The sequence below is a fragment of the Capra hircus genome (assembly GCF_001704415.2).
Source record: "Capra hircus breed San Clemente chromosome X unlocalized genomic scaffold, ASM170441v1, whole genome shotgun sequence".
Taxonomy (NCBI): domain Eukaryota; kingdom Metazoa; phylum Chordata; class Mammalia; order Artiodactyla; family Bovidae; genus Capra; species Capra hircus.
Genome location: NW_017189517.1, coordinates 17,102,035 through 17,174,123, shown reverse-complemented (window position 1 = coordinate 17,174,123; position 72,089 = coordinate 17,102,035).

Below are 72,089 nucleotides of genomic sequence, written 5' to 3'. Positions count from 1 at the left end.
TTACTCAGTGTTTAAATGTTCTTTTGATGAATTTGTGGGGAAGAATGTGGTCTCCCCGTCCTATTCCTCTGCCATCTTAGGATCATCTCACATTAAAAGAATTCTAAAACATGACTAACTGAGATTTACCTCAGGAAAACAAGGATGGCTCAAAAATGAAAATTAATGGCTGTAATACACCATATTACTAGAATGAAGGGGGAAAAAATCCACATGGTCATCTAATAAATACCAAAAAAAATTTTTTTTTAAACTGCAACACACTTTCATGAGGGAACAAAAAAACACTCAAAAAAACAAAATAGAAAGGAATGTCCTCAACCTGATAAAGGGCATTTACGAAAAACCCATAGCTAGCATTATACTCGGAGAAGGCAATGGCACCCCACTGCAGTGTTCTTGCCTGGAGAATCCCAGGGACGGGGGAGCCTGGTGGGCTACCATCTATGGGGTCGCAGAGAGTTGGACACGACTGAAGCGACTTAGCAGCAGCACAGCAGCAGCAGCAGCATTATACTAAATGGTGAAAGACTCAAAGCTTCCCTGCTAAGATCAGGAACAGATAAGAATACCGCATGTACCATTGCTATTCAACATTGTTCTAGAACTTCCAGCTCAAACCATTAGATAAGAAAAAGAAAAGTTACCCAGATTAGAAAGGAATAACTAAAATTGTTTCTCCTTATAGAGGACATGATCCTATACACAGAAATCCTCAAAGAATCCACAAGAAAGTACTAAAACTAATAAATTCAGCACAGTGACAAGGTACAGGATCAACATGCAAAAGTCAGTGGTATCTCTATTCCATTTCCAGAAAATTATGAAAAGAATTTCACTTTCAGTACTGTCAAAAGAATAAAATACTTAGAAATAAATTTAATCAAAAAAGTACGAGACTTATACACTGAAAATCATGAAGCATTGCTGAATGTCCTGCTGCTGCTGCTGCTAAGTTGCTTCAGTTGTGTCCAACTCTGTGACCCCATAGGCGGCAGCCTACCAGGCTCCCCGTCCCTGGGATTCTCCAGGAAAGAACACTGGAGTGGGTTGCCATTTCCTTCTCCAATGCATGAAAGTGAAAAGTGAAAGTGAAGTCACTCAGTCATGTCTGACTCTTTGTAACCCCATGGACTGCAGCCTACCAGGCTCCTCCATCCATGAGATTTTCCAGGCAAGAGTACTGGAGTGGGTTGCCATTTGCTGAATGTGAAGAACACCTAAATAAATGCAAAGACACCTCATGTTCATGAATTGGAAGGTGTTGTATTGTTAAGATGGCAATACTCTCCAAGTTCATTTCAGTTCAGTCGCTCAGTCATGTCCAACTCTTTGCAACCCCGTGAATTGCAGCACGCCAGGCCTCCCTGTCCATCACAAACTCCCAGAGTTCACTCAGACTCACATCCATCGAGTTGGTGATGCCATCCAGCCATCTCATCCTCTGTCATCCCCTTTTCCTCCTGCCCCCAATCCCTCCCAGCATCAGAGTCTTTTCCAATGAGTTAACTCTTTGCAAGAGGTGGCCAAAGATCTGGAGTTTCAGCCTCTTCACAGTCCAACTCTCACATCCATACATGACTACTAGAAAAACCATAGCCTTGACTAGATGGACCTTTGTTGGCAAAGTAATATCTCTGCTTTTTAATATGCTATCTAGGTTGGCCATAATTTTCTTTCCAAGGAGTAAGTGTCTTTTAATTTCATGGCCGCAATCACCATCTGCAGTGATTTTGGAGCCCCCCCAAAATGAAGTCTGACACTGTTTCCACTGTTTCCCCGTCTATTTCCCATGAAGTGATGGGACCAGATGCTCTCCAAAGTGATCTGCAAATTCAATTCAGTACCTATAGCCTTTATTTTTTCCAAAAATGTAAAAGCTGATCCTAAAATAATCATTGAATTACAAGGGACTCTAATAACCAAAAAAAGTAAAGTTCTAGGAGTCATGCTCCCTGATTTCAAAACTTAAAAGGTTAGGGTATCAACACAGAGTGATACTCACATAAAGATAGGGATAGAGAGTCCAGAAATAAATTTATCATCTGTGGTCAATTGATTTTTAAGGGCACCAAGACCAATCAGTGGGAAAGGAATCATCTTTTCAACAAATGATTTGGAGGTAACTAGATATCCACATGTAAAAAAATGAAGGTAGACTATTCAGTTCAGTTTAGCCATTCAGTTGTGCCTGACTCTGCGACCTCATGGACTGCAGCACACCAGGCCTCCCTGTCCATCACCAACTCCCAGAGCTTACTGAGACTCATGTCCACTGAGTCGATGATGCCATTCAACCATCTCATCCTCTGTCATCCCCTTCTTCTCAAGCATCAAGGTCTTTTCAAATGAGTCAGTTCTTCACATTAGGTGGCCACAATACTGGAGTTTCAGTTTCAGCATCAGTCCTTCCAATGAACACTCAGGACTGATCTCCTTTAGGATAGACTGGTTGGATCTCCTTGCTGTCCAAGGGACCCTCAAGAGTCTTCTCCAACACCACAGTTGAAAAGCATCAATTCTTCAGCACTCAGCCTTCTTTATAGTGAGGTAATAGTCTCACATCCATACATGACTACTGGAAAAACCATAGCTTTGACTAGATGGACCTTTATTGGCAAAGTAATGTCTTTGCTTTTTATTTATTTATTTTTTTTTTTAATTTTTAAATTTTTTTTTATTTTTTAAATTTTAAAATCTTTAATTCTTACATGCGTTCCCAAACATGAACCCCCCTCCCACCTCCCTCCCCACAACATCTCTCTGGGTCATCCCCATGCACCAGCCCCAAGCATGCTGCACCCTACGTCAGACATGGACTGGCGATTCAATTCTTACATGACAGTATACATGTTAGAATTCCCATTCTCCCAAATCATCCCACCCTCTCCCTCTCCCTCTGAGTCCAAAAGTCCGTTATACACATCTGTGTTTTTTTTCCTGTCTTGCATACAGGGTCGTCATTGCCATCTTCCTAAATTCCATATATATGTGTTAGTATACTGTATTGGTGTTTTTCTTTCTGGCTTACTTCACTCTGTATAATTGGCTCCAGTTTCATCCATCTCATCAGAACTGATTCAAATGAATTCTTTTTAACGGCTGAGTAATACTCCATTGTGTATATGTACCACAGCTTTCTTATCCATTCATCTGCTGGTGGACATCTAGGTTGTTTCCATGTCCTGGCTATTATAAACAGTGCTGCGATGAACATTGGGGTACATGTGTCTCTTTCAATTCTGGTTTCCTCAGTGTGTATGCCCAGCAATGGGATTGCTGGGTCATAAGGTAGTTCTATTTGCAATTTTTTAAGGAATCTCCACACTGTTCTCCATAGTGGCTGTACTAGTTTGCATTCCCACCAACAGTGTAGGAGGGTTCCCTTTTCTCCACACCCTCTCCAGCATTTATTGCTTGCAGATTTTTGGATCGCAGCCATTCTGACTGGTGTGAAGTGGTACCTCATTGTGGTTTTGATTTGCATTTCTCTAATAATGAGTGATGTTGAGCATCTTTTCATGTGTTTGTTAGCCATCTGTATGTCTTCTTTGGAGAAATGTCTATTTAGTTCTTTGGCCCATTTTTTGATTGGGTCGTTTATTTTTCTGGAATTGAGCTGCAATAAAATTGACAAACCATTAGCCAGACTCATCAAGAAGCAAAGAGAGAAAAATCAAATCAATAAAATTAGAAATGAAAATGGAGAGATCACAACAGACAACACAGAAATACAAAGGATCATAAGAGACTACTATCAGCAGTTGTATGCCAATAAAATGGACAACGTGGAAGAAATGGACAAATTCTTAGAAAAGTACAATTTTCCAAAACTGAACCAGGAAGAAATAGAAAATCTTAACAGACCCATCACAAGCACGGAAATTGAAACGGTAATCAGAAATCTTCCAGCAAACAAAAGCCCAGGTCCAGATGGCTTCACAGCTGAATTCTACCAAAAATTTAGAGAAGAGCTAACACCTATCCTCCTCAAACTCTTCCAGAAAATTGCAGAGGAAGGTAAACTTCCAAACTCATTCTATGAGGCCACCATCACCGTAATACCAAAACCTGACAAAGATGTCACAAAAAAGGAAAACTACAGGCCAATATCACTGATGAACATAGATGCAAAAATCCTCAACAAAATTCTAGCAATCAGAATCCAACAACACATTAAAAAGATCATACACCATGACCAAGTGGGCTTTATCCCAGGGATGCAAGGATTCTTCAATATCCGCAAATCAATCAATGTAATTCACCACATTAACAAATTGAAAAATAAAAACCATATGATTATCTCAATAGATGCAGAGAAGGCCTTTGACAAAATTCAACACCCATTTATGATAAAAACTCTCCAGAAAGCAGGAATAGAAGGAACATACCTCAACATAATAAAAGCTATATATGACAAACCCACAGCAAACATTATCCTCAATGGAGAAAAATTGAAAGCATTTCCCCTAAAGTCAGGAACAAGACAAGGGTGTCTGCTTTCACCGCTACTGTCTTTGCTTTTTAATATGCTGTCTAGGTTGGTCATAACTTTTCTTCCAAGGAGCAAGCATCTTTTAATTTCATGGTTGCAGTCACCATCTGCAGTGATTTTGGAGCCCCCCCCAAAATAGTCTGTCACTGTTTCTACTGTTTCCCCATCTATTTCCCATGAAGTGAAGGGACCAGATGCCATGATCTTAGTTTTGTGAATGTTGAGTTTTAAGCCAACTTTTTCACTCTCCTCTTTCCCTTTCATCAAGAGGCTCTTTAGTTCTTCTTCACTTTCTGCCATAAATGTGGTGTCATCTGCATATCTGAGACTGTATATCTGGTAATAGGTAGACTATTACCTCAGTCCATATACAAAAATTAACTCTATTTTTTGTTTGTTTTGTCTGTTGTTGCTAGTTGTTTTGAGTTATTGTCATTTTAGCTACTTTTCTAAATTATTTTTATAAAATTTCTATTCTTTATCATATGTGGCTATTGAAACCTCTGTTCCATTAGTTTAGTGGTCAGCTAATGTATTAACAGAGACTAAAGCCCAACAGGTGTTTAAAAGAATTAAACACCTAAAGCCCAACAATATTTTTTAAAAGAATTTTTAAAACTCTTCCCCACTCTTGGAAGATTGTTTTGGCACATGGCTTCAATGCTTAGCAAAGCCATTTACAACCCTGCCCTCACCTTTACTTCCTGCTTGTGCAGAGCCTGAAGGTCAGCCAGAGGTGAAAATTTAGGATCTTTTGTGAGCATTAGGCCTTTTCTAAATATGTATCCAGTCTTGGGCATATGCATGGCCTTCTCAATTCCCTGACTTAAGCAAGAGATTTCAAAAACTCTCATTCCCCAATAGATCCCCTTTCTCAAACTCTTTCTTATCAAGGCTTTTTGATCTGTCTCTTGTTTTTCCTGATGGTTGTCCCTTGACCCAAGCTGCTCTGGCCAATAGTTTTGCTTTAAAGTGCTTTTGGCAAATGCCACTTGGGAAGCCGCCCCAGATCTGGGAATGCTCTGAACTGGGCAAAACAAAGGCAAGTGCTTGTGTACCAGTCCTTCCAGGAGCCACTAGACAGATTGAAAATAAATAAATAAACAACCATACTTCTTTTAGAATAAGGTCTATAATTGCTCCCTGAGGTGCCCAACAACCTGCACCAAGAGTACAGGCTGCTCTCCTCATGACTGCCTCCCATTTGGTATGTGGGGAAGGGCTGGTAGACAATTTAAAACACCAGAGAACTCTCTCATTGCAATGCAGCAGCATCTTTCTTCATCAAGTTTTCCCCTGGTTGTTATAAGTTTTCAACTAGATTCCAGAGTTCTGTAAAAGTTGATTCTGACAGTTTTTTGCCAACTCATTAGTTGCTTTAATGGAGGGACAGCGCCCCAGGGTTCTCTACTCTGTCACTTTGGGTATAAAGAAAGCTATCATAGCCCCAAACCATTAATAATTCAAGTAAGATTAATTTCATCTCCTTGTCATCTCTCACTCATCCTTCCAGCTCAGCTATCACCTCCTCCAGGAAGACCACTCTACATCCCATACTGTAATGAGTTTTTTAGTCTGCTTTTTCACCAATGAGTCTTTCTGGAGCAGACTGTATCCCTTCATTTCTGGATCCCTAGCACCTAATATAGTTCTAGTTACTTAATGGTGCTTGTAAATGCCAAAGGGAAGGAACAACAGAATAATGGAAGATATGGGGAAGAAAGAGGGCAAAGCAAACTATTCCATGATTTCTATAATGCTGTTTAAAATTCAAACTGAACCCTATAAGAAGATGTCCCTGTCATGGTTTCAATTTTTTTTAAAAGTAATTTGGGGAATTCTCTGGTGGTCCAGTGGTTAGGACTCCACAGTGTGATCCCCCCTCCTGCCCCCACCCCCGCATAAAAAGACATACACATCCCTAAAGAAAAAAATTCACCAGTGCCAAACTGAGGCATCTATCTTGTGGGGAAGTGCTTTCATACAAAGCCAAACTTTATAACAGTTTCAAACTATTTCTAAATGAATGCAACAACACTTCATAAATGCCAAGGTTTTTAAAAATTATCAAATTTAGGATACATTTGACCTTTAAGACCTTTATGGAATCAATTTCCACTGTATTGGAACAAGAAAGTGATAGATAATGGCCTATAAAGTGAGATTTTTAAAAGTAACCTGACTGAGTTATCATTCTTGATGAAACAATGATAACATCACAAATACCACCACACTTTACTTTGCAGGTGTGCAAGTTTGCAAAGTGTGAATATATGTTTACAAGAGAGTAGAACAATTCAATTGCATAAATTAATCAATCTGAGAAACCACATTAAAAACATAGCTAATTTTTACATGATTTTCAGTAAGTTCATATACTTTCAATTTTAGTGTCACCTCTGTCACAAAGCCTTCATAACAACTTTAAATGATAATCATTGATGATAAAGGAAGGAAAATAACACTTTAAAGTTCATCGTATTAGTATGTATCTACGCTTGTACAGATTTAATCTCCTAGGAATCAAAGGTGGTAAATAGAATAGAGAAAAGCATATACAGTAAATATAAGCTATATATGCTGAGTACTGAGGAACAATTTTATATTGCTTTAGGAAAATTTACACCTTTTATTACATATGCTTTATTTTCTTGTACTTTGCAACCCACAGTGACCTCTGTGATATGACTGTCCAGAAGATGCCAAAAGAAAAGAGAGGCGGCACCTGGGCAGTTAATCTCAGAAACACTAGAGCCCCGTTCCATGAATTCTTTTCCCCATGGGAACAGAATATATGGGCAGAAAACCATTGTAGATAATCAACACAAGCGCGAGCATAGCTGAATACAGTGTCACATCATAAGTAAATATAGCTTACAATCAATTTCATCTGACTCGTATTGACAACTTGCATAGTTATTATTGTCCATACAGTAAAACTAGCTACAAAGAGTAAACAGATTCTGTAAATTCATTTTATATAGACAAACTGGACTTTTGTATTTCCTTTCTCCATGTTTAATTCTCAAGTATCTGTAAGTTACAACACTGTTGAACATGTTCACTGAAGTCACTCACAGTTTTATGTCTTCCTACCCCCATTCTCACCACAAACAACTCATACACAACTTCTTACATCTGCTCACATTCCAAGGTGTTCTGGAGAACTTAAGGAAGCAGGAACTCTTGGACATTAAGCTCCAGCTGACTAACTGACTGACAAGTCATGCTTGGATCATCACACTGGGAGGGGAGGGTGGGTACAGATGAGCCATCAACCCAGAGCCGCAGTGTGAAACAAAGAGAAAAGAACTCTCAGTCCCCAAGGACCTGAGAGTTTTAAGGTTGGGACAAAAGGTAGGGGATTGAAGCAGAAGGGGAGGAACCAACTAATGGCAGACCTGTGATCAGTAATTATCTCAGGACATGCATAGACTGACTGGGACAGAAAAACTGGGGGCACAGCCTTTGAGAAAAATCACTGGACTAGAACTGAAGGAAATTGACAGGCCTTTTTTGCCCTAACAGTTCTTAGAAATAGCTTACCAGTTGTGCCATCTTTAAAATACATTTATGTTATTAATATAAATTCATTTATACAAGAGTGTAAAATGACTATTGCTCTGGTTTTATTGAAAGAGACATGTGTACCCCAATGTTCATCGCAGCACTGTTTATAATAGCCAGGACATGGAAGCAACCTAGATGTCCATCAGCAGATGAATGGATAAGAAAGCTGTGGTACATATACACAATGGAGTATTACTCAGCCATTAAAAAGAATACATTTGAATCAGTTCTAATGAGGTGGATGAAACTGGAGCCTATTATACAGAGTGAAGTAAGCCAGAAAGAAAAACACCAATACAGTATACTAACGTATATATATGCAATTTAGAAAGACAGTAATGATAACCCTGTATGTGAGACAGCAAAAAGACACAGATGTATAGAACAGTCTTTTAGACTCTGTGGGAGAGCAAGAGGGTGGGATGATTTGGGAGAATGGCATTGAAACATGTATAATATCATATATGAAACAAATCGCCAGTCCAGGTTTGATGCATGATACTGGATGCTTGGGGCTGGTGCACTGAGACGACCCAGAGGGATGGTACCGGGAGGGAGGAGGGAGGGGGGTTCAGGATGGGGAACACATGTATACCTGTGGCAGATTCATGTTGATGTATGGCAAAACCAATACAATCTTGTAAAGTAATTAACCTCCAATTAAAATAAATAAATTTATATTTTTTAAAAAATGAAAAGAATTTATTGATTCCACCTGTATCTTAAAAAAAAAAAAGAATGACTATTGCTCTGGTTTTGATCTAATGGCAGCAAGAAGGAGACTTTTGAGGGTACTAGATACCTAAAGGTCAATAGACTAAAGCTGATGATTGAATAAACAGGAAGAGGTGAAGTCAACTTCTATAATATTTTTATCTGGTGAGGGTAGTACCAACAAGCCTAACCCCACATTACCTCACACCCTTTTTTTTTTTTAATGCCACAGAATGCAATTTTTCAGTACTTTCCACAGGGCAAATGGGTGGTAGGTTGGCTCTAGCCATGAGTTCCAGGCTTAAAACTTAGTTTTAACACCAAGAACAGATCCAAATGCTGGACTGGATGAAGCACAAGCTGGAATCAAGATTGCCAGGAGAAATATCAATAACCTCAGATATGCAAATGACACCACCCTTATGGCAGAAAGCAAAGAAGAACTAAAGAGCCTCTTGATGAAAGGGAAAGAGGAGAGTGAAAAAGTTGGCTTAAAGCTCAACATTCACAAAACTAAGATCATGGCATCTGGTCCCTTCACTTCATGGCAAATAGATGGGGAAACAGTGGAAACAGTGACAGCCTATTTTGGGGGGCTCCAAAATCACTGCAGATGGTGACTGCAACCATGAAATTAAAAGATGCTTGCTCCTTGGAAGAAAAGTTATGACCAACCTAGACAGCATATTAAAAAGCAAAGACATTACTTTGCCAATAAAGGTCCATCTAGTCAAAGCTATGGTTTTTCCTGTGGTCATGTATTGATGTGAGAGTTGGACTATAAAAAAGGCTTAGCACCAAAGAATTGATGCTTTTGATGGTGGAGAAGACTCTTGAGGGTCCCTTGGACTGCAAGGAGATCCAACCAGTCCATCCTAAAGGAGATAAGTCCTGAGTGTTCATTGGAAGGACTGATGTTGAAACTGAAACTCCAATACTTTGGTCACCTGATGCGAAGAACTGACTCTTTTGAAAAGACCCTGATGCTGGGAATGATTGAAGGCAGGAGAAGGGGACAACAGAGGATGAGATCGTTGGACAGCATCATCAACTCAGTGAACATGAGTCAGATCAAGCTCTGGGAATTGGTGATGGACAGGGAAGCCTGGTGTACTGCAGTCTGTGGGGTCACAGAGTCGGACATGACTGAGCAACTGAACTGAACTGAACTGAAGGTACTCCTGCGATTTTTTTTTCCATAACCTTTTTGGGCCTTGCTCAGTGGACTCCATTTTGCTATTAGAAAGGAATGGGCAAAAGGCAGCACTGACAGGACTCTATCTAGATTTCCCTAACCTGAAAAGGACATAAAGCCATTGGCAGAAGAAATCAATTATTCTTCCAGACTTGCCTCAAGGCTGAGAAGAGAAGATGATAACTTCTTCACCAGCTCTGCCAGTGTCTGAGTTCCGCACTCCACTCTGTCCTACTCTTCACAAGGCAATGGATAGGAGGACAGCAGACATCTCTAGAGGTGCCACCTCTTTCTATGGAAATTTGGGATTAAAACCTTGTATCAGGTAAGGGCACTCATTCCCCACCACCCTAAGAAAGACAAACTTACACAGCTACTTCAGAGGAAACAGACGCTGTACCCAATGGAGCAGCACAAAGCCCTGCTCCCTCTGCCCAAGGGCACCCTCAGCACTGTGCCCTCACCAGAGGGGTTTTGGCTCTGAAGTGCCACTCATCTCCCTCTGGAATGCACTTTTTCCCATATGCCCTTACTGACCCTTAGCTGAGTAAATGCTTTGCACTCTTTCTTGCTGGTAATAATAACAGCTATGATTTAGGGAGTGCTCACGTGGTGACTAGGGCTTCCCTCATAGCTCAGTTGGTAAAGAAATTCGCCTGCAATGCAGGAGACCCTGGTTCGATTCCTGGATTGGGAAGATCCACTGGAGATGGCATAGGCTACCCACTCCAGCATTCTTGGGCTCCCCTTGTGGCTCACCTGGTAAAGAATACACCTGCAATGTGGAAGACCTGGGTTTGATCCCTGGGTTGGGAAGATCCCCTGGAGAAGGGAAAGGCTACCCATTCCAGTATTCTGGCCTGGAGAATTCAATGAACTATATAGTCCATGGGATAGCAAAGAGTCGGACATGACTGAACGACTTTCACTTTCACTTCACTTCACTTTCACGTGGTGACTATGCAAAAAAAATACACACACACTATATATATATTTTTTGTTTTGTTTTGTTTTGTTTTGTTTTCACTATATATATATTATCTCATTTAATCCTCAAAACAACTTTATGAATTACAGGTACAATTATTATGCCTTTTTATAGACAGAAAACTGGGGTTCATAAAGATTAATTAATCTGCCCAAGATCACAGAGCTAGGAAGTTGTGGATCATAACACTTTGGTGAAGATAGCATACTTACTTTCAATCTTTTTCTTTAGAGAAATTTAATGTTAGTGATACAGCTAAAGTTCTCCTCCATCATATTTTCTCCCTATCTCCCTCTCTCCTTCTTTCTCCAAAAGTAACCCAAGGTTGGTGTATATCTTCCTGGGTATGCTTTTATAAATGTATGTTTATCCATAAACAATATATAGTATTGCCTCTGTGGTAAATGCTATCAACTTTTTTTCAGACTTTTTCACTTTATATGCTGTTTTCTAAATCTTCACATGTTGATAACTGTAAATTGGTGGTGGTTTAGTCACTAAGTAGTGTCTGACTCTTGTGGTCCCATGGACTGTAGCCTGCCCGGCTCCTTTGTCCTTGGGATTCTCCAAGCAAGAATACGGAGTGAGTTGCCATTTCCTTCTCCAGGGGATCTTCCCAATCCAGGAATTGAACCCAGGTCTCCTGCATTACAGGCAGATTCTTTACTGACTGAGCTATGAGGGAAGATTAGTTCATTCATTCTAACTGCTGTTTGGGAATTCCCTGGCAGTCCAGAGTTTAGGACTTTGTACTTTCGTTGCAGGGGGCATGAGTTCCATTCCTGGTTAGGGAACTAAGATCCTGCAAGCCGTGTGTCATGGCCAAAAATAAATTTTTTACCTGCTATTTAATAGTTCACTCTATGAATGTGCACTTTCCATTTTTTTCACCATTAGCAACAGCTGCGAACAACAACATTGTACATGTCTACTGGGATATTCATGTGAGTATATGCCTAGAAATGGAATTTTCTCCATACATATACCTCTATGAGACATTCTTAAGGAATATTCACCTGATTGCAACAGCCTGTGTAAAATTAGCTCCTTAAATGTCCAGTGATTGTCTTTCACATCATCTTCATTGTTTTCATCCTTCTGCAATCTTTGAACTAATTTTTTTAACTATGAGCTTAGCTCTTTAAATTTCAACCTTTCTTCTTTTTAATATATACATTTAAGGCTATAATTTTCGCCCCAGGTACTACCTTAATTGCATCCCACAAATTTTTATATGTAATATATTCCTTGTGAAATTCAAAATATCTCTTAATTTTCAATATCTTACTTGATCCAAGTGTTATTTCAAAATCTATTTTTAATTTCTCAAATATGAGGATTTTCTAGATATATTTTTGAAATTAATACCTAATTTAATTGCATCAAAGTTGGCATATTCTCTGATTTTAATTATTTGAAATGTTAGGCATATTATTACAGCCTGGTTCATAATCATATTTGAAAAGTGTTCCACATGTATGTCAAAAAATTATATTCTGCAGATGTTGATAAAGTATTCAATATCTTTTTATTAGCTGAAATTTATTCATTTACAATTTGAGCAATAAAATAGATAACAATAATATTGGATTATACAGAGAATAAAGTAAATATCCATGAGTCTCTACAGGTATAAATAGATTGAATAAATATATAAATGGGGGAGAAGGGACAAAACTCCCACACAAAAGTATTTGAAATAAATTATGTAGATATCCTACCCAAAAGGAGGGGGAGCTTAACACCCCATTCCTTGAGGGTATGCTGGATTTAATGGCTCAATTCCAAAGAATAGACTATGGGAAAGGGAAAACAGTAACTTCACAGAGGAAAAACCTGGAAGACACCACCTTAACCAAGTGATCAGAATTAATATCATCAGTAATAAGTGATATTGAAGTCACATACCTCCATATGATGCAAAGAAATGGGTACTTTACTTCTATGATGTTCTTTCCAAAAACCCATAACCCAAGAGAAATCATGAGAAAAATTTCAATCATGAGAAAATATCGCATCAAACAAACCCAGATTGATAAACATTCTACAAAATACTTGATCATGCAAATTTAGCCAAGGTCATAAAAGACAAAGACTGACAAATTGTGACATACTGGTGGAGACTAAAGAGACATGATAACTAATGCAATGTGGTATCTTGGATTGGATACTGGAAAACAAAAGAGATGTTAGTGGAAAAATTGGTGAAATCTGAATAAAGTATGCACTTTAATTAACAATAAATCTACCAATGTTAATTTCTCAATTTTTATAAATGTACTGTGGTCACTTAAGATGTTCACATGAAGGAATTCCCTGAAGGTTCAGTGGTTAAGACTCCATGCTCCCATGCAGGGGGTGTGTGTTCCATCCCTGGTCAGGGAACTAAGATCCCGCAAGCAGCATAGCACAGCCAAAAAATAAAGATGTTCACATTAGGAGAAGTTTGGTGAAGAGGGTATGGGAACTCTGTACTATCTTTGTAACTTTTCTATAAAGTTATTCTAAAATTATAATTTTATTAAAAACACATTTATTCATTGTATTAAAATTGTATATGTGTGTATGTATATATATATATATATATACACATATATGTGTGTATGTATACACACATACACACAGAGAGAGAAGGAGAGAGAGGATTTTTTTTTCTGTTTGTACTATCATCTTTTTCCAATAGTCACGTATGGATGTGAGAGTTGGACTATAAAGAAAGCTGAGTGCCAAAGAATTGATACTTTTGAACTGCGGTGTTAGAGAAGACTCTTGAGAGTCCCTTGGACTGCAAGGAGATCCAACTAGTCCATCCTAAAGGAAATCAGTCCTGGGTGTTCATTGGAAGGACTGATGTTGAAGCTGAAACTCCAATACTTTGGCCACCTGATGCAAAGGACTGACTCATTTGAAAAGATCCTGATGTTGGAAAAGATTGAAGGCAGGAGGAGAAGGGGACGACAGAGGATGAGATGGTTAGATGGTATCACCAACTCAATGGACATGAGTTTGGGTAAACTTCGGGAGTTGATGATGGACAGGAAGGCCTGGCATGCTGCGGTTCATAGGGTTGCAAAGAGGTGGACACGACTGAGTGACTGAACTGAACTGAACTGTACTATATTGAGAGAAGTATGTTGAAATCTACCACTATAATTGTGGATTTGTTTAATTCTCCTTATGGTATTCTCAATGCTTTGCCTTTATATTTTGAGGCTATGTTATTAACATAAACATTTTCTATTTTTATCTCTTGATGAATTGAACCATTTATTTGTATGACGATTCCCTTTTCATCTCTAGTAATGATTTTTACCTTAAATTTTGTATTGTCTGTTATATTGTTGAGCTTCCATGCTCTTTACCATTTTCCCTTCATTTTTGACATGGTATTCCTTACTGTGTTGTTAGTTTTCAGTGCTTTTGAGAAGCTGTCATTAATGAGCCAAGACAATTCAATGGGGGAAAGAATGTTCTTTTCAACAAATGGCGCTGGAAAAGCTAAACACATGTCAATGAATAAATTTGGACCCCTATCGCATAGTGTATACAAAACTAAACTTAAAATGGATCAAAGACTTAAATGTAATAGTTAAAGCTATAAAACTCATTCAAGATCCAATGGGGTGGGTAAAGATTTCACAATAGAACAGAAAAAACTTTCATCATAAAAGAAAATACTGATTATTTGGATTTTGTTAAAATTGAGAACTTCCGTCTATCAAAGAGACCATTAAGAAAAGGAAAAGACAAGCCATTTGTAATACATGTATACAATAACAAACTCATAGCATACTAAAGAACTTCTACAAAACAAGAAAAAGACAAACAACCCAATTTTTTAAATGGCACATCACAAAAATACTGAACAAGCACTTCATGAAAAGGATAGCCAAATGACCATTAAACACACGAAAATATGCTCAGCATCATTAGTCATCAAGGAGATACAAAATCAAAACAATGAGATACCACTAAATACCTGTTAGAATGGCTGAAATTTAAACAGCTGACAGTACCAAGTATTTACAAGGATATGGAGCAACCAAAACTCTCATACATTGTTTATGGGTGTGTAAATTAATGCAATCACTTCAGAAAACTATTTAGCAATATTTTCTAAAGCTCAATCCTAGTCTGCTATCTGACCCAATAATTCTATTCCTGGGTATATACCCAAGATAGTTGAGTACATATACCCTTTGAAAGACATGCAAAAGAATATCAATAATAGCTTTTTTTTTATAATGGCCACAAACTAGAAACAAGTCAAAATGTTCATCACTAGTAGAATGAATAAATAAATTGTGGTATATCCATATAGTGGAATATGGGCAGCAGCAATAGAAAAGAGCAGTCTACTGCCACACAGAAAAATATGGCTGGATTTCACATACATAATGTTAAACAAAAGAAGCCAGAAACAAGAATACTATCAGTATGACTCCATTTATATGAAGGTTAAGAACAGGCAAAATTAACAAATTGTAATGTGATTTTTTAAAAAGGGCAACAAGCTTTTTTGCAGCTCCTGCCCTCAGGAAGTAGAGTTTATTTCTCCACTCCCAGAATCTGAGATGGCCTTGTGTCTTGCTTTGACTAAAAGAATGCACTAAGGGTGACACAGTAAAACTTCTCGGCAATTTGTTGTTGCCTTTTTGATGCCCTGATATCTCCATGTAAAGCAGACCAGTCTAACCTCTTTGAGGATTAAATATCTATTTGCAGAGTGGGGCCCACCTGACAGCCAGCACCAACCAGCAGATATACGTATGATAACATCTTGGGCCATCCAGCTAAAAAATCTGCCTGCAATACAGGAGACCTGGGTTCGATCCCTGGGTCAGGAAGATCCCCTGGAGAATGGAATGGCTACCCACTCCAGTATTCTTGCCTGGAGAATTCCATGGACAGAAGAGCCTGGTGGGCTACAATCCATGGGGTCGCAAAGAGTCGGACACAACTAAGTGACTAACACTTTCACTTTCCTTCTTCGGGTAATAAGGCAGTTCTGAGAGAGCCAGGGCAAGAACAGTTCTCTTGTGCACAGCCTCAGAAAACCAAGCCCATCATCCAGGGCTGGCTTCATGGGTGTGCAATTGCAGAAGGGCCTTGCCCTTGGTTTAATGCTTTGCTCTTGCTGTCTTGAAATTCATACTACTTTGTGAACTAGGGGTCTGCCTTTTCATTTTGCACTAGGTGCCAAATTATATTGTCAGTTCTGCCGCCACTGTCTGCACTCCTCTTTACTTAGTGTCAGAGCCAGCCCACCAGACCAGCCTCTCTTTAAATTGCTGGTAATTTTATTTCATGAGTCCTATTATCCTTCCCTGGCATTAGGCCTTGAAAACAGCCATTCTCTCTTCCTTGATAGATCCCCGTAACTCTAAATCCCAGGACAGAGGGGCTGGATGTATAATTCTCTTCCCTCCCTGGACTTCTCATGGTGGCTGGCCCACCCTTGCCCCAGACTGCTGTACATCTGCCTGGTGAACATCTGCATACATGAGATGGCCTCTCAACGACCTGCCCTTCTAACTGCCTATATGGAGAGTAACTGGCATCTTCTTTCTCTAAAGAGGAGAAAATATACAGTCAGTCCTTGATATCCTCAGGGGATTGGTTCCCAATACCAGAATCTGTGAATGCACAAGTCCCTTATGTAAATGGCATAGTATTTGCACATAACCTACATATATCCTCTCATATACTTCAAATCATCTCTGGATTACCTGTAGTACCTAATTATATTGTCAGTGTAATTCTCAAAGTAATGTAAATAGTTGTACATACAATGTAAATAGTTGCTGGTGTGGCAAATTTAAGTTTTGCTTTTTGGAATTTTCTAGAATTTTTTCTAATATTTTTGATCAGCAGTTGGTTGGATCCACGAATTCAGAACTTGTGGATACAGAAGACTGATTGTATCTTGGATAGGACACCCACTACATACAGAATAGTAGTGCCTGGAGATATTAATAAGTTACCCAAAAAAGGAGTTATGTGGCCAAAGAACTTTGTCAGACTAAGTTTAAAAAATTAAATAGGTTTTTTTCCTGAAGGACTTATCTCTCTTAATGTGCTAAAGGACATTACGATTTGCCAAGGTGGGGACTGAGGGAAAACTGAAGTATTAACATGTAGTGCTTCACAAACTTATTTGACAAGGCACCTCTTTTCTCCTAGGAAATCATGCAGGACTAATTTTCCGCAGAAAAAGTTTAGGGAAATTGTCTCTTTTTCCATTGAATATAAGCATGCAAACAAACATATATCTAAGTGAGAAGACTCTCTTTGTCTCTAATTCCTTCCTTCCACTTCCTTGCTGCTCACATACATATATGCTATACTAGGGGTTCCCAACCTCCAGGATCCAATGCCTGATGATCTGAAGTGAAGTTGATGTAATAATATTAAAAACAAAAGTGAAAGAAAGTGAAGTCGCTCAGTCGTGTCCGACTCTTTGCAACCCCATGGACTGTAGCCTACCAGGCTCCTCTGTCCATGGGACTTTCCAGGCAAGAATACTGGAGTGGGGTGCCATTTCCTTCTCCAGGGGATCTTCCCCACCCAGGGATTGAACCCAGGTCTCCCACATTGTAGGCAGACACTTTACTGTCTGAGCCACCAGGGAAGTCCTATAGAAACAAAGCACACAATAAATGTAATGTGCTTGAATCATCCCGAAACCATCCCCCACCCCAATCTATAGAAAAATTGTCTACCATGGAATCAGGCCCTGATGCCAAAAAGGTTGGGAACCACTGCTCTATACAGAAGGACAGCAGTCAAGAGAATAGAATTCAAATTCATGCTTCTTGAGTGGAGTTATGATGGTGTTAGTGATGGTGATGATGACAGTGATAGCTAACATTTTAAAAAGACTTATTCTGTACCAATAAGCTCTGTTCTAAGCACTTGTCAGATATGGTTTTACTTACTACCATGGCTTAGTTTTAATTAATACCCTGCAGAAAAAGAGAATACCCTGCCCTTATAATGCAGGAGCCTCAATTTATTTAATACAATTGATAAATCTCAATGGACACCACTAACAGTAAACCCAGCATTATTTTTGTCACAGGGTAGCAGCATTTCCAGTGACACATCTCCACCTAAAGGATTAGAAAATTCCTTTTCTGTACATAAGTCAAACAAACCAAACCAACCAAACAAACCTTTTAAGACCAACAGTGGACTACTGACAGCTTAATTGCAAATCTTAAGGGGATGAAGTTGAAACACCTGGCATTTTTTCCATTCAAATATACATCAATGAATGACTGATGATACTGCTGTTTAAGAAAACTAAAATTTGTTCTGGAAGCTGGGAGCTGATTACCCGAGTGAGCTCTAAAGCAACTGCTGGGGGAAATGTGCTCTCAGCCTCTGAAGTTACACTCAGGTCATAAAACATTTCTGTAAACACATGTGGAAGATGTTCAGCTAATGGAATATTGAACACAAAAAGGAGAACTCACTTGGTTTTTATCTTTTATATTAAAAAGTAACAATAAAAGCCAACATGATGGCTATCACTCTCACAACAAATGGCTTTAGAACACAAATTTCTTCAGGCCACTCTAGCCGGTGGGCACTACAGAACTAAATGTAATCACCAAATTTTACTGTTTCTTCCACTCAATGTACCCCAAACCCCAAGTTCTTCAATTAAGGGTCCTCTGAAACAGTGGTTCCCAACCTTTTTGGCACCAGGAACTGATTCTGTGGAAGACAGTTTGTCCATGGACCCAGGGTGGGGGTCCATGATGGTTTGAGATGATTCAAGCACATTACATTTACTGTGCACTTTCTTTCTATTATTATATTACATCAGCTCCAACTCAGATCATCAGGCACTAGATCTTGGAGACTGGGGACCCCTGCCCTAGAGTGTTTCTAGGTTTTCCTGGGGAGTGGTTATCACCTGTGAGCACAAACAACTCTAACTACTGTCTCATCAACTGCCACGTGGTTTCTGCCATTTCTTCTGCTTCCACCTTCCCCGCCCCCTCTCTGCACTGGGCATTATGACATCAGCTAGGCATGACTGTTCCCCTCTAGGCATCTTCTGCCATCTCCTACCAGGATTCTTGATGTTTCACTGAAGCCAAGGCACTGGACTCTAGAGCTGTCAGATCTGCGTGGTACTGTGCTAAGTGAAGAAGCACAGTACCCGGTACCCATTATCTTATGCCCCATTATCTTTTTTAGTGAATGGGGGAGAAATGGATACTATAAGTGAACTGAAAGCCTTGTCATTCTTATTGGGAGCATGTAGACATTGTTTTCATCATAAGTTACTAAAGGGGAACAGAATTTGCCACATGAAACTATATCTCTTTGGCACAAGGATTATTTTAGCTTGATTATTTCTTTTAAAGGATTTTACTTGATGTGGACCATTTTTAAAGTTTTTATTGAATTTGTTACATTATTGTTCCTGTTTTACACTTCAGTTTTTTGGCCATGAGGCATGTGTAACTCCCTGACCAGGATTGAACTGGCACCCCCTGCACTGAAAGACAAAGTGTTAACCACTGGACTGCCAGGTTGGTTATTTTTAAGAAACAGTAGACACAGGAGAAGTTCCGACAACCAAGTAGAAGTTACCCTTTTATGAGAGAAATTTACATTTATTAGAATTTATTAGGACACAACTGAAGCGACTTAGCAGCAGCAGCAGAAGGGAAATATCCTAAAATTGCTCCTTGGGAGAAAAGCTATGACAAACCTAGACAACATATTAAAAAGCAGAGATATCACTTCACTGACAAAGGTCTGTATAGGCAAAGGTATGGTTTTTCTGGTAGTCATGTATGGATGTGAGAATTGGACCATAAAGAAGGCTGAGCACTGAAGAATTGATGCTTTCAAACTATTGTGCTAGAGAAGACTCTTGAGAATCCCTTGGACAGCAAAGAGATCAAACCAGTCAATCCTAAAGGAAATCAACCCTGAATATTCTTTGAAAGGACTGATGCTGAAGCTGAAGCTCCAATACTTTGGCCACCTGATGCAAAGAGCCAACTCATTGGAAAAGACCCTGATGCTTAGAAAGATTGAGGGCAAGAAGAGAAGGGGGCACCAGAGGATGAGATGGTTGGATGGCATCATCGACTCAATGGACATTAGTTTGAGCAAACTCTGGGAGATAGTGATGGACAGGGAAGCCTGGCATGCTGCTGTTTATGAGATGGCAGAGAGTCAGACACGACTTAGCAACTGAACAACAGGGAAATATCCATTTGCAAGGCACTCTCTCTTTTTCTCTGTCTTTCCCCCAAGAAAAAGAGGGGAGACTGACTAAATCTCTAGAAATGTATCAATGGAGAAGGCGATGACTTAATATTGCATAACAGCATTACCCTTGTTTATTGTGCTTTTCCTGGTTACCTCCCAAAACTGCCCCTCTCCCACCATCTTCTTTTGTCTTTAGCTGGAGACAGTATTTAAGGTGTTGACCTTGGGCCATTTCAAAATTACTTAGCTTTCCTGGGTCTCTCCCATGTATGCAAGAGGAATATATGCTACTAAATTTCTGTTTATTTTTCTCCTTTAATCTGTATTTCATTTCAGGGAGGAGTCTCAGCTGAGACTGTAGAGGGTAGAGGGGAAATATTTTTTCTTCCCCGACAGTACTCACTCTCACATTTCAATGGACAAGGAGACAAATGTAAGTGATTCTTTTTTCCTTAAATAGGAGTTCCTGACCCTTTCTTTGTGTGCCATGCAACCTTTTGGCAGGCTGGTGAACTCTGTGGACTCTTCCTTAGAATAATGTTCTTAAAGGTATAAAATAAAATACATCAGATGATAAAGGAAGCCAATTATGTTGAAAGATAGTTATCAAACAACTTTTACCACAAATTTTATATGGTAATATGTATGCTTTTTATTAGCATGTTAAAGAAATGATCTAGCAGCAAGCCTATTACCACAATAATTCAAAGTAGTGCATGAGTAAATAATATTTTGAGACATCTGAAAAAAACTGCAGTGTGGTATAAAAATATCTATGATTTGTTTCCATGACAGAGTCAGAGATACTGTTACTACCATTGTGGTCTGTTGCCTATGTTCATAATTGAAAGGAAGTGCTAAATTTCAAAGATGTTAATTGCTTTCCCTTCGTTCACAAACTCCATGAGTTCTATTCTTGAAGCCCAGGTTAAGAATCACTGCCTTAGAATGAGTTCTCTTTAAAGAGCACCCCTAGGGCCTCATGCTAAAAGACATAGCTGCCCACCCCTGCAGTTCATTGCACAAGCCCAGACAAATCCAAATCCCATTCAGGACTCAAGCTGGGAACCCTACTATATTTAGATGAAATATTTTTAAAAATAGATGGGTCTATTATTAGCATATTTCTAGATAATGAAGAGATCTTCTTGACTGGGTCAGTTTTAACCTGGCATTGCTTCCAGGTATCCACAATCCCCACCAATCTACCTACCACATTGTGACAGGAGTGATCATTTAAAATGCAAATATTATCATTTACCTCCCCTACTTAAAATACTTGGCCCTTCTGGCCCTCTATCACTTTCAGAAAAAAAGGCATTTCATAAGCAGGTTTCCACATGTTAGCCCATCTCCTTCCCCTACCCAACCATACTTTAGACCGTCGTAATTCAAAATCACTAAAACACATGCAGTTGCCTTCTACTTTTGTACATACCATTCTCTTTTCCTGGAATGTACTCCCACCCCATCCTCACCCAGACATTTCTTCTTATTCTTTAAAATCCAGCCCAAGCACTAACTCCTCTGAGAGAAGGTGTCAGGCCTTCCCTGGCCTCCCTGGGAAAAGTTTATTACTTTCTCCTATGTGCTACCACTCACTGAACCTTGACTATACATATAGTGTGGCACTTATATAAACTAGTTTATTGAATGAGCTAGACACAGTAGGGTGTAAGCAGAAAGCAATATAATTCTTTCACACCACTGCTTCACACCACAAGCTCTGTGGAATCATTTTTCCCCACCCCTGCATGAAATTTCAGACAGAGCTCATACCTTTTTCAGTCACTCTCAGATATTAAAAAATAGTTTTGTTTTTTAGGCATTAAAAAGTCTACTCTAGTCTAATATATCACAGTTTCAATCTGTCACCCATTTCCACCCTTCTTCCCTCCCCCAGCTCAGGTCTAACTCAGCCAGGAAATTTGCAGTGGGGGAAGGGGAGAGAGTGTGGTTGGCTTCCTCCCTCATCCATTTCCTCCTTCATCCCTCCTCCCTCAATTACTGTACTGCCTCAGACCAGCGCCTCCAACGTTGAAGCACAGGGAAGGACTAGAAAGAGTGGCCAAAACAAGCTTTTCTTCACTGGTTCAATTTTAACCTGGCATTGGAGAGTGTCACAGATGTCCAAAGCTGATACTTTCTCCAGAGGGTTCCTTGGAACTCTCCTGTCACTGGAAATCTCTCACCTACAGTTTCCTTGACTTGGGCAACACCTCCTCTGGCTGGCCTTGAAATGGAGCAGGACCCTGTGCGACCCTCCTGGGGACAAAAGCCTCTCCATGTCCCATTTCTTGTTTGCAGGAAAAAGATTTCAGGCTCCCTCTCAGAGTACCAAAGTGCAAATTCAGTTGTTAATAATGGAAGAGAAGGAACGCAGAAACAAAGGAGGAACAGTCAAGAAACAATAGTACAGCAATGAACCAGAGTCCTAGTTCCTCCTCAAGGACTATATATAACAATATCTTTGAGGGAGTTCCCTGGTGGTCCAGTGGTTAGGACTCAGTGCTTTCGTGGCCCTGGCCGGGGTTCAAGCCCTGGTCCAGGAACTAAGAACTATATATATCTTTGAGTTATTCTTCAAGAACTAAAGTACCTATCTAAGTGGAGGATTGTACCTTCAGGATGAGCACAGGATTCCTAGAACTCCACCCTGTTACATTACCACCAACCAACCAGAAAAAGTCAATCATCCTGTAGCCTTCACCTTAAATTTTGCCTAGAAAAACTATTACCCCCAAACCATCAGAGAGGAGATCTTTTGAGCAGGAGCCACCTATTTTCCTTGCTCAGTCCTGCAATAAACTTTTCTGTGCTTTTCTTGGTTTGTTTGGCCTCACTGTGTGTTGAGCACACATACTTGCATTTGGCAATAGCCTCTTTCAACTCCTCTGCCCCTGGTTTCTATCAGTCCATTCCTCTATGACCCAACTGTAAATTCCTACTATGGGGACTATTTCTGGCCCCTGGAAAACAGACGGCTTTGCCCATATGTTGGTGGAAATACAGCTCTCTGCAAGTGTTGCCCTTTTGTCTGTTGTCACAGGTTGATTTAGCCATAGCCTCTCTCACCTTAAGATTTTGTTTTCAAATGTAAATCAGTTGCCAGTCCCTGCAAAATGTCAGTCTGCAGAGAAACCATGTCAAGCCATTGGATTATTTCTCTTGTAGCCTCATTCCTCTTAAGTGAGCCTCGAGTACCTCCTCCACACCCCAGGAGCAGGAAAGACTCCAACACATTCTTAAAACTCTCTTCAAAAAATCATCCTCTCTACTACTTTTCTTTCAATCAATCCTCTGGCTAAGGGGCCACAGATCATGTTTTAGAAGTCATCCATTAGCAAATTTCATAAAGATGGTGTGTCACCTTTTTTAAAAAATATGTGATCTCTTTGTTTTAGGCTTTGGATTCTCATATAAAACCAAAACAAGAAAGTTTCACCATAATATTTTTTGCATAAGACTGCATTCATTACTATACTCTGAGCTACTTGACACCAGGAAATAAGTTTAACTCATTTTTATACCCCCAGAACCTAGCATAGTACACGGTAAGGGGAAGGTGCTCAAAATTGTTGCATCCAGTTCAAGATATTGGACTAGATACATGCATTGTTCACAATCCCTCCTATAGTCCACTAAAATAAAAGTATAGCAGTACATAAAGGAATAAACCTCTAACAGGAAAAAATGAGATGAAGGTTAGAGGACTGCCAACAAGAGATTCCAACAAATTTCTGGGACTAGGAAAGTGGATATGAGCAAGTTGGCAGGCGAAACAGATGGATGAAACCACAGTCTGGAATATATTATGAGGAAGCTACAGAGGAGATGGGAGCCAGCCTGCCTGGCAGAACCCTGGAGATACTCTGGGCTCTGAGTCAGCAAGTACAGAGGAAGCAGGAAAGAGAAGTGAGGATTTAAACTGGGGAATTAATTGAAGATTTGTAAAAGAGAACAGCTGCATCAGTCTCCACCACCAAAATCCTTCCCAAATTCTTTGCCCAGAGTACCAGTTACTGGCATTTGCCAACAAGCAAAAAACAAAATTAAAAACAAAGCAAGCAAAAACTAGAAGGCATTTAGCTAAAAAATATTGAATGCCATGGAGAAAGTTAAGACTTCTAGTTTGAATATCAGCTTCCCACTGGGCATTTAGAGGGCTAATAGCCAGATAATCAATTTCCAGCTTACTGACCCTGAAATAAAGCTTGCCAAGCCTACCTTACCTCATAAAGTCTTTCCTGTCAAAATTCCCAGTCAGCCATTAGAGAAGAGAGCTACCTGGAAAACAGACCTGCTTTACCTGGGAAACAGTCTTGGTTTCCAAAACAGCAAAGACAGAAATCCACATTGACTACCTAGTAATTTTTCTTTCAAAACAAATGGACAGGGTACTGACATCACCAAAAATTGTGAAGTGGGGAACTTCACTGCTCCATCCCTTCACAAAAGCAACTAATTACTTGTTAAAAAAAAAACTGTCAGAAACAACTTTTGCAGAACTCTGGATTCTACTCAAAAACTTAAAACATTCATAGAAGGCTTGGTGAAAAAAGAAGTGGTTGCTACATGGTAAAAGAAAGAGATGTATCATTTTAAATTGCCTCTCTATCATCCCCCAATCTCCAGATTGGTAGTGGCTCCGAAGATGGTAGCCAACACCCCTGGAGTACCAGAGGGAGCAACACAACTTATTCTCAAACACTTGTGGTTGTCCATTTCTACCTCTCTGGCAGTGCTTTGAAAAATAGGCACAAAGATTTTCCTTTGTTTCACACAAGTCAGAGTGTTCTCAGGACTGGGACAGATTCTTAGGTAGCATTTACCAAAAACGATATAAGGCACAGATATTGGCTACAGAAGATTGTGGCAAGGGTCTGCAATGGGGACAAGTAATAGACCAAAACACATGGAAAGGAAGAGGTTATGAAAAGAGCTATGTGTGGATATAATGAATTTTGAAAGCTCACAGGGCTGAATGCCTTCACAGAGAAGGCCAGAGAGGACTGTAAGTTTCATTTATGGCTGACCTTCAGGCTCTACATAAGCATGAAGCGAAAGCTGAGGCAGAGTTGTAAACAATGTGGCTAATGTTTCAAGGAGTGCAAGACAAAACTAATGTATCAAGAATAGCAGCAGGTTTTTTTTTTTTCCTTCTCTGGCCACAGGCACTTAAGAAAACTGTCAACACACTAGCTTACCACCAAGTTCATAGATCGTAGATGTTATTGCCCAAACCAAACTAAGAATAGAGTTCATACAAAAATAGTTCTGAAAAGTCACTAAACAGACAACTATAATTCAAAGTAAGCAGCAACAAAAGGCCATGAGAAGGGAGAGAATCTGATCTCCGGATGTACCAAATTAATAGTCAAAATGTCCAGTTTTCAACAAAAAGTTTCAAGACATGCGAAGAAATGAGAGTCTGACTCATTCCCAGTAAAAGGTGAAATCAATAGAAATTGTCCCTGAGAAAGCCCAGGCATTGGACTTACCAAACAATGACTTTAAACCAAGTGTCTTACATATTTGTGTTTCTTTCCCCTTTCTGACTTACTTTGCTCTGTATGATGGTCTCTAGGTTCATCCATGTCCATCCACATGTATCACTTACATGTAGAATTACGTATAGAATCTAGAAAAATTACAGATGAACTTATTTGCAAAGCGGAAATAGAGACACAGATGTAGAGAACAAACATATGGATGTCAAGGGAGGAAGGTGTGGGATAAACTGGGAGATTGGGACTGACTTATAGACACTACTATGTATAAAATAGATAACTAATGATAACCTACTGTACAGCACAGGGAACTCTATTCAGTGCCCTGTGGTGACCTAAATGGGAAGGAAATTCAAAAAAGAAGGGATATATGTATACATATAGCTGATTCACTTTGCTGTACAGTAGAAACTAACATAACATTGTAAAGCAACTATATGTCAATAAAAAAATTTTAATAAAATAAATCAAGTGTCTTAAATATGCTCAAAGAGCAAAGGAAAATCATGGACCAAGAACTGAAGGAAACTAAAAGAATACCGTGTTAAATACAGAATATCCAATAAAGCAAAATAAATTATTTTAAAAAGAAAATAGAAATTCTGGAATATAATAACTAAAAAAATTCACTAGAACAGTTCAACAGATTTCAGCAGGGAAAAAACAACTGCGAGAAGTTGAAGATTGATCAGTTGAAATGATTTCATCCAAGGAGCAGAAAAAGAAGAATCAAAATAAATGAACAGAGCTTAAGGAACACATAGACTACCACCAAGCATGCCAACATAGGCATAATGGAAGTCCCAGAAAGAAAGAAAGAGAAATAAGCAGAAAGAATATTTGAAGAAATAACAGCTGTCAAATTCCAAAACTGGATGAAATATATGGATCTAAATATCCATGAAGCTCAACGAACACTAAATAGGATAAATTCAAAGACTTACACCAAAACATACTATAATCAAATTGTTGAAAGATAGAGAATCTTCAAATAGAAAAGAGAGAAGTGACTCATTATATATAAAGGATTTTTATAAGATCAACAGCCAATTTCTCTTTAGAAACCAAGGAGGCCAGAAGACAATACTATAAAATATTTAAAGTGCTGAAAGAGAAGAACTTGTCAACCAGGAACTCTATATATTTGGTGAAACTATCCTTCAACAATGAAGAAGAAATAAACAAATAAAACCTAAAGGAGTTCCTTGCTATTATATCTTCTCTACAAGAAATACTAAAAGGAGTCTTGCAAGCAGAAATTAAAGCACACTAGATAGACAGTAAAAGCCCTACAAAGAAATAAAGAACATCAGTAAATGTTTTTTACATACAGAGGTAAATATAAAATCCAGTATTTTGCATTTGTAACTCCTCCTTTTTTCCTATATGATTTAAAAGACAGATTCATAAAACAATAATTATAAATCTATATTAATGTGCATGCAATGTAGATGTAATTTGTGACAATATCAACATAAAGGAAAAGGACAGAGCTGTATAAATGATCAGAGTTTTATATGCAATTTTTACATACTGTTGAAGATAAGTTAGCATTAATTCAACTTCTTTTGTTATGCATTTAGCATGTCAATTATAATTCTCAGGATAACCAATAAGAAAATAACTAAAAACATAGGGAAAATAAATGAGAAAGGAATTAAAATGATACAGTGAAAAAAATTAATGGAATATGAAAGAAAGCAGTGATAGAGGAATTGAGAAGGAAAAAAGATATATGACACATAGAAAACAAAGAGCAAAATGGCAGAAGTCCTTCCTTATCAATAATTACATTAAATGCAAAGAAATTTAAGTCTATAATTTAAAAACAGATATTGGCAGAATGGATAGAAACACATGACCAAACTACATATAGTCTATAAGAAACTTACTTACTTTAGATAAAAAGATGCAATTTGTAAGTGAAAGGATGGAAAAAAAACATTTCATGCAAATAGTAATCAAAAGAGAACTGGGTTGGCTATACAAATGTCAGACAAAATAGTCTCTAAGTCAAAAATTTTTATAAAAGATAACAAAAGACTTTATATGTTGGTAAAAGAGTCAACCCATGTGAAAGATACAGCAATTGTAAACATATCATACCAAACAACAGAGCTCCAAAATACATAAAGCAAAAATTGGCAGGAATGAAGTGAGAAATAGTACTTCAATAATAGTTGAAATCTTTAGTACTTTTACAGCCTATTTGGTGGCTCAGAGGTTAAAGCGTCTGCCTGCAATGTGGGAGACCTGGGTTTGATCCTGGGTCGGGAAGATCCCCTGGAGAAGGAAATGGCAACCTGCTCCAGTATTCTTGCCTGGAGAATCCCATGGACGGAGGAGCCTAGTAGGCTACAGCCCATGGGGTCACAAAGAGTCAGACATGACTGAGTGACTTCACTTCACTTAGTACTTTTAATCATAAATAGACAAAAGATCAATGAGGAAATGATAAACTAACTAGACCTAACAAATGTATACAGAACATTTCATGCAGAAAGAGCAGAATGTATATTCTTCTCTAGTGCGCATGGAATGTTCTCCCAGATAAGCCATATGGTAGGCCACAAAATGGGCTTCCCAGGTAGTTCAAATGGTAAAGAATCTGCCTGAAATGCAGGAGGCCTGGGTTCGATACCTGGGTTAGGAAGATCCCCTGGAGAAGGGCTTGGTAACCTACTCCAGTATTCTTGCCTGGAAAATTCCATAGACAGAACAACCTGGCAGGCTACAGTTCATGGGGTTGCAAAGAGTCGGACATGACTGAGCAACTAATACTTTCACTTTCAGGCCACAAAATATGTCTCAATATATTTGAAAATTTTTAAATCATACAAACTATCTTCTCTAACCATAATGAAGTGGACCTGGAAATCTATAACAGAAGGAAATTGGGAGAATGTATACATATGTGAATACTCTCAAATACCCAACGGATCAGAGAAGAAATCAGAAGAAAAATTAGAAAATATGATGAATGAAAATGATAAAACAACAGACCAACTTATAAGATATAGTGACAGCAGTGCTCAGAGGGAAATTTATATATGTAAACACCTACAATAAAAAAAGAAGGAAGATCTCAAATTAATAACCTAGCTTTCTACCATAAGGAATAATAAGAAAAAAAGAGAAAACTAAAAGCTAGCAGAAGGAAGGAAATTAAGTTTATAGCAGATATAAATGAAGTGGATAATATAAAAACAATGAAGCAAATCAATGAAATCAAAAGTTAGTTTTGTGAACTTTGAAAAAAAGATCAGCAAAATTGTTAAACCTTTAACTAGACTAAGAAAATAGAAGATGGAAATTACTCAAATCAAAAGTGAAAGTAGGGAAATTACTACCAACCATATAGAAAAAGATGCTCAACATCAGTAGTCATTAAGGAAATGCACATCAAACCATGAGATACCACCTCACACCCACTAGGATGGTTACAATCCAAAAAGAGAAAATAACAAATGCTAATGAAGTGGGCCTGATACTTCTCTAACTGGCTGTACAGGCAAGCCCTGTGGCAACATATAGGGGATATATGTTCAATTCTCTTAAAGGGAGGAATGAACAGATGGCAATAATCATCTATCTCTTTTTATTTGAACTCCTCCTTTATTATACTTCCCTCACATTAAGTTTGAAGTGGTTATAGGCAATTTGTATCTAACTAAAACGAAGATCATGGTATCCGGTCCCATCACTTCATGGGAAATAGATGGGGAAACAGTGGAAACAGTGTCAGACTTTATTATTTTGGGCTCCAAAATCACTGCAGATGGTGACTGCAGCCATGAAATTAAAAGACGCTTACTCCTTGGGAGAAAAGTTATGACCAACCTAGATAGTATATTCAAAAGCAGAGACATTACTTTGCCAACTAAGGTCCGTCTAGTCAAGGCTATGGTTTTTCCTGTGGTCATGTATGGATGTGAGAGATGGACTGTGAAGAAGGCTGAGCGCCGAAGAATTGATGCGTTTGAACTGTCGTCTTGGAGAAGACTCTTGAGAGTCCCTTGAACTGCAAGGAGATCCAACCAGTCCATTCTGAAGGAGATCAGCCCTGGGATTTCTTTGGAAGGAATGATGCTAAAGCTGAAACTCCAGTACTTTGGCCACCTCATGCGAAGAGTTGACTCATTGGAAAAGACTCTGATGCTGGGAGGGATTGGGGGCAGGAGGAGAAGGGGACGACGGAGGATGAGATGGCTAGATGGCATCACTGACTCGATGGACGTGAGTCTGGGTGAACTCCGGGAGATGGTGATGAACAGGGAGGCCTGGCATGCTGCGATTCATGGGGTCGCAAAGAGTCGGACACAACTGAACGACTGAACTGAACTGAATGAGGATAAAACCCATTCCAGTATTCTTGTCTGGAGAATCCCCATAGACAGAGAAGCCTGGTGGACTACACTTCATGGGGTTGCAAAGAGTAGGACATGACTGAGCAACTAAGCACGCAATGAGGACGTAGAAAAATTAGCACCCTCAAACATTCCTGGTAAGAATGAAAATGGTACAGCCTCTGTGAGAAATAGTTGTGGTTATTCCTCAATAGTGTTAAACATATAATTACTATACAACCCAGGAATTCCCTCCTAGAAATATACCCTAGATAACTGAAAACATATGTTCACACAGAAACTTAAAACAAACCATCATAGCAGCATTATTCATAGAAGCCAAAAATCAGAATCAACCCAAATGTCCATCAACTGATGAATGGATAAACAAGATGTGGAATAACCATACAGTGGGATTTTGTTCAACCATAAACAATAATAAAGTCCTGATACATGCTACAATGTGGATGAACTTTGGAATCAAATGCTGAGAGAAAGAAGCCGGATACATAAGACTACATATTATATAATTCCGTTTATATGAAATATCTAGAATAGGCAAACCCATGGAGACAGAAAAGAGATTAGTGTTTCCCTGAGGCTTGAGAAAGGAGGGACTGGGGGATGACTGCTCAGTGGTATGAGGTTTCTTTTTGTGGTGATAAAAATGTTCTAGGACTAGATGGGGTGATAGTGGCACAGCATTGTAAAAGTACTAAGTATTTTTTTCAAATGGTACATTTTATGTCATGTGTATTCCTACCACAATTTAAAAAAAAAAGGAATGGGCAATTCAACCAACTGAACAAAACTAACATTACCATGGATACAACATAGAAATGAAAATGAACAAATGACAGCTATTCATAATCGTTTGATGAATCTCACAAATATAAGCCAAACATAAAAGAATACATTCCGTATGATTTCACTTATATAAAGTCCCAAAACAAGCAAAATAGGTTTTTTTTTCAGTTTGACCATACTCATTTAGAATTTTTCAAATATACCAAACATTAATTTTTTAAAAAAAATGCTGGTGGTTGAGGGTTTTGTGAGCAGTATTTTTTCTGTTTTAACTAATGTGTTAGTAGCTCAGTCATGTCCAACTGAACCCATGGACTATAGCCTGCCAGGCTTCTCTGTCCATGAAATTCTCCAGGTAAGAATACTGGAGTGGGTTGCAATCTCCTTCTCCAGAGGATCTTCCCAACCCAGGGATCAAACCCAGGTCTCCTGCATTGCAGGCAGATTCTTTACCATCTGAGCTACCTGGGAAGCCCCAAAGTGTCTGTAGGTCAGGACAATATTCTGGTTTCCTTTACATCTAAGTTCTTTACCTGGGGTTTGTTTTAACTGAACGAATCATTTTATTTATGTATTTATTTTAAATTGAGGCATAGTTTATTTATAATGTTGTATAAGGTTCAGGTGTACAACATAGTGATTAAAATTTTTAAAGGTTATACTCCACTTATAGTTATTATGAATTATTGGCTATATTCCCTGTGTTATACAGTATGTCCTTAAAACTTATTTATTTTGTACATAATAGCTTGTACCTCTTAATCCCCTATCCCTATATTGCTCCTCCCCACTGGTAAACACTAGTTTGTTCTCTATATCTATGAATCTGTTTCTGTTTTGTGTATACATTCATTTGTATTATTTTTTAGATTCCACACATAAATGATATCATACAGTGTTTCTCTTTCTCTGACTTACTTCGTTAAGCCTAATACCCTCCAAGTTCATCTGTATTGTTGCAAATGGCAATATTTCATTCTTTTTTATGACTCAGTATTTTCATTGTGTGTGTATGTATCTATATATACACATATATATGTGTATGTGTATATATATACATATATGTGTGTCAGTTCAGTTCAGTCGCTCAGTTGTGTCCGACTCTTTGCGACCCCATGAATCGTAGCACACCAGGCCTCCCTGTCCTTCACCAACTCCCAGAGTTCACTCAGACTCACATCCATCGAGTCAGTGATGCCATCTAGCCATCTCATCCTCTGTCGTCCCCTTCTCTTCCTGCCCCCCCGCCTTCTCCTCCTGCCCCCAATCCCCCCCAGCATCAGAGTCTTTTCCAATGAGTCAACTCTTCCCATGAGGTGGCCAAAGTACTAGAGTTTCAGCGTTAGCATCATTCCTTCCAAAGAAATCCCAGGGCTGATCTTCAGAATGGACTGGTTGGATCTCCTTGCAGTCCAAGGGACTCTCAAGAGTCTTCTCCAACACCACAGTTCAAAAGCATCAATTCTACGGCACTCAGCCTTCTTCACAGTCCAACTCTCACATCCATACATGACCACTGGGAAAACCATAGCCTTGACTAGACAGACCTTAGTCAGCAAAGTAATGTCTCTGCTTTTGAATATGCTATCTAGGTTGGTCAAAACTTTTCTTCCAAGGAGTAAGCGTCTTTTAATTTCATGACTGCAGTCACCATCTGCAGTGATTTTGGAGCCCAAAATAATAAAGTCTGACACTGTTTCCACTGTTTCCCCATCTATTTCCCATGAAGTGATGGGACCGGATGCCATGATCTTCTTTTCTGAATGTTGAGCTTTAGGCCAACTTTTTCACTCTCCTCTTTCACTTTCATCAAGAGGCTTTTTAGTTCCTCTTCACTTTCTGCCATAAGGGTGGTGTCATCTGCATATCTGAGGTTATTGATATTTCTCCCTGCAATCTTGATTCCAGCTTGTGTTTCTTCCAGTCCAGCATTTCTCATGATGTACTTTGCATAGAAGTTAAATAAGTAGAGTGACAATAAACAGCCTTGATGTACTCCTTTTCCTATTTGGAACCAGTCTGTTGTTCCATGTCCAGTTCTAACTGTTGCTTCCTGACCTGCATACAGATTTCTCAAGAGGCAGGTCAGGTGGTCTGGTATTCCCATGTCTTTCAGAATTTTCCACAGTTTATTGTGATCCACACAGTCAAAGGCTTTGGCATAGTCAATAAAGCAGAAATAGATGTTTTTCTGGAACTCTCTTGCTTTTTCCATGATCCAGCATATGTTGGCAATTTAATCTCTGGTTCCTCTGCCTTTTCTAAAACCAGTGAACATCTGGAAGTTCACGGTTCACGTATTGCTGAAGCCTGGCTTGGAGAATTTTGAGCATTACTTTACTAGCGTGTGAGATGAGTGCAATTGTGTGGTAGTTTGAGCATTCCTTGGCATTGCCTTTCTTTGGAATTGGAATGAAAACTGAGTTTTTCCAGTCTTGTGGCCACTGTTGAGTTTTCCAAATTTGCTGGCATTTTGAGTGCAGCACTTTCACAGCATCATCTTTCAGGATTTGAAACAGCTCAACTGGAATTCCATCACCTCCACTAGCTTTGTTCGTAGCAATGCTTTCCAAGGCCCACTTGACTTCATATTCCAGGATGTGTGGCTCTAGATTAGTGATCACACCATCATGATTATCTGGGTCGTGAAGATCTTTTTTGTACAGTTCTTCCATGTATTCTTGCCACCTCTTCTTAATATCTTCTGCTTCTGTTAGGTCCAGACCATTTCTGTCCTTGGAGCCCACCTTTGCATGAAATGTTCCCTTGGTATCTCTAATTTTCTTGAAGAGATCTCTAATCTTTCCCATTCTGTTCTTTTCCTCTATTTCTTTGCATTGATCGCTAAAGAAGGCTTTCTTATCTCTTCTTGCTATTCTCTGGAACTCTACACTCAGATGCTTATGTCTTTCCTTTTCTCCTTTGCTTTTCACCTCTGTTCTTTTCACAGCTATTTGTAAGGCCTCCCCAGACAGCCATTTTGCTTTTTGCATATCTTTTCCATGGAGTATGTATGTACATATATATACATATGTATATATACACACCACATCTCTTTCATCCATTCATCTACTGATGGTACACTTAGGCTCCTTCCATATCTTGGTGATTATAAATAAAGTTGTTATGAACATTAGGGTGTGTGTGTCCTTTTGAATTAGTGTTTTAGTTTTCTTCAGATATATGCCCCAAAGTGGAATTGTTGGATCATACATATGGTAGTTCTATTTTTAGTTTTTTGAGGAGCCTCCCTATTGTTTTCCACAGGGCCTATATCAATTTACATTCCCACCAGCAGCATACAAGGGTTCACTTTTCTCCATATCCTAACCAACATTGGTCATCTGTAGTCTTTTTGGTGATAGTAATTCTGACATGTGTGAGGTGATATCTGTTTGTGGTTTTGATTTTCATTTCTCTGATGATTAGCAATGTTGAGTATCTTTTCACATGTCTCTTGGCCATTTGTATGTCTTCTTTGGAAAATGTCTCTTCAGGTCTTTTGCCCATTTTTTTAATCAAGTTTTGTTTTTTTTGATGTTGAGTTGTAGGAGCTGCTTATATATTTTAGGTATTAACTTTTAATCAGTAATATAATTTGTAAATATTTTCTCCCATTCAGTAGGTTGCCTTTTCATTTTGTAGATGGTTTCCTTTACTGTGCAAAAGCTCTTAAGTTTAATTAGGTCCCATATGTTTATTTTTGCTTTTGTTTCGTTTGCTTTAGGAGACAGATCCAAAACTATGTTGCTACAGTTTATGTCAAAGAGTGTCTTGCCTGCTTTTTCTTCCAGGAGTTTTATGGTTTCCAGTCTTACATTTAGGTCTTTAATTCATTTTGAGCTTATTTTTGTTTATGGTGTTAGAAAATGTTCTTATTTCATTCTTTTACATGTAGCTGTCCAGTGTTCCCAGTACCATCACTGTACTGTTTTGGTTACTGTAAGTAAGTAAGTGTTAGTCGCTCAGTTGTGCCTAACTCTTTGTGACCCCATGAACTGCAGCCCACCAGGCTCCTCTGTCCATAAGGTTTTGGTTACTGTAGCTACAAGCAAAATAATATTAATTCTAAAAGTCAGGACAGTGATTATTTTTCAGGAAGATGGGAGTGGTAAGGGAGACAATATATTATGGGAATATTTGGGATGTCAGTAAATATTTTTTGACCTAGTGGGTTTGTTAACTTTGTGATAGATTTATGATAAATTTGTGACAAATTTATGGTCATTTTACTTTTCTCTATATGTGCTATATTTTTAACTAAAAGTTAGTAATTAACTTATTTATTTTTCAGTGCAGCTTGTGGGATCTTAGTTTCCTGACCAGGGATTGAACCCAGGCCCTTGTCACTGAGCGCAGAGTCCTATCCACTAGACTACTGGGGAATTCCCATAAAATTTATTTTAATTGTTTTAAATTAATATTGCCAATAATGGGAAGGAAGAAAGGGGAGGAGGAAGGAAGGAAAGAAAGAAAGAGGGAAGAAAGGAGGGAAGGAGGGAAGGAAGGAAATAAAATAAGTATAAAATAACAGAAAATTTTTTTAAATGTACAAGAAGCCATATTCCAAACATCAAGCAAACTAAATTAGTATAGGTTTTATTCAACTAGTGAATTGCAAGAAAATACTATAAAATACACACATACAGAAAATTCATTTCACCTTGATTCTAGGATCCATAGAGAATGTTATATGCTTTTAGCACACTGATTAGCTTGGCGTTTCTTAGCCCAACATTACATGACTTAGTATTGAATAACAATTATATGAACATATCTAATTTTTTACTTGGCTTTCTAATTTTAGAGTTGGCCTATGGACAAGGCATGAGAACTTAGCTGTATTTGCAGAAAGGATTTAGTCAAGAAAGCAGAGTCATTATGTGTATTATGGAATAAGAGATTTGTTATAAGACTATAACTTTACATAATTGTAAAAGAGGATGGGAGAGGAAGGGTCAGAAAGAGAGCTGGAAGATCAGGAGAAAGAAACAAAACATCCAGATACGTCCTGCTGTCAGAGTGGGAACTCACAGGATTGATGATGGAGAAGTCTATGGTATAAAGACACATATGTATATGTATATATATATATATATATATATATATGTATATTTTAAATATGTGTATAAAACATATGCATGTGCATATATGTATATATGGTTATATACATCTTTTAAACATATTTTACAAAGAAATACATTTTATATTTTAAAAGTATATATATATGTATGTATATATGTATATGTTGTGTATGTGTGCTTTCCTGGTATCTCAGCTTGTAAAGCATCTGCCTGCAATGCAGGAAACTCCAGTTCAATTCCTGGGTTGGGAAGATCCTCTGGAGAAGAGATAGGCTACCCACTCCAGTATTCATGGGCTTCTTTGGTAGCTCAGACAGTAAAGAATCCACCTGCAATGCAGGAGACCTGGGTTCAATCCCTGGAGGAGGGCATGGCAACCCGCTCCAGCATCCTTGCCTGGAGAATCCCCATGCAAAGAGGAGCCTGGTGAGCCCCAGTCCGTGGGCTTGCAAAGAATCGGACATGACTAAGCAACTAAGCACAGCACAGTATGTTTGTAATCCATAAGTATTCTAAAAAATTATCCATTGTTTTTCTGTAACTGGTGTCCTGATTTACCTGGCAACTCACAGCCCTAGCCTGGGATAGCCCTTAGTTAGCAAGGCTGGCAGTTGGGAAGAAGAGCAGGACTCCAAGTGGGGGGAAAGCAAGGACAAGCTGGAACTGGCTCTCCCTCCATATAACAGCCTTCAGAGTGAAATAGCTGCTTCAATTCTCCCTTCCAAATCTCAAATTTCTCTTTAGGCCAACTCTAACCTGGTACCATAAAAGGAGGGACATTCTGAAAAATGTAGTTCCAGCTTAGCTAAGCTGATAAAAATTACAGAGGATTGAAACCCATCTAATAAATGTGTAAACTGTAGGAAGTATACCACTGGTTAACCCCATAGCAGATGAGGGCAATTGCTCTTCATAAAGCTATTCCAGCTAATGAATGAAAAAGAAACTATAACAAAATGTCACTATTTTGCAACCTCTGTGGCTTAGTAGATATAAGCGTTAAGCATCAATAGCTACTAACATTACAAAAAGAGAGACAGCCAGACACTATAGTCCTCCTCCCATATTCTTGCCAAACACCACCTATAGTTTTGCCAAAGGGATCAAACCTGAATTTGATCCAGTCTCTGCATTCACCTGCCAATGTGCCAGAAAACGCAGAGAACAGAGAAACATGTTGGATTTCACCACGAGTGTAAAATCAGCAAAACTCCAGCTATGGAAAACTACAGATTTTATTATCTGAGTTCATTAAGTGTTAAATTGTAAAGAAAAGAGAGGGATAAATGGTGAACCTTAAGATTAAACACACTGAAAAGATGTATCAAAATGTGCATATTTTAGTGATACCATAATTTTTAAACACAAAAAAGCAATTACTCTCAAAGTCAGCAGAGTGGTTTCTTAGGACAGAAATGAGGTGTTTACGACTTGGATTGGGCTATGAAAGGGCTCCTGGAGTAGCCAGCAAAGTTATTACCTGATCTGGGTGATAGTTATAAGAATGTTTGCTGTACAGTAGCTTATTGAGTTATAGGTTTGTTTTCTTTATTTTCTGCATCTTTTGATTTATAATAAAAACAATTTTCAAAAAGCAATTTGGAGGAAAGAGTTATTTGAAGGAAACTTTTTAAAACATTAGTAATATTTTATGTTTTTAATTTATTTTTATTTTTTTTTATTTTTTTTATTTTTTAAATTTTAAAATCTTTAATTCTTACATGCGTTCCCAAACATGAACCCCCCTCCCACCTCCCTCCCCACAACATCTCTCTGGGTCATCCCCATGCACCAGCCCCAAGCAAGCTGCACCCTACATCAGACATGGACTGGCGATTCAATTCTTACATGACAGTATACATGTTAGAATTCCCATTCTCCCAAATCATCCCACCCTCTCCCTCTCCCTCTGAGTCCAAAAGTCCGTTATACACATCTGTGTCTTTTTTCCTGTCTTGCATACAGGGTCGTCATTGCCATCTTCCTAAATTCCATATATATGTGTTAGTATACTGTATTGGTGTTTTTCTTTCTGGCTTACTTCACTCTGTATAATCGGCTCCAGTTTCATCCATCTCATCAGAACTGATTCAAATGAATTCTTTTTAACGGCTGAGTAATACTCCATTGTGTATATGTACCACAGCTTTCTTATCCATTCATCTGCTGATGGACATCTAGGTTGCTTCCATGTCCTGGCTATTATAAACAGTGCTGCAATGAACATTGGGGTACATGTGTCTCTTTCAATTCTGGTTTCCTCAGTGTGTATGCCCAGCAATGGGATTGCTGGGTCATAAGGTAGTTCTATTTGCAATTTTTTAAGGAATCTCCACACTGTTCTCCATAGTGGCTGTACTAGTTTGCATTCCCACCAACAGTGTAGGAGGGTTCCCTTTTCTCCACACCCTCTCCAGCATTTATTGCTTGCAGATTTTTGGATCGCAGCCATTCTGACTGGTGTGAAGTGGTACCTCATTGTGGTTTTGATTTGCATTTCTCTAATAATGAGTGATGTTGAGCATCTTTTCATGTGTTTGTTAGCCATCTGTATGTCTTCTTTGGAGAAATGTCTATTTAGTTCTTTGGCCCATTTTTTGATTGGGTCGTTTATTTTTCTGGAATTGAGCTGCAGAAGTTGTTTGTATATTTTTGAGATTAGTTGTTTGTCAGTTGCTTCATTTGCTATTATTTTCTCCCATTCAGAAGGCTGTCTTTTCACCTTGCTTATATTTTCCTTTGTTGTGCAGAAGCTTTTAATTTTAATTAGATCCCATTTGTTTATTTTTGCTTTTATTTCCAGAATTCTGGGAGGTGGATCATAGAGGATCCTGCTGTGATTTATGTCTGAGAGTGTTTTGCCTATGTTCTCCTCTAGGAGTTTTATAGTTTCTGGTCTTACATTTAGATCTTTAATCCATTTTGAGTTTATTTTTGTGTGGGGTGTTAGAAAGTGATCTAGTTTCATTCTTTTACAAGTGGTTGACCAGTTTTCCCAGCACCACTTGTTAAAGAGATTGCCTTTTCTCCACTGTATATTCTTGCCTCCTTTGTCAAAGATAAGGTGTCCATATGTGTGTGGATTTATCTCTGGGCTCTCTATTTTGTTCCATTGATCTATATGTCTGTCTTTGTGCCAGTACCATACTGTCTTGATGACTGTGGCTTTGTAGTAGAGCCTGAAGTCAGGCAAGTTGATTCCTCCAGTTCCATTCTTCTTTCTCAAGATTGCTTTGGCTATTCGAGGTTTTTTGTATTTCCATACAAATCTTGGAATTATTTGTTCTAGTTCTGTGAAAAATGTGGCTGGTAGCTTGACAGGGATTGCATTGAATTTGTAAATTGCTTTGGGTAGTATACTCATTTTCACTATACTGATTCTTCCGATCCATGAACATGGTATATTTCTCCATCTATTAGTGTCCTCTTTGATTTCTTTCATCAGTGTTTTATAGTTTTCTATATATAGGTCTTTAGTTTCTTTAGGTAGATATATTCCTAAGTATTTTATTCTTTTTGTTGCAATGGTGAATGGAATTGTTTCCTTAATTTCTTTTTCTACTTTCTCATTATTCGTGTATAGGAATGCAAGGGATTTCTGTGTGTTGATTGTTTGCAGATGACATGATCCTCTACATGGAAAACCCAAAAACATTAGTAATATTTTAATATAGATAAGAAAGGATATTGCATTGACAGAAAATAGCAAAATTCCAAAGCAACTATCCTTCAATAAAAAGGATATTAATTAATTATTAATTATTAATTAATTAAAATCCTTCAATTTTAATTAATTTAAAAAAACTTAGCACAGGAAAAAAAATGAAAGGAGATTGCAGGATTTCCCTGGTGGTCCAGTGGCTAAGACTCTGGGCTCCCAACACAGGGGGCCAGGATTCGATCCCTGGTCTGGGAACTAGATCCTACATGCTGCAATAAAAGATCTGCAGGCTGCAACTGAGACAAGGGGCAGCCAAATAAATAAACAAAAATAAATATTAAAAGATATTTTTTAAAAAAGAAAGGAGATTGTATTCAAAATACAAAACAAGGCTCTATATAAAAAGAAAACTTGGACACCAGAAAGAAAAGCTGATAGAAATTTAAAACTGCATAACAGAAATGAAAAAAAAATAATCAGAATGAAAATAAAGCTCAAAAATAAAGTTGAAGAAATTAGAGCAAAATGATAACTAAGTTCTGACCAGTGAGATATCAGTGAACTATATACTTTGAAAAGGAAACTGGCTTGTCCTCCACCCCTCATTCCTTCTCTCCAAGGCTAGAGTGAAGAAGTCATGGTCATTATCCTGTTTGAAACATGTAGACATGGACAACACCATAGGGTAAGGATCAGCAAGCTCTTTCTTATAAAAGGCCAGAAAATAAATATTTTAGTCTTTGTGGGCAATGTAGCCTCTGTCCCAGTTACTCAGCTCTGTCACGGTAGCTCAAAAGCAGCTTTGGACAACATGGAAACAAATGGATATGGCTGTGTTCCAATAAAAATTTATTTATGGACACCAAAACTTTAATTTCATCTAATTTTCATATGTCACAAGTCTTTTTTTCCCAATCATTAAAAAATATAAAAACCACTCATAGTTTGTGGCCCTAAAAATAAATAAAAAACAAGTGGTGGATAGGATTTGGCAGGACTATAGTTTAGACTCCCTGGCCTAGGAATGTCAGAGCATTATGACAGAGGAGCCTGAGGTTCTGGAACAGCTCATGGAACAGAGCCACCTATCTGAACTGACCTCTAGACCACTACATGAGAGAGTTCAGTTTAGTTCAGTCATTCAGTCGTGTCTGACTCTTTGCGACTCCATGAATCGCAGCACACCAGGCCTCCCTGTCCATCACCATCTCCCGGAGTTCACTCAGACTCACGTCCATCGAGTCCATGATGCCATCCAGCCATCTCATCCTCGGTCGTCCCCTTCTCCTCCTGTCCCCAATCCCCCCCAGCATCAGAGTCTTTTCCAATGAGTCAACTCTTCCCATGAGGTGGCCAAAGTACTGGAGCTTCAGCTTTAGCATCATTCCTTCCAAAGAAATCCCAGGGCTGATCTCCTTCAGAATGGACTGGTTGGATCTCCTTGTAGTCCAAGGGACTCTCAAGAGTCTTCTCCACCACCACAGGTCAAAAGCATCAATTCTTCGGTGCTCAGCCTTCTTCACAGTCCAACTCTCACATCCATACATGACCACAGGAAAAACCATAGCCTTGACTAGACGGACCTTAGTAGGCAAAGTGATGTCTCTGCTTTTGAATATACTATCTAGGTTGGTCATAACTTTTCTTCCAAGGAGCAAGTGTCTTTTAATTTCATGGCTGCAATCACCATCTGCAGTGATTTTGGAGCCCCCCAAAATAAAGTCTGACACTGTTTCTGCTGTTTCCCCATCTATTTCCCATGAAATAGAGAGAAATATACTTCTATTTTGTTTGGCCAGGGTATTTTGTATCTCTGTTATATTGACATATTCTAAACTCTAATCCAAAGCACTCTTTAAAAGTCTCAGAGACACTGAAGTTAAATAATTGTTAATAAGCTACTAAAGCATTTGATGAAGAGGAGGGGAAAGGAGTACAGCTTACAACCTAGCAATTCCACTTCTAGGTAAAAACTTTAGAGAATCTCTTATATATGAACATAAGGAAACTAGTATAAGAAAGTTCATTGCTGTATTTCTTACAACAAACTTAGGAGCCACCTAAATGATTACCATCAGGAGAATGGATGAATAAATTGTGATGTATTCATTGAATTGAATACTATAGAGAAGTCAACATGAGTGAACTAGAGCTACATATATCAACAAGGAAAATCTGACAAACATGACTGAGCAAAAAGCAAGTTGCAAGATAATAAATACACAATGATGCCACTTATGTAGTTTTAAAAAAGAAAAACAATATTAAATATCATTTATGGCTATATATACATTGAAAAACCTGGCTTAAAACTCAACATTCAAAAAACTAAGATCATGGCATCTGGTCACATCACTTCATGGCAAATAGATGGGGAAAAAGTGGAAACAGTGACAGATTTGATTTTCTTGGTTTCCAAAATCACTGCAGACAGTGACTGCAGCCACAAAATTAAAAGATATTTGCTCCTTGGAAGAAAAGCTATGACAAACCTAGACCATGTGTTAAAAAGCAGAGACACAACTTTGCCAACAATGGTCCATATAATCAAAGCTATGATTTTCCAATAGTCGTGTATGGCTGTGAGAGTTGAACCATAAAGAAGGCTGAGTGCCAAAAAATTGATGCTTTCAAATTGTGGTGCTAAAGAAGACTCTTGAGAGTTCCTTGGACAGCAAGGAGATCAAACCAGTCAATCCTAAAGAAAATCAACCCTGAATATTCATTGAAAGGACTGATGCTGAAGCTGAAGCTCCAAAACTCTGGCCACCTGATGTGAAGAGCTGACTCATTGGAAAAGACCCTGATGCTGGGAAAGATTGAAGGCAGGAGAAGTGAGTGAGAGAGGATGAGATGGCTGGATGGCATCATCAACTCAATGGACATGAATTTGAGCAAACTCTGGGAGAGAGTAAAGGACAGGGAAGCCTGGCATGCTGCAGTCCCTGGGGTTGCAAGGAGTTGGACACAACTTAGCAACTGAACAACAACAAAACATCGTTGTTCTATTGAACAGCAACAGTACATATATACTGTGCATGGAAATGTTAACTATGAAGTTCAGGGTAGTGCTCATCACAGGGGAGGGAAGGATAGAGGAAAATGGGACCCAGGAAGGGTACAAGAAATGTTTCAATCACATCTTCAAAATGATCACTGTGAAAAATTTAGTTGCCATCTGTCACCATACAGAGATATTAGATAATTTTTTACTATATTCTCCACACATTTCATACCTGTGACATCTATTTTGTAACTGGAAGTTTGTACTTCTTAATCTCCCTCCCCTATTTCTCTCATGCCCGATCTCCTCCCCTCTGGAAACCACATGTTTGTTCTCTATATCTATGACCCTCTTACTGTTTAGTTAGGTTCATTCTCATTTTGTTTTTTAGGTTCCACATGTAAGTGATATCATGCAGTATTTGTCTTTCTTTGTCTGACTTACTTTACTTCTCTAGGTCCATCATGTTATTCCAAATTGCAAGATTTCATTTTGTATGGCTGAGTAATATTCTGTTTTGTGGTATGTGTGTGGTGGTGGTGGTGGTTTAGTTGCTAAGTCTTGTCCAACTCTTGTGACCCTGTGAACTGTAGCCCGCCAGGCTCCTCTGTCCATGGGATTTTCCAGGCAAGAATACTGGAGTATACATATATTTTTTAATAACTTTTTTGTCCATTAGTCTATTGATGGACACTTAAGTTGCTTCTATACCTTGGCTGTTATAAGTAATACTGCTATGAACACCAGAGTACATGTATCTTTTATAATTAGTGTTTTCATTTTATTTAAATAAATACTCAGGAGTGGAACTGCTGTATTGTACAGTAGTTCTATTTTAATGTTTTGAATCATTTAATTTACTGTGTTAATTTTTTTAAATCAAAACAAACCAAATTAAATGTTCATTGAATGAATGGTGAATTCATGAATGTATACATCAAATACCCTGATATTTTGTATATTTGCAATTTCATCTTGAGCTTTAGATTTACAAAGGTTTCATGGCTAACTATTCAAGGCTAGCTAACATAAAAGCGTTAGTCCCTCAGTCATGTCTAACTCTTTGTGACCCCGTGGACTGTAGCCTACTAGGCTTCCCTGTCCATGGGATTCTCCAGGCAAGAATACTGGAGTGGGTTTCCATTTCCTTCTCCAAGCTAACATAAGAGCAGTAATAAATTCACTCAGTGTCCTTTTGTTTATGCATCAAACAAGGTTTCTAGCCCGAATGGCAAAAAGGCATTTCTTCTACCAAGATTTCTAAAAACAATTGGGATATATATGATTTGCATTATATAGACCTTCAAAGATTAAAACTAGATAGTGAGCACAGCCATCAAGAGCAAGTACATCAAATGCAAAGGTATTTTTCTGTTTGCCATGTACTCTGGTGGATTGTTTATGGTAACAGTGTGTGATGAATGATAAAGGTGATGAGGATATGGGAGAAATCCAAGCTACAGAATACAGCAGTGAGTGGAATAGAAAGGCAACTTACTTTTAAACAAAAGCTAACTGTAGTCAATTTGCTGGATTTGCTCTGTGATGCCTAGGTTATAACTAAACATTTATAGCAATATTTTTTAACCCTGCTTTTACTTAAGATTCCTATAGGAAACAACCCCGAAATATCCATCAACAGTAAACTAGATAAATTGTGGCGTATTTATAAATGAAATACTACATGTCAGCTTAAAAAAAGAGACTACCAATAAGCTCAAGAACATGAATGAATTTCAGAAATACATTCTGAGTGAAAGAAGCCACTCAGAAGAGTACATACTGTTTGATTCCATTAAATCAAGTTCTACAACAGGCAAAACTAAATTATGGTAATATCAATTGGAACAGCAGCTATGGATCAAGAAAGATTTACTTTAAAGTTTCAAGGAAATGTTATTCATCTTGATTTAGGGTAGTGGTTAAACAACTGCATACATTTGTTAAAAATAGCAACAAAACCACCTCATTGACCTATATATTTAAACTGCATGCATTGTATTTTATGCAAATCGTATCTCAAAAAAGCTCATTATTTAGAATCCCTATAGAAAAATAGCATCCTAATTATGAGTTTGAAAGCTCTCTAGCCCAGAGATCACAAGCTGGCAGCTCACAGATATATTTTGTTTGGATTCCATTTTTTAAATTGAATTAGTAGCCAACATTTGAAAACTGACATTAGTTTTTCATTTTTGTTTAAAAAAAAAAAGTCCAGTTTTTCCTGAAAAATCTTGAGATCTTACAATATTGGGCCCACATTTTTACATGACAATAATTTGCTGATACGCATGCCCTGTTATACAAAGAATGTACTATCCATTCTCCACAGCTCCCAACACTGAACATTATGTTATAGAAGACCAATTTCATTCAATCTCTATTTTCTGTCATTAGGCTAGAGAGGCCAGACATGAAAGAGCAAGAAAGAAAGTGTACATTGCTAGAAGCCAAGAGAAGAGAGAACTTAAAGGTATCAGTTGTGAAGTTTTACAGAGAGAGCAACTGGAAATGAGAGTTGAGAAAAGGTCATCTGGCTAATTAAAAAGGTCATTAGTGGTTTCAGTAGATACTGGGAATGGAAGCAAGATTACAAGTGGTCCCTTGGACTGCAAGGAGATCCAACCAGTCGATTCTGAAGGAGATCAGCCCTGGGATTTCTTTGGAAGGAATGATGCTAAAGCTGAAGCTCCAGTACTTTGGCCACCTCATGCGAAGAGTTGACTCATTGGAAAGACTCTGATGCTGGGAGGGATTGGGGGCGGGAGGAGAAGGGGACAACAGAGGATGAGATGGCTGGATGGCATCATGGACTCGATGGACATGAGTCTGAGTGAACTCTGGGAGTTGGTGATGGACAGGGAGGCCTGGAGTGCTGCAATTCATGGGGTCGCAAAGAGTCGGATGCGACTGAGCGACTGAACTGAACTGAACTGAACTGAAGGGGTAAAGGGATGGTTAATAAATAGGAGAAACAAGTGACAGAAGGATGATGGAACATAAATAACCAATCCCAATATCCAAAGTCTATCACCAAAGTTTCTTGGGTTATAGAATACATCATTGCCACATCCATCTTCTTATAGCTCTGCTTTAAGAAGTGGGGATAAAATGCAGAGCAAATATAGACCCTGTCCCCACCCTCTTAGAGCTCACAGTTGAATGAAATGATACCAGGTAACAGTCACTTTGAAGGTGGGATAAAACAGAAATGCAAAGTAAAAGGTTATCAAGAAAAGAAAAAGAAGAAATCAAATGACAGCTACAGGATAGAAAAACAGGGATAAAGATGGAAATCTTCCAATTTACTTTTCAAAGTAATCATAATTCTTATTCCACGCTGATAGTGTGTGCGTGCACACACAAACATAAGATCAATATTAGCTATGAGTATACATGCAAAAATTCCATATAAAGTACCAGCAGAATGAATCCAATAGCATGTAAAAAGAATAATATGTTGCTAAATATGGTTTATTTCAAGGATACAATGAATACAATGAAACCTATCCATACTATTCATTCATTGGAGCGAAGGAAGAAAACATTGTGTTTATAAACACAAATGGCAACAGTACATTTGATTAAATTCAGTTTTAAAAAACAGATGGAAGAAAGTCTCTTGATAAACTTATAAATAAAATGATGTTTCTTTGTTAAGATAAAAATGTTTCTTAATCCAAATGTCAAAAATCTTACTTAAGGGTAGAACACTAGAAGCATTTTCTTTAAAATCAGGGACAAAGCAAGGATTTCCCCTACAATCAGCATTATGTACATTTTCTAAAATTGCACTTAGTAAAGCATGAAATTATTTAGAGACATAATTATTAAATAAGATATACAATCATAATTTTTCCAAATTATATGTTGTCTTCCTAGAAATGCCAAGAGAGTCAATCAACTGAAAATCTAACAGAATAAGTGGCAGTATACCAAATAAACACACAATATCAGTACCCTTCTCATTTAACAGTAATAACCAATAAGAAAATATAATGGGAGGAAGAAATTCCATTCACCTTATACTATATAAAATAACTAGAAATAATCTCACTTACAAGTATGCAAGCAAGATCTCTTTGAAGAAAACTACATGAATGAACTAAAAGATAAAAAGAAAAAGAGCTGAATAAATGGAGAGACATACAAAAGGCCTAGATAATAAACATAAGGCTGATAATCATAAAGATGTCAATTCTTCACTAAGTTATGGCTATAAGGCAATTTCAATCAAGTTGATAAAGGAAAAATTATTTAACTATTAGAAAAACAAAAGAAAGTGAGAACATTTCTTCAAACTTTATACCAAAATGAATTCCAAATGTATTTAAGAGTTCATTTCTTTAAAAACACAAACAACAAAAAAAAAAACTTTAGGGAATTCCCTGGTGGTCCAGTGGTTAGGACCTGGTGCTTTCACTGCCAGGGCCTGGGTTCAATCCCTGGTTGGGGGACTAAGATTCCACAAGGTAAAAATAAATAAAGCTTTAAGAATATTTTTTAATATTTGTTCAAGTGTAGTTGATAGACAACATTGTGTTAGTTTCAGGTATACAGCAAAATAATTCGGTTGTGTGTGTATATACATATGTATCTATTCTTTTCCATTATAGGTTATTATAAGATATTGAATATACTTCCCTCTGCTATATAGTAGAACCTTATTATTTATCTATTTTATATATAGTAGTTTGTATCTGTTAATCCCAGACTTCTAATTTATCCCTCCATCCCCTGTCTCCCCTTTGGTAACCATAAGTTTGTTTTCTATGTCTATGAGGCTGTTTCTGTTTTATAAATAAGTTCATTTGTATCATATTCCACATACAAGTGATATCATAAGTATTTTTAACCTGACTTCACTTAGTACTATATTCTCTAGGTCCATTCATATTGTTGCAAATAGCATAATTTCATTCTTTTTGTGGCTGAGTAATATTCCATTATATGTATATACCACATCTATCTATCTATTAAGCTATCTATCTATCTAATGGACATTTAGTTTGCTTCCATGTCTTGGCTACTGTAAATACTGCTGCTATGACCATCAGGATACATGAATGTTTTAGCATTAGAGTTTTCTCAGGGAGAAATGCCCAGGAGTGGAACTGCTGGATCATATGATAGTTCTCTTTTTAGTTTTTTGGAGAACCTCCATACTGTTTTCCATGGTGGGTTGCACCAATTTACATTCCCACAAATAGTGTAGGAGGCTTCTCTTTACTCCACACCCTCACCAGCATTTGTTACTTGTAGACTTAAATGATGGCCATTCTGACTAATGTGAAGTGATACCACATTGGAGTTTTGATTTGCATTTTCTAATAGTTAGTGCTAATGAGCATCTTTTCATATGCCTTTTGACCATCTGTATGTCTTCTTTGGAGAAAGGTCTATTTAGGTCTTCTGTCCATTTTTGGCTGTTTTGTGTTTTGTTTTGTTGCTATGCTGTGCACCTTGTGGAATCTTAGCTCCGCAACAAGGACTCAAACCTGAGCCCCTAGCCAATGGACCACCAGGGAATTCCCAGGTTATTTGGTGTGGGTTTTTTTTTTTTTATTGCTGTTATTGAGTTGTGTGAGGTGCTTGTGTATTTTTAGAAGTAAGCCCTTGTCAGTCACATCATTTGCAAATATTTTCTCCCAATCCATAGGTTGTCTTTTTGCTTTGCTTATGGTTTCCTTGCTGTGCAAAAGCTTATACATTTGATTAGGTCCCATGTGTTTATCTTTGCTTTTATTTCTATTGCCTTGGGAAACTGACCTAAAAAAGCATTGTTATAATTTATGTCAGAGAATGTTTAGCCTGTGTTCTCTTCTAGGAGTTTTATAGTATCCTGTCTTATGTTTAGTCTTTAAGCAATTTCACATTTGTTTTTGTGTACAGTGTAAGGGTGTGTTCTAGCTTCATTTATTTTAGATGTATTAATAGCTGTCCAGTTTTCCCAAAACCATTTGCTGAAGAGACTTCTTTCTCCATTCTATATTCTTGCCTCCTTTGTCAAAGATTGTAGATGTATGGGTTTATTTCTGGACTCTCCATTCTGTTCCATTGATCCATATGTCTGGTTTTTGGTTTGGGTTTTTTTTTTTTTTTTTGCCAATACCATGCTGTGGTGATTACTGTAGCTTTATAGTATTGTCTGACATCTGGGAGGGTTATGTCTCCTGCTTTGTTCTTTTTCCTCAGGATTGCTTTGGCAATTCTGGGTCTTTAATGTTTCCATATTAATTTTAAAATTATTTATTCTAGCTCTGTGAAAAATATCATGGGTAATTTGACAGGGATCTCATTAACTCTGTAGATTTCTTTGGGTAGTATGGCCATTTTAACAATATAAATTCTTTCAACCCAAGAGCATAGTATGTCTTTCCAAGAAATAAAGTATTTTTAATAAAAAAAATCACATGGAGAATAAGTGGTACAGTCCAAAATAATGTGTTAGAAACAATTCCCACTGCCCTATCCAGCTTGAAGATTAGGAAGCTGCCCTAAAGATGAGAAAATTCAACTTCTTCAATGACATGTGCTAAGCAAGGACTGAACTCCCAGTCAATCAAGAATGTGAGTAAATCTTTGCTTATAATGAATCTGGATCTGTCTAAAAAGCATGTATAAACTAAAAATGGTCAAGAACATACAACCTATGTGCGGTGCCTCCATGAGTGGATTTTACTTACAGTGTTCGATTTTACACAATATTTAATGTTACAGAACTTTTTATTATATGCAATTATAGCAAGTAATAATTCTCTTTATATATAATTCTAAAGCACAAATGTCCTTTATTAATATTTATTTTATTCCAATGTTATTTGTAAATTACAAATTTATTTAGAAATATAGAAAATTCATATATATTATAAATCTATACATAAATTATTGATAAAATATATTTTATAAATCCATATTTATTCCTAAATTATTTTCTAAATTAATTTGTGATTTTTAATAAATTTGATTTGTAATATTATAAGCAGAATTTGTGAAGTATTAATTTTATAAGTATAAATCTATTTGGTAATGTAGATATCATATAACTTATAGAATTAATTCCTGAATATAATTTCTAAAATGGATTATTTTATAAATGGTTAATAAAAGAGGAAGAAAGCAGGCATTCTGAGGCATTTCTTTCTGGATTCCTGGTTTCTCATTTTGATCTTCAGAAGTCAAAGGCAAGATTCAATTACTAAGGAAAGAATAGCTTCCTCATTGTGTATGCTCCAGTGGAGTGCACGCCTGATTAACTCACAACTGCTTTAAAGCCGTAGGAACTAGATTCATTCCAGGTACTCACTAAAAAGCAGGCAAATGGGGAACCAAGGCACTGTTATTGATTACATTTAACTGCTCTGTTCCTTCCACACTAATAGTTGAGCCTCCTTCAGTTGTGGTAACAGAAAGCCATCATAGCATATATATATAGTAGGATAATATATCATCACTTCTCTAAGATTTTAAAGCTCATTAAAAAGTATATTGTCCAAATAATCTATCAATTGTTTTTACGGTGCATCCATGGAATGAGACATATTCTGACAGCATGTTAACAAAGTGTCAGGCCCTGTAAAGATACTTGGGAATTATTTATACCATTCTATTCAGTTTGCTGGGGGGAAGGGGGTTCTTACAAATTTCTTTTATAAATTTGATTCTAAAGTTTGCTATATCTGAATGCTCCTTCTGGTTCATAAATCTATGTTACCAGAGAGAAGAAGATGCTTGACTTACTATGTGTTTATTCAGTATATTCAATTATCAAGTTATTTAAATGGAAGATGTTGAGAAGGGCATCTAGGACAAAGCCCTGCTTCATTCTACTTCCAGTTATAATTTAAACTGTCATGTATTTCTATTTAGATTCTTAAAGGATTTTTTTAAGAAATTTAAAATGTACTTAAAACTTCAGAAGACAACATAAAAACACATATATTTTCATTATACAAAACTGAGGATTGTTAATATTGTCATGAACGGTTCAAGTTTTCACACACAGAATATTGCACCGCAGCCAGTTCATAATGTTTTCTCAAGAGCTGTTTGTTAAATTTTGGGGAGTTTTGAGAGCTGATTGCTAAATCTTTGGTGGGAGTATTATACCACAGAAATCTACAAACACTATGAATCATGTTTGTTTGGTTTTTATTCTTGGAGAGCCAGTTGTTAAACATTTATCAGAATACTACTGCTTATATATAAAAGAAAGAAAGCCTTTACAGGTAAATTCAGCTTGTCTTGGATTCCCACCCCCAATCCTATTATCTATCCCCCTCTTCAGAGGCAATGGCCATCATAAATTTGGTGTATGTTATTCCAGAACATCTTCTCTATTTTAAATACATCTATATACATCCATAAACAACAGAATATACTTTGGGTATGTTTTAAAATACATAGATACCACAACTTGCTTTTCTCATACAACATTTTGTTGTAAATGGATCTAGATCATTCCTTTCTTCTTCTATTTGGTCTATATATGAATATACCTTATTTTATCTATCCATATTTCTATTAATGGACATCTGGACATCTAGGTTGTTTCCAATTTTTTATCATTAGAAACAATGCAAAAGTGAATGGTTTTTGTCCATGTGTACATGAATTATCTAGATACTTGCCTAGAAGTATAATTAATTGCTAGGTTATGTGCACAGTGTCAAGTTTACATATGTGTCCGACTCTTTGCAACCCTATGGACTGTAGCCTGTCTCCTCTGTCCATGGGATTTCCCAGGCTCCTCTGTCCATGGGATTTCCCAGGCAAGAATACTGGAGTGGGTTGCCATTTCCTATTCCAGGGGATTTTTGCAACCCAGGGATCAAAGCCATGTCTCTTGCATCTCCTGTGTTGGCAGGTGGAAGCTTTATCACTGAGGCACCTGTCAAGTTTACTATATATTGTCAAATTCTCTCAACCAATTTATGCTTTTACTCAACAGGAGTGAATGCAAATTCTATTTGTTCCACATTTCAGCCATAATAAGTACTGTCAGACTTTCAATTTTTGTCAGTCTGATGGGTACACAATGACATCTCATTGTGTTTAATTTTCATTTCCTTGATCACTAGTGAGGCTGAGCATTTTTTCTCATATTTATGGGCCATTTGTGTTTTCTACTCCTGAATTCCCTTTCATTTGCCTATTTTTCTATTGGGTTGCTTGCCTTTTTGTTCTTGATTTATAGTTCTCGATATACTCTGGAAACGAATACTTGTCTTTTTACTTTGTTTATGGTGAGGTGATTTGTTTTGGTGTTTTGGATGGGGTGAAAGGCAGGTACATTTCATCTCTGTGAGATCTTTGAGGATGTGGTCTGTGGGCCTAGTGGTCAGAGGACTTGTCTCACACACCCAAAAGATACAGTTTCCAAGGCCACAAGTTCTGGCTGGAGGCAGATCTAGAAACAATAGACTTACTGTCTAGTCCAGACAAAGTTATTTTTTTTCAATTGTTCCACACTATCTTTCTTCTAGGCCTTTGCACATGCCATTTCATCCACCTGGAATGCTTTTTAGTCCCCTGTCTGTGCCCCCAGAATACCTTTTACTTTCCGTCTCTTAGTGCTCACCACACTGCACTGTGATAAGCTGTTAGCTTATCTGTCTCCTCCATATCTGCCTCTGTAGCCCTAGTGCCTAGTAGAAGTCTTGATAGAGTCATTGCTTAAAAAAGAAAACAAGTTTGTTGTAGGAATAATTGAGCAACTGGGTGAATATGGTTGAGTGTGTACACATATGGGCGTGCACACGCACACACATACACTATAGGGGCAACTATATTGAAGGTCAGAAAATGTTTCATTCATTCCTCCAACAACAAATCCATAACACTTGCCAGGCACCCGCTAGTGATGTGGACCCTCCCCTCACCAAGCTCATAGCCAGATGGGGAAGACAGACTCGTACCTGCCAAGCACCATACACTGACATCAATGTCTTGATGGAGAGAAGCACAGAGTACTGTGAGTATGCAGAGGAAGGACACTTATTCCAGCCATGACTGGGAAAGAGTTTGGAAAAAGATCTCTCAAAGATGGAGATCAGCCAAGAAGAGCTGACAATTCAATAATCAGGCCCTTAATTAAAAATGTAAATGAAATTCTCCCTAGCAATCCCAGGGGCTACTGTTAGGCTTTCTTGAAGTGAAGTGAAGTGAAAGTCACTCAGTCATGTCCGACTCTTTGCAACCCCATGGACTGTATAGTCCATGGAATTCTCCAGGCCAGAATACTGGAGTGGGTAGCCTTTCCCTTCTCCAGGGGGTCTTCCCAACCCAGGGATCAAACCCAGGTCTCCCGCATTGCAGGCAGATTCTTTACTTAGATTATGTCAATGAGTGAATCTGACCACGTGTTTTCCTCCTTGGTTCAGGTTACAGCGGCACCTATCAGTGAACTCCCAGTACTAGAGCTCCACCCTTGGATAACAGGTTAAACCCAAGGATCACCCACTGCCCTTCCCTTGCTCACTTTACTTCCCATTTTTTCCTTCTAGCTACAAACTGCCTCACATCCCCATCTTTGTCTTCATCCACACCCCCAATCCTGGCCCCTCCACCTACTCTCTGCAGCCCCTTCCTATCATCAGGCCAAAAGAAACACAGTTGCCCCACTACAATCTGCTCCCAATCAGTGTTTCCTTGGTGCCAAGTATGTACTAGGCACTGGCAAGGCCCTGCAAACTGAAGAATGAGTAGGAGCCAGCCATCAAGGATCTGAGGGAAGAGCTTTCTAAGCAGAGAAAAAAGCTAGTAGCAAATCCTGTTACTGAGAGAAGGCCTAGAGTGTTCCAGAAACGGATAAAAAGCCAGGGAGATAAAAGCATAATAAGTGGGGGGAGAGTGGTATGAGTCTGTAGAGATGAGCAAGAGAACAAAAATGATAGGTTTTGTACTTGGTCGTTTCTCTTTTTCTTTCATGGCATCTGCCAGTTCTGGCCATATACTAGTTGGCGTAAAATAGAGCGTAGTCCAGCCCTTAGGGATAATCTGTGTACCGTCGTGGGATTTCTAGGAGAAATCCACAGATAAGAAAAGTTCGGATTCTTTTTATCAAAAGGGGGCTTCAGTTCAAGGAAAGCAGGGTAAGAAAACCTAAGACTGGAAGAGCTAGAAAACTCTCTGGCCCTGATTCGCTGGCTCTTCCTGAATCACATTGCAAAGCTTTTTTCATCTCTATCCCCAGAGTAATCATCATTCAGGCATTAAGACCCAAACTAGGCCAAAATGACATGCACAGGTTGGAGCACGCACAAGTTTATTTGTGACTTGCTGTCTGGGACTTAGGAACACGCACCTGCATGGGAACAGCCTTTACTCCCAGGGCAAGGGACAGCTCGCACATCTCTAGTTAGGAGTCGTTTCAATTGAGCATTACATCATTGACACAGCATAATGGCCTCCTGGGTCCCTTTGCTATTATTCAAACATCTGCTTCCTCTCACCTCCCCATGCCTTCTTCTGGGGTCCAGGAGCCCTCTTTTGCACATGGCTCCCTTCCTGAAAAATCAATCATTCTTATTATTTTCCTGGAACTGGAGAAGAGCTGGAAGGTCTGGCCCTCTCCCTTCTAGGCCCTGCCTCTCTGTCAACTGTTAAAGCCTCTGACACCCCAAAGGTGCTGGAAACAGAGGGAGCTTATCTTCTCTCAGGGACAAGAAACCCTGTCAGAACTTTACTTAGGCTTCACCTATGCCCTCACAATGCCTACTGTTTGCTTGGATGCAAAGTTCCTTGCTTAGGGCCTAATTCCTTGATCTCTGGTCTAGTGCAAGAGGGTCCATCTCTGGCGGCCACATATTACAGCCAAGTGAAGTCTCTAGAGCAGGGCAGGCAGTCTTCAGCAAGGTGGAGTGTCCCAGATGATCAGCCCAAAAAACCAACCTTCCTCTCCAAAGGAGCCAGTGCTTTGCTGTAGGAAATTTGCCAGAAATCTTTGAGACCTCTTTCTCAGAATTAAAAAAAGGCAAAACCGTGAGAATGGCATTGAAACATGTATAATATCATATATGAAACGAATCGGCAGTCCAGGTTCGATGCATGATACTGGATGCTTGGGGCTGGTGCACTGGGATGACCCAGAGGGATGGTATGGGGAGGGAGGTGGGAGGGGGGTTCAGGATTGGGAACACGTGTACACCCGTGGAAGATTCATGTTGATGTATGGCAAAACCAATACAATATTGTAAAGTAATTAGCCTCCAATTAAAATAAATAAATTTAAATTAAAAAACAAAGGCAAAACCAGTCACTGGGTCTTTATTCCTAATAGACATCCATCACTAGAATAACAAAGCTCACACAATTTACCAGCAAAATGGGATGTTTAAATCAAACAATAAATGATGTTTATCTATATTCAACTTTGGATCCCCTTACATAGAAGGAATTATATTTTCATCAGGTGATTTTTTTTTTCCAGTCAGTGCACTCCTCCCTCCAACTTTTTCTAGATCTGATATGAAGTCAATACTTTTTAATACTACTGGGAAAAACAAAGAAAGAGGAAGTCTGAGAAGCAGCAATGGATCAAATATACATGTTTGTGATTCTGTATAGGTAAAATTCTACCTCACCTCTCTCTCTAACTCCTGAATCTGCTGGGAAGACAGATGGCATCTGAAAGAGAAAAATCTAATAGCATGCCCAAAGCATCAAGCCCCCATTTGCCTTTCCTTTTCTTATTTATATAAAATAACTTGATCTAATACTAATGGAAAGGATGTGCTCCAAAGCTTTTTTTTTTCTCCAGAAAGAGCTGAAAGAGCCACCTAGACTCCCAGCATGGAATTAGAGATCACTCAAAACACATTTCATTTCCAAGTCCCTCCAACCAGTGTTTTTCTCTTCATAGGCATATTTCTTCCTGTCCCTCTACACCCACACATTCTCATAGTTCCCTTTAAGAAATGTGTCATGAAAGAGAAAAGTTATCAAGGTTGTATTTTATTTTTTCAGCTTTATTGAAGTGTAATTGACAAATACAATTGTAAGATATTCAAAGTGTTCATCTTGATGGCTTGATATACACGTACATTGTGAAAGGATTCCTCCCATCTAGTTAAACATCCATCACTATATATGTGTGATATATATACACACACATATATAAAGTTCTACTCTTTTAGCAAATTTCAATTATACAATACAATGTTGTCAACTATAGGCACCATGTTTTACATTAGATCCTCAGACCTTATTCATACTCTTACCAATCTCTGCCTATTTCCCCACCTCACAGCCCCTGGCAACCACTTTCTCACTCTCTATGAAACAGTTTTTAAACCTGGGCAGTTCTACTTCCCCCAGCCTCCTCCCTCCTCCCTTGGTGGGGCCTCTGTTGGGTCTGTTTGACCTTTTTTTTTTCCTCTTAACTTACTGAATTGAAATTCATATAATATAAAATTTGCCATTTCAGTGACATATAGTATATTCACAGTGTTGTCAGCTACCTTCTTTATGTAGTTCTAAAACATTTCCGTGAGTCCAGAAAGAAACCCTGTACCCATTAGGCAGTTTTCCTCATCTCCCCTCCCCCAGCCTCTGGCAACCACCAAGCTGCTTTCTGTCGCTATGGATCTGTCTATTCTGGATATTTTATATAAATGGAATCACACAGTATGTGACTTTGTGTCTGGCTTCTTTCACTTAGCATCATGTTTTCAAGATTCATCCACAGTGTTGTAAAGCAATTATCCTTCAATTAAAAAATAAATTATAAAAAAGATTCATCTACAGTGTAGCAGGTATCAGTACTTCATTCTTCATAAGGATAAATACTATTTCATCGTATGGATGTATCACATTTTGTTTATCCATTTATCCATTTCATGGACTTTTGGGCCGGCCTCTCATCTTGAGCCTCCTCCTCTTGCAATCGTGAAAGTCTTTGGATCCTGTCTGTCAAAGTGAGTACAGCAGAACCATGTGATCTGTAGGGAACTAGAGTCAACTTATGGAAACCTGAACCTTTACCATCTTCTAACCCAGGAGGTTTCAAGTTGGGGCAATTTCAAACCATCCCTTTAGCCCCCTGAGGACCTCTGATAGCATCTGCAGTTATTTCTGGTTGTCACAACTAGGAGTGCACTAGTAGCATCTAGTGGGTAGTGGCCAGAAATGCTGTTACACATTCTACAATTCAAAGGACAGGACCCAAAATAGAGAATTATCTGACCCAGAATATCAACAATACCGAGGATGAGAAACCCGGTCAACTTACTCTAAGAGATCAGCAGCATTGCCAGAGGTTCCAGAGAGATTTAGCAGGATAAACAACTGTTCGTAGAGCTGATCACTTTGACTGTCCTGAAACTGCAGGTATGTATAAGACATTCATGGGCAACATACATGTACTGAACACCCGTATATGAGCCTGACTCTGGCCTGCCTCAAAGTATTCACAACTTGGACTTTATATAACCATTCATTTATGTAATATCTATTGATATTATATATAAGATGTTGTAAAGCTAATAAAGTAGATTCTTAAGGGTCTGAGGTTTTTGATTCTAGCTTTTTAAATTGTGGAAACATTGAGAAACTAGTTACTACATCTACAATATACTGTATTAGTATTATTTCAACACAACAAACCAACTTCTTTAATTTGGCATCCCTCAGTTTACCCATTCCCGTGCCTTAGTCATTTGTGTAAGAGATTTCATGCTGCTACTAAGTCACTTCAGTCGTGTCCAACTCTGTGCGACCCCATGGACTGCAGACACCCAGGTTCCTCCGTCCATGGGATTTTCCAGGCAAGAGTACTGGAGTGGGTTAATGGACTCTATAAACCTTAAATCCCATCATTTTAGACTGGGTGATTCTTTCATTTCTTTTAAACAGAAAAGCCATGTTTTTCCCTGCCTTCTTGTTGTTGTGGTGGTTGTTTTGCATGTTTTGAATTTTTTGGTATTTGTTTATTTAATGGCAAGAAAGAGAAGTTCAGTGGCAAGAAAGAACAAGACATTATTTGAAAACCCAAACTGTTAACACAGGACATGTCAAAACCTCCTCTCCGCTCTCCACCCACGGTGAAAGACAATTATATATAAGGCCCCCAGGAAATGCACAATGTTAACATCTACCAACCCCCTTTTCCTAGCCCGTGCCACATTCGTTTATGATTAAGAGAAAATCTTGACTGTCGAGGCCATACCCGAAGTGTTATTGCAAGGCAGGCAGTTGGTCCTGTTGAGATTTATATCATTTGTTTTACTGCTGCCATGGGAGATTAAAAATTAAATCATAATTTTAAATATTTTCATAAAGGTTAGGTAGGCATGTTTGATTTCTTTATTGCTCTATTGAATGTCAGAGGCTAGAGCATTTACAGAGGACTGACAGTGAGGAATGATGGTATTTATAAAACAAATGTCATTAAGTTTACCTTTGAAGAAGATGCATTCTTGACTTTACCTGGAAAATTATGCACAAATTAATTCCAATGATAAACTAGTTTTTTCCACACGAAGACTGTTATACTCTATTTTAAAAACCATGACAACAAAATATGTCTAAAGCAGTGAGTGATTCCCATTCCAGGGTTTCATCTAAGCTGGGCACATACACAGGCAGGACCACACAACCTCAGAAGGCTCCAGAAGAGCCTTGGCTTGCTCACACAACTGAGGATAGCAGCGAGAACCTAAACCAGACTACAGTTTTTTTTCTTCAGGGCCCAGGTCTCACGTTGCAGTGTTCTTTGTATCCATAAGGAAAGATAAAGTCAGCAAGTATAAACCTGGCCCAGCGACAGAGCCAGAACTCTCTGCAAAGCTGGTCACATGACATAAGGATGGGACTCTCATGGAGAGAGAATTCCACTAGAGAGCCTGGAACCTTAAAATGGAAGCAGATTCTGTGCATGTTTTTCCTGTAAGACTTCTCAGCACCTTTAATATCCTAATATGCACTATGACTCTCTAAGAAAGAAGGTAGTTTATTCTGCAAACATATTTGACCATTTATCAAGGTATATTCACATCTTGTGAGACCCTATGGTTTCGTGGAACGTGTTTGGGGAAGTGTTGCCACAGGAACATTATATCCAAAGGTCAGCAAGGCATCTAATAAAGTTCTTATAATCTTCTTGTGAAAACAATAGAGTAATGAGAACTGGATAAAATCACTCTTGTAGGGTTGCCACATAAAATATAGGACACCAAATATTGCATGGCACATACTTATATTTAAAATGTAATCATTGTTTATCTGAAATTCAAATTTAACTAGCCATCCTAGGTTTCTTGCTTGTTTGATTTTGTTAAATCTGACAATGCTACACTGTTAAGGTTTGCGAGTCTCTGAAACAAAGCTGTTGGTTTTGTTTTTTTTTTTTCTGTCTTCAAAAGACACATTTCCTCCTTAACCAGAAACTGGTTGTTCTGCCATGAGGCACAGTCCAGGAAATTATATCCTGCTCAACATTATGAATGTGGTCAACTGTTCATTTTCTATATTATCTATTCTCTGCCAAGGTCATCCCTTTCACGTTAGGAAAGAAATAAAAATGCTACCTGTAACTCCCAAGCCATTCAAGTTTCACATCTGACTTCAGAATCAGTAACAAGCCAGTTCAGTTTCTTGATTATATCATTTGTGCCCACATGAATCAGCAAATGTGGATAGAGGTCACTGAGCTTGACAAATCTTAGCAGAATTTGTTCTGTGGCTGTACACTCCAGGAAGAAAGTGTGCCGTCTGTCCTTCTCATTCATTCACTGAACAAAAAATAGCTCCTGATCACCTAGAATGCACCAGGCACTGTGCTAAGCATTGGTTGTCTACAACAGCTCAACATGACAGACATGGTCCCTGTTTGCATAGAGCTTATAGTCTAGTGAGGAGGGAAGAGGGGAAAAACAAGTCATAAACTAGATTATTTCAGATTGTGATAAACTGCTTTGAAAGAAATTAGAGGAATATGATACAGAGACTGAATAGGCTGGGGAGAGGCCAGCTCCAGTAGATGGGCTGGTCAGGGGCTGGTCTTTTTGAAGAAGTAACATACATATAACCTGAGGAGTGAAGAACTAGGAGTTCAAGATGCCAAGAGCCAAGGGAAGAGCAATCCAAGCAGAACGAAGGCCTCAATGCTTGGTCCCAGAGTTAGTCACAGGAACAAGACTGATACAACCTGAGAAGTGCATCCTCTTACCCACAAGATGTCAATCCTCACCCCATGCTGGCTTTCACACTCTTTCCACTAAAGGACAGCAACTTAAAAGACTGAAGCGAAGGAAATAGTACCAAAAATAGGTCAAGAAAGAACAGAGAAGCAAATGGTATTTGGCCTCTGTTGCCGTTTAATACGAGAGAGAGAACACAGAGGCAATGGCTGGAAAACAGTATTTTTATCACATGTAGCCTTTATTTGCAAAGAAGTTCTGGAAGTTCTCCCCTAAAACCCACTGTGCTCTTTCAGATTCTCTCTCCCTGTCTTGTTCCTTGGGGAACCTATGCAGCAGTGTTTTTTTGAACTCAGATTTGGCTCTGAGCAGTGGAATGAAAATGATCAAACCCTTTGGGGAACTTTCCCTCCCATGACCGAGTAGCAAGAACAGCAAAAGTAATTTGCCCTCAAGCTCATCTTGGGCTCAAGTTTTTACATGTATTTTAAAATGACTCCTAAATTATGTGCCTTCTTAGGTGACAGAATGATCAACTGTTTTCTCATATTTTGGTGTGGTTTACTATGAGGTTGCTAAAAGTGAAGAAGGTGGCCAACTGAAAATTCGAGTGTCAAATACCACAAGTAAGAGATACAGACTGACTAATGTAGGTTGCTTCAGGGTGGTACTTACAAAATGTAGCACAGTGAATGTAGGCCAGACATGAAAAAGAAGATGAACTAGGATCCAGTGTTTTAATTAAGTATGAAAAATACATCAAGTTATTAGCTTGCAGGTGAGAGGAAAAGGTGTTATGGTTGCCAAAAGGTGCTTTTAAGGAAGTTTCAAATAGAAAAGGATGGGACTTTCCCGGTGGCCCAGTGGTTAAATATCTGCCTTCCAATGCAGGGGACATGAGTTCAATCCCTGGTTGGGGGACGAGATCCCACATGCCATGGGGTCAACTAGGCCTGCATGCTACAACTAAGTCCACGAACCACAACAAAGATCTTGGCACTCAGCAACAAAGATGCAGGACAGCCAGAAAGTTAAAAATATTAAAAAAAAAATTTAATAGAAAAGGACCATTTGGGGGCTTTTCAGCAATGTGTCTGGGTGTCTTTCAGGGCAATAGCAACTTAGTGAACTTACTGTTGTCTAACCTTCAGGCTTATGATCCCAAGAGGCTTATTTTCTCAGTAAATGCAGGGTAACCTTTAGTCATTCAACAATGTTCATTGAGAGCCTTCTGTGTGCCAGACTCCATGTTCTAGGCACTAAGATGTAATAGTGAGTAACAGATACTAACAAATCCCTTCTGATGGAGGCATTCTTTTTTCAACTGGGTTAGTACATTTACAACCTAATTATGTCTGATTTCACTGACCTGTGACATCACAGACAACCTTTTAATGACCAAATCTGAGCATTATCCCACCTCACTACAGAAAATCTATTCTTTTACCAAATTTCCGTCCCCAGGAATCTTTAAGAGTCCCTAAGCAATAGTTACATGGTCCTTAGATCTAGCCTAGTTATCCAGCACAGCAGGTGCTCAGTAAACAATTATTATATGTGTAAATGAATTTTTATAATACCATATATTTAGGTTTACAAAGCACTTTTGTGGTTTTTTCATCTTAATCACTTACTGTGTGCTCTGCAGAATACATGGCCCTGTGGGTGATAACTCTCCTTGCCTTCGGGAGCAGGGGGTCAAATCTCACTTGTGGGAAACAAAAATATAACATACAACACTTAGATAGCTAAGACTCTGAGAAGTATACTAGTGAGCGTTGTAGGAGAACTCAGTGGGTATTGAGCAGTCAGAGTGTCACATTTGGGAATGGGAGATCTTAATGTGGCAAAAGGAAAAGATAAGAATTGGGACTCTGCCCAATTAGAGCCCAACGGTAAGACCCATCTGGCTGGAGCACAAGGCATGGTAGGAAATAGATTTGAGTAGATCAGATGGGGCCAAGGTAAATGTCAGGCCTTCAGTGCCAGATTCAGGAGTTTGGGCTTCACTGGCAAACAGGGAAGAGTCATTTTTGAATGGTGGTGTTTATGCAGAGAGAAGCATCATGTTGCTAGCACTGGCCTATTAGGTCGATGGAGAGGAAAGACCCAAGTATTTCAAACTTTACAAATAAAAAGTAATACCACTGATGAAAAAGGGAAGATTTTGGTTTTTCCCCTAGACAATGAAACTTGTATAAATATATGAAAAGAAATGCTGCATCAAGATCCGAGATCAGAAAGCTTCAGAATGCTGTTCCAAAAGAAGTCATTTTAGCAGGTGGAAGGAGGTAAATTGATCAAAAGTGTCTAACCTCAGCTTGCACTAGATTCCTAATCAACCTTGTTGCTGATACAGCTTTCCCACTAACTCTGTTCAGTTCCACAAGTACTAACTGAGCACCTAGTATACACTGATCTCTGTGTTAGACACTGTGGGCATAGGAAAGAAGCATAGAGTATCTACATGGTTCCAACAACCATCAGGAGGTAACAACCTGGAGGATAATGCTGTTGCTCTTGAGTACCTGCTCTGTGCCAGGTTCGTTACTAAATGCTTTCTATGAATTTACATGAATTTAATCCTCTCAACCACCATGTAAGGCAGGTTTAGTACAGTCGGCCCTCTGAATCTGCAGCTTTCATATCTACAGATTCAACCAACTACGGATCAAAGTATTCACAGGAGAAAAGTTCCAGAAAGCTCCAAAAAGCCAAACTTGAATTTGCTGTGCATCAGCAACTATTTACATAGCATTTAAATTGTATTCACAACTATTTACTTAGCATTTATATTGTATTAGGTATTAGAAGTAATCTAGAGCTGATTTAAAGTACAGGGGAGAATGTGCATAGCTTATATGCAAATACTACACCATTTTATACAAAGGATTTGAACATCTGCACATTTTGGTATCCACAGAGGTCCTGGCACCAATCCCCCATGGATAACAAAGGACAAGTCTATCTTCATTTGGTGGATGAAGGAACTAAGATTTAAAAAAAAAATTAACCAAAAGATTGGTTAAATTATTTGCCCTAAGTCACAAAGTGGGCAAGCAAACCATGGAATCAAGATTCAAATTAAGGCCTGTCTGATGTTCTTGCTTTTAACTACTACTCCATTATCCAGGGCTTACATGCATAAAACAATTAAGGAACAATACCGGATAATAGCACTCAGCACTTCTCACTCCTCTTTATGGTCTTGTATGTTTTCTGTGAACTGGAGGCAGGTTCACAAGGAGAATGAGAAGTGCTATAGAATATTATCTTGGGATGACCTTTCTAAGGACTAAAGGCGGGTCAAGCTGGAAATGGAGAATGTCGGATTTCAATTTCACCATACCTTGGTACATTTCTCCCTCTCTGGTTGTCTGTGTGTGTGTGTGTGTGTGTGTGTGTGTGTGTGTGTGTGTGTGTGTATTCAGTTGCTGAGTTGTATCTGACTCTTTGCCTATAGACTGTAGCCCGCTAGGCTCCTCTGTCCATGGGATTCTCCCAGCAAGAATACTGGAGGGAGTTGCCATGTCCTCCTCCAGGGAATCTCCCTGACCCAGGGATCAAACCCATATCTCCAGCATTGCAGGCAGATTCTTTACTGCTGAGCTACTGGGAAAACCCTCTCTGATTAGTGACCCACATTCATTCTCTAATACCTTTCAGCTTCTACTGTTTCATCTTAACCCACCTTAGACCTAGATAGGAGAAGGAAATGGCAACCCACTCCAGTATTCTTGCCTAGAGAATCCTGTGGACAGAGGAGCCTAGTGGGCTGCTGTCCATAAGGTCACACAGAGTCGGACACAATTGAAGCGACTTAACATGCATGCATGCATTGGAGAAGGAAATGGCAACCCACTCCAGCGTTCTTGCCCGGAGAATCCCAGGAACAGAGGAGCCTGGCGGGCTGCTGTCTATGGGGTCGCACAGAGTCAGACACGACTGAAGCGACTTAGCAGCAGCAGCCACAGCAGGCCTCCTAGATATGAAGCCTTTCAGTGGTCTACCTTGAGCCAACAGACAACACATAATATCTATAGGAGTAGAGGAGGTGAGAGTGGGTAACATATCTCTTACCTAACATCAGTTATTTCAACCAGGCTCTTGATAGAGCTAGACAATCCAGTTATATTCACTATCAAGTATCTGGTGCAAATGGGTAGTCCAGTTCAGCAGCCTCCCAGTTTTTAACACAATCAAGTTTAAAAAGATACATAGTCCCCAAAAAAGTAAATATAAATTTATCTCCAAATTATATATACGTACTACAAAAACTCCAATACTTTGGCCACCTCATGCGAAGAGTTGACTCATTGGAAAAGACCCTGATGCTAGGGGAATTGGGGGCAGGAGGAGAAGGGGACGACAGAGGATGAGATGGCTGGATGGCATCACCGACTCGATGGACGTGAGTCTGAGTGAACTCCGAGAGTTGGTGATGGACAGGGAGGCCTGGCATGCTGTGATTCATGGGGTTGCAAAGAGTCGGACACGACTGAGTGACTGAGGACTACTTCTAAATTTAGATTATCTCAATACTAGGTTTTACTGGATATCTTGGTTAAAAAGAGAGAACACAAAGATACATAGATCCAAACAGAAAAAGGACATCATTGTCTGTGCTTAATGTATCATCACAACAGCGTTTTTTTAAATTTCATACTCCAATTATTCAAGAGTTTTTGTGAGTTGCCTAGCAAATTTCTATATTCCTTCATGTTCATCAGTTATGCCTACATACTAATTAGCAAATGTGGTACCTTAGTGTTTTGAATAAATAGGGTCAAATTTTACTAAAATTCTTCATTTGGAAAAGTTTTAAAAAGGATAGAAATATTTTTTGAGTTTTAAAAATTACACAGATACCAGAGATTTTTCTTGGGTGACAAAAGTAACAGAACCACATAAAAGAAACATTTTCCAGTATCCATTTTTAAAATATACTTAAAAAAAAAAAGAAAGCAGTTACTTTTCACTCATTAAAATTCACCTTGAAGGAATAGATTAAGTCTTCTTCTTTTTAAATAATATCTTCTGGGTATCAAACTGTTGCCAACTGCTTAACAAGTAAAAGTCAGCAAATTTGGAATACTCGTTTTTGCTTAAAAGAAAAGAATGTAAAATCTCTAAGTTTAACAACTTTTAAAATCTTTTTCTCAGGATAACTTGTGAACCCTCTGGGTGCTACAAAAAATTTCCATGGTCATTCTCCCTACAAATTATTCAAAAGATTCTATTATTTAAGATTATATGAGCCATAACCTTCTCCCTGAACAGGTGGACCACAGTGTGTTACAATAGACTGAAAGCAAAAACAAGTGAGGCCACTGCTGAGAATCACTTTGAACTGTGAAACACTCCTTCTTCCTTCATGGTGCTGATGGAGGCATACGATATGTCTAACCCAGAGATCCAAGTGAGGAGGGCAATGTCAACCCAAAGATGAAACTTTAGTCTGGCTTAACCTTTTCCTTTTTGAGATTAAAAAGGCAATATAAATTTTAATGTTTTCCCCATCCTCAGATAGATCATCATGCATACCCCCTGGGGGTCCATACATCTTCCACTTTGGAGACCACAGGCCTAGGTTACTGATTAAGTGCAAGCCATAAACTTGGAAACCAAATGAGTAAGTGGGTGTAGGGAGAGTAGTTAAGAGAGCTGAGAAACTCACACAGTGTCCTTAACCAGGAGAAAGCCATCCTAGGTCTGCTCACAAGTGGGCTGAAGGAGTAGCTAAGACAAAATAGCATCAGTGGCTAAACTTGCTACCATCAGCTGTTAAAGCATATTTTCAATTCCGTACTGTGAGACATTCTTGGGAAAGTAATAAACATTTCTGAGAAAGAAAAGCTAATAAATTCCCAGGGCTTCCCTGATGGCTCAGTGGTAAAGAATTCACCTGCCAATGCAGGAGACACATGTTCAATCCTTGGTCTGGGAAGATCCCACATGTCACAGAGCAGCTAAGCCCACGTGCCGCAGCTATTGAACCTGCTCTCTGGAGCCCACGTGCCACAACTACTGAAGCCCGCATGCCCTAGAGCCTGTGCTCCGCAACAAGAGAAGCCACGACAAGAAGCCTGAGCACTGCAACTGGAGAATAGCCCCCGCTCACTGCAGCTATGGGGCTTCCCTCATTGCTCAGCTGGTACAGAATCCACCTGCAACGTGGGAGACCTGAGTTCGATCCCTGGGTTGGGAAGATCGTCTGGAGAAGGGAAAGGCTACACTCCAGTATTCTGGCCTGGAGAATTCCATGGACTGTATAGTCCATGGGGTCGCAAAGAGTTGGACACAACTGAGTGAGTTTCACTTTCACTGCAACTAGAGAAAGCCCACACAGCAACCAAGACCTAGCACATCCAGAAATAAATAAATAATATTTTTTAAAAAGAATAAGTATTCATGTAGAGTGTGTGCTAAGTTGCTTCAGTTACATCCAACTTTTTGCGACCTCGTGGGCTATAGTCCGCCAGGCTCCTCTGTCCATGGGATTCTCCAGGCAAGAATAGTGGAGTGGGTTGCCATGCCCTCCTCCAGGGGATCTTTCCAAACCAGGGATTGAGCCCACGTCTGTTAAATCTCCTGCATTTGCAAATGGGTTATTTACCTTTAGCACCACCTGGGAAGCCCTCATATAGACTACAACACACCCAAAACATAATTATTCATAATTACTAATATTTCTAATGCTGTCTATAGACGTAAAGCAGTCTATTTATTAACTTGCTTAATCATCTCAACAACGAGGTATATATAGTCTCATACCCACTTTATAAGTGAGGAAACTGAGGCCCAGAGGGAAGACTTCACTTGCCCAAGGTTGTACACCTACAAAATGGCAGAGACAAGCCTAGGATTCAAGTGTAGCTGCTCTTCCCTCTGCCCTCAGCCTAACGTGGCACACCGCAGAGCCAATCTGAGACCAGCAGCTCAATTCCAATACAAAACTGATGACTTCCACATTAGGAACTCCTCTAATCCTCCCTGGGCCCTTGCCTGCAGTCCTAACCCAAATGCCTTATCCTGGATCCCTGACTTCCCAGACACTATTAACCCCCCTGAAAATCTCCACGTTGCTATCTGTATTCTTCAGTCCTCCAAAGCCCAGGAGCAACTCTGGAAATATACTTAGTGCACAAAAGCCACATGCAGCATGGGACATTTTCACCTACAATGTATGCTTAAGTTTATTCTTCCTACCAGACTAAAAAGCATTGCAAAGTGGCCTGTGGTCCATTCACCGGGGATACGCAATGGTTCCTCTTAGTTAATACATGACATTCCCTGGGACTCGGAGGCAAGGCATGGAGTAGGAGCTACTGTAAAATTTTATCAACTATGACATATGTGGATAGAATAAAGGTGAAAATATTAAAATTCCTTTGGATTTAGCACTTTGAAGCTTAATGTAGCATCCTTCATAGAACTAATTTGTTCTTCAAGGCAGCTTATTAATGGAAAAAAGAAATGGAATATTCCTAAGGGAATAATTTCAGTATAGATGAAGGTCAGCTAGTCTTTCCTTTAAAAAGTTTTAATACCTCAGCATGGCACAAAGTAGCATGGCACTCATTTAGCAAATTTGCATACATACATATATATAATACATATACACACAAATATATATATTTGAAAAATAAACATACAAGAAAATCAGAGTACTCTTAACAATTAGAGGAGCTATAGAGCATCACAGAAAGATATTGGTTAAACTGAGAGTGTGAACCGGGGCAAATTAACCCTCGGTCTCAGTTTCCTGATCTTTGAAACAGCAAAATAATAATTTCTGCCCCCACCAGATTATCAAGAAGATAAAATGAACTAATACATGTAAAATCCTTAGCACGCTACCTGGCAATTAGCACTCTATAAATATTAGCTTTTTAATAAATGATAAGTATTAGCTATAATTATTAAAATTGTTATTATAAAAGCAAGATACCTAAAGATTCATTTCTTCTGGAGTGAATTGAGAAAAGCCTATATTGTCACTACGGAAAGTTATTTAGCCTAGAGAAGACTTTAGGAGCATGCTCCAATAGTCCATGAAGGGGTTGGACGAGGACAATGCTGAGAAGCTATTCTCAGTATAAATGAAACATTGATCAAAGAGAAATGGGAGAAATTCAAGTAAGAGGGACATGGTTGAAAAGAAAGTTTCTTGGCTTCCCTCAAAATGGAGCAGGCTGCTAAGAAAACCAGTGGGGCCCCAACCCTAAATACCACCCCAAAGTTACAAATACCCATTCATCTGGCAGAAAGTAGGTCTCAGGTCCCAAGAATTGTATTTATGAATCTTTTATATATCACATGCCCACCAGCTGTAATTGGAAATTTCCATTATCAATCTACTGGGAAACCATACCAGAACCCTGGCTTCTGCCTTTGACAAAACCAGTTCACACGACTACAACAGTAGCTTTCTGCTCCAGCACCATAAAGATCACGATCCCCAAGCAGCTTCCCAGCATCATTATCACTTTCACCTTTAAAGGTCATCATCTGAAGAAATTAATGGGCGCATTACATTTTCCACCTGCCAATGAGCAAATCCAATTTTTTCAGATGACTCAAACTGAGATGTAATCTGAATTTTCCATCCAACATTGAACTCATAAAAGCCAACACCACACCCACATGGGGTTTTGTTGATGTCTCTGTACCCCAAACCAATCCGAAAAGCACATTTCTTTCTGATTACAAAAAGGCTCAGTTGTAGAATTAAAGTGAGATGGGATTATGAATGTCAAATTAACCATTTTAAGTCAAAGAGATGTCACTGAACGTGGCGCTCCTTTTGGTCTTAGAGTTTAAGTTTCATAAAGCTCCCTCTTTGTAGGTCCAATGCGCCTTCTATATTCTAAGGATTAGATGAGACTCCAGACTGATTTGACTTGTCAAATAGTCAAGTCCAACCTTTATTGAGATCCTGCCCATCTTCTTCGCTTCTTAGAGTACATTTTCCTTTGCTTTCAAAAGAAAAGGGGGTTTTTGTTTTCCCAGCTTAGTGAGGTTGGACTGATTGCTAAAAATAGCTGGGAATGAAGACCCAAGAGGCAATTTTGTTTTTAAGAAGTAAGATCAGTTTTCAGGATGCCAGGCTGCAGGGTATAGAAGACACAATCAGAAAGCTTTGCTTTCCATATCACTTCATTTGCTTAGAAAGGGTGGGGCTTCTGGCTCTCATCTCACACACCAGAGAGTCCTGCTTCTAATCTAAAGTATCAGGTTATTTGTAGAGAAGTGACAACTTCTGTAACGGCTAATCTCTCCATTCACGTCATGGGCTTCACACTCTTCTAACCTGGCCCCCACTTTCTGCGGGGCTGGCAGAGACGTTTTTAAGAAAGCCCTTTGAGATGTTCAGCCTGGGGATGCTTCAGTGGGCCATCTTCTTGATCAATTCTTAACAAGTCTCTGCAATCAACCTGATATCTCAGAGAGTAAATCACTGCAGACACCAAACACATGGTCAATGAACCAAGTTCAAGTGCATTAAATACTACCATTCTAATCTGTATGGGGTCAGCTTTTGCAAACACACTGACACCCAGCATGCACACACGTGCACACAGATACAGATATATACACCCATTCCTACCCTATCCCATGGGTCCTATTCTTCCCTCTAGTTCTGCAAGGCTAATTGAATAAACCTCTCCAACAAGTTTCTAGTAACTGTTTCCACCTTATTGTACTGGTGTCCCTCCCCATCCAGTTGCCTATATTTTTAAGAGAAGGCTCCAGAAGAAACAATATTTTGTTTTTTTTCTATAATGGAAAGTTTGGGCCTTGGGGTTTGCCTGTAAGGGAAGAATTTGGCAAAGGAAGACCCATTCCCCACACCCTACAAATCACAAGACTTGGGTGGCTGCCTACTCCCTCGACATAAAGCCCCAAGTCCAAACATGCACATATGGTGTCCAGCTGCCTCTCACTTCAGAGTCAGAGACTTGGCCTTTCTCTTGTCTTCCCCAACCTTCATTCCATCACCTCCTCATAGATCACTGATGGGAGCCATATGTTCAGAATTTACATGTACTGTATTCATAATGGAAAATTCTAGTCAGACTTCTGCAATAGATATCTGGATGTCAACTTTGTTAAATTTCTCTGGACACAGAGCAAAGCCATTTGGCAGTCATATGTCTCTCCACGTCTTATAAAAGTAAAACAATAATTTTTTGTACTGAGGTAGACTTCCTTGACTGTAGAGTCTGAAGACTTTTGTAAATATTCTCACAAGCATGTGATTCCCTCTCATCTGTTTAGACTATTATATCACTTTCAGAGGCAAAACTTAACTCTTAACATTTCTAAATACATTCCAACTTGTCCTCATACAGAAAGATACACGCAAATAGTATGTCATTCATTTGCAGAAGCCTTTCGTCCAGCCTAAACAGATGTTTCCCCACGTGCTGATCGATGCCAATTTTGCACTTGCTTGTACAGTGTCTTATATGGCCCTCTAATTACTTCCAGTGTGTTAAACAGAGCTTGCCAACCACAATGTAACATCATTGAAGCCCTGGTCTGCATGTGATACTTCTTACATAGCCTGCAGAACTCGCCATGGTGTGGAGATCATCCGGAAGGAACTCTCGAGTAAATGAATGGTTGAATCAAATTCATCTTCTTCATGTATTCTCTTAAAATACTGGGTAGAACATTTGAAAATAAAGCCAAGGCATATGAGTGGGAGGAGAGTGAGAGTATAAAACTACAGCACAAGGAAGGTTTCAGGGGAGATGGTTTACATGAATCTATACATGTACTAAAATTCATGGAACTGTGTGCTTCCCCCCAAAGTCAATTTTACTGTGTGATCATTTTAAAAATTAAAAGGATTTTAAATCAAATAAGTGAATACATTTTACTTTAAGTACTGTTCTCCCACTAATTTTAAAACTTACTCTAAAAAAAAAATAAAAAAAATAAAACTTACTCTAATCCTTTTTCTTATCCAGAATTGAGTACAATGTTTCTTGCAAAGCACATGCACCTTTTATAAAGCAGGAAAAATCATCACATAGGCTTTAGCTACCTCTCCTCATTCATAATCATCTGAATCATGACAGAGTTTACACTATTCAAGGAAAGTGAGGTTCTAAGAAGTCTATTAAAGTGATAGAGCTTAGGGACTTCCTTAGTGGTCCAGTGATCAAGAATCCACCTTTCAATGCCAGGGACTTGGGTTTGATCCCTGGTCAGTAGACTAAGAACCTACATGCCACAGAGCAACTGAATCCTTGTACCACAACTAGAGAGTTGTGCACTGCAACAAAAGATTCCACAGGATGCAATGAAGATCTCACGAACTGCAACTAAGACCCAACACAGCCAGATAAATAAGTAAATAAGATGACAGAGCTTAGACCAGATGCTGTTTTAAATCCAATGCTTTTTTACTGTGCCACAGAGGTAAAATAATATGGGATTCTTCTGTTTATATGTTAATGTCCTTCCTCATACCACAGAGGATCTGAGGCAATTTATACAGACTTACACATAAAACACTTTTACATGTAAAAATTATACTAACTAAAAATCAAGATCAGGAGAGAAAAAAGCAACAAAGTTAGAAGGCAGAGTAGGACATGGATATTAAGCCATAGAGTCCTACGTGATTAATACAGTTGGAACTTCCAGTTTGGCTCGGAACATCCTGGCAGCCAAAGCAAAATGCAGATTTGTATTGTCCACAAGGAATAAAACCATACCAGTTCCTCAGGATAAACAAAGATTTTCCTGGCACTTAGTTCTAGAATTTCTCACATGGTGGTCATATAGAGGACACTGAATAAGAGTGGATGGAGTCTTCAACTACACCCTTATAATGTATTTAACTGTCTCTGCAGGATTAAAAACAAAAATCCTATAAAAAAATGTTCCTGGGTCAAACAAGTTACAGTGTGAAAGTGAAAGTGATAGTCGCTCAGTCATGTCCAACTCTTTGTAAGCCCATGGACTAGAGCCCACCAGGCTCCTCTGTCCGTGGAATTCTCCAGGCAAGAATACTGGAGTGGGTTACCATTTCCTTCTCCAGGAAATCTTCCTGACCCAGGGATCAAACCCACGTCTCTTGCACCTCCTGCATTGCAGGTGGATTCTTTACCATCTGACCCACCAGGGAAGTCCCAAACAAGCTATGCCTTTAGCAAATCAGCTACCCTGCTCTGAGCCTCAGTTTCCCTATCTGTGAAAATTCTGGGTTAGACTAGTTGACCTCTTAATTTTCTACCAGCTCTAACATTTCCAGATTGTGACTTAATGAATTCAATTTTGGCTTTCCATCAGCTTATGTGATCCTTTCCAATCTATCTTC